Here is a 72,089-nt window from a genome sequence, read left to right as displayed (position 1 = left end):
AGCTTTGGAGTTGAAGCTTTGTAGGTGAAGCTTTTGTGTTGAAACTTTTGTAGGTGAAGCTTTGGAGTTGAAGCTTTGTAGGTGAATCTTTGGAGTTGAAGCTTTTTGTTGGGTACCATGAATTGATTTTGCTTCACACTATCTTGATCAAGATAGAATAAAGCTTTTGAGAATTTGTAGTTGTCCTCCATTGATGAAGCTTTGTTGAATTTCCCAATTTTTTTTTTGGAAAACTAGAAATTTGAAAATGTGAGAGAGACAACATATACAAATTTTGCTTCTGCACTGTTGAGCAAGAGATTGTGATGCAAGCCTCACCTTGTAGTAGTCGAAGGTTTGGACGAACCATATAAATTGAATTTGTTTTGAACAGTCTTGATCAAGAGTGTGTGAAGTTTTCTACGAGTTATAGTTGCCCTCCTTTGATGAAGTTTTTGTTGCCATCATAAATTGGTTTTGCTTCACACTGTCTTGATCAAGAATGTGTGAAGCTTTTGAGAATTGTGGTTGCCTTCCATTGATGAAGCTCTTGTTGGCACTATAAATTGGTTTTGTTTCACACTGTCTTGATCAATAGTGTGTGAAGATTTTGAGAATTGTGGTTACCCTCCATTGATGAAGCTCTTGTTAGCACCATAAATTGGTTTTGCTTCACACTGTCTTGATTAAGAGTGTGTGTGAAGCTTTTGAGACTTGTGGTTACCCTCCATTGATGAAGCTCTTGTTGGCACCATAAATTGGTTTTGCTTCACATTGTCTTGATCAACAGTGTGTGAAGCTTTTGAGAATTGTGGTTGCCCTCCATTGATGAATCTCTTGTTGGCACCATAAATTGGTTTTGCTTCACATTGTCTTGATCAAGAGTGTGTGAAGCTTTTGAGAATTGTGGTTGAACTCCTTTGATGAAGCTCTTGTTGGCACCATAAATTGGTTTTGCTTCACACTGTCCTGATCAAGAATGTGTGAAGCTTTCTACGAGTTGTAGTGTTTGCATTGTTACAGATGGGAAATGTCTGAAGTAGATGCAAGAGGGCTGAATAGCTTGATCTTCGTATGCCATGCACTGAAGTTGTTGTTAGCTTGCAATAAGGCTTTATTGGTGACTATAACTCTTGTTGGGCATAAGTGCTCCCCTAGTTAAGTTGTTGAGCTTAAGGGTTTTTGATTATTTATGAATGCTAGGAGTTCACATGTACAAGTTGTACCACTCGTCTTTTGGTAGGTGGAATGAATGGTGAGTTGCTTTCATCACTTGGTTGGTGGTACGAAGGTGAGTTCCTTCATCACCTTTCATCACATTTCATCACTTGGTTGGTGGCACGAGGATGAGTTCCTTCTTCACCTAGTTGGTGGCATGAAGGAGAGTAAAGGTTGTACATTTCATCACCTGGTTGGTGGTATGAGTGGCAAGTTGCCAAATGATATTAAAGTACGGGTTGTACATTTCATCACTTGATTGGTGGCATAAAGGAAAATACGGGTTGTACATTTCATGACCTGGTTGGTGGCATAAAGAAGAGTACGGGTTGTACATTTCATCACCTGGTTGGTGGCATGAAGATGAGTTCATTCTTCACCTGGTTGGTGGCATGAGTGGCAAGTTGCCAAATGATATTAGAGTACGGGTTGTATATTTCATCACCTGGTTGATGGCATGAAGGAAAGTACGGGTTGTAAATTTCATCACCTGGTTGGTGGCATGAAGAAGAGTACGGGTTGTACATTTCATCACCGAGAGTACATGTTGTACATTTCATCACCTGGTTGGTGGCATGAAGATGGGTTCCTTCTTCACATTTCATCATCTGGTTGGTGAGAATAAAGGCAAGATGTCAAGGCACATTGTAGCAAGTGTCGAATGACACAAAGTATGTTGAACCCTTTCGAAGCACAGTTGGCTTATGTATGAATGTGTTGGAATGTATGATTGAACGAATATACTGTGAAGCTGTTCGTTTATTTGTATAGTCTTGTTAAAATAGACTTTGTTTCATGTTGGAAGCATTCATGTTGAAACTTTGAACCCTAGTGTTTCATTACTAGGAATGTAAGAGGATTAGGACTAAGTTGTCTAAATCACCTTTTTATTGAATTCATGCCAAATAGTCTTCGTTACATAGGATGCCGAACGGTTGAAGCTTAACACTTGTACAATGTGACTTTACTTGTAATAGTACTTCAAGTGATCAGCGTTCCATGGATGGCCAAGGGTCTTTTCATCGGAGCTTCTTTGATTGTAGGAGCCAAGGCGACTGATGCCAACAACTTCAAACGATTCATCCCAGTTTGGACTAAGAGTTCCTTTAATCGGGACTCTGTCGCAGAGTAATGTTTTCTTCAATACCCAGTTCCCCACTTTGAAAAAACGAGGTTTGACCCTTGAATCATAGTAGTTGGAGATGCGCTGCTTGTAGGTGACATTTCTCAAGTGAGCCTGGTTTCTATGTTCCTCGACTAGATCTAAGTTGAGGGTAAGTTGTTTGTCATTTTCGCTTTGCACGTAGTTCTGGACTCGAAACGTTGCTTGCTCAAGCTCAACTAGGACAACTGCCTCTGTACCAAAGGTAAGTGAGAATAGGGTTTCTCCTGTTGATGTCTGATACGAAGTGCGGTATGACCAAAGAACTTGGGGTACAAATTTTGGCCAACAACCTTTAGCCTCGTCCAAGCTGGTTTTCAAAGTTCGCTTGATTATTTTGTTGATGGCTTCAACCTGTCCATTAGACTGGGGATAAGTTAGGGAGGCAAAACATAAGTTGATGTTGAACTTAGAGCAGAACATCCTGAACTTATTGTTATCGAACTGTAGCCCGTTGTCAGTGACTATCGCATTGGGAATGCCGAATCTACAAAGGATGTTCTTCCATACGAAGTCTTCTATTTTTGCCTCAATAATGGTTGCCAAGGGTTCTACTTTGGCCCACTATGTGAAGTAGTCAACTGCAACAATTGCATAGCGAACCTTGCCCTTCCCTGCAGGCATTGGGCCAATCAAATTAAGTCCCCATTGGGCCAAGGGCCAATGGCTAATCATAGGAGTGAGCGGCTCGGAAGGGAGTGAGGAATAGTTGCGTAGCATTGACACTTATCACATGAGCGGGATATTCTGATGGCATCTTGGTGGAGTGTTGGCCAGTAATATCCTTGGTGAAAAGCCTTATGTGCTAGGGATTAAGATCCAACATGATCTTCGTACACTCCTTCATGTATTTCCCAAAGGATAGCTTCCGCCTCTGCGGGTGTAAGGCATCTTAGGTATGGTAGGTTAAAACCCCGCTTGTAAAGTTGGTCATTAATGATCAAGTAACGGATAGCCTTGTATCGAATCTGCTTAGCTTGCACTTTGTCATTTGGAAGGGTGTCATGAGCAAAAAATCTATAAATCGAGGTAATCCAACTATCCCCCTGCTGTAAGTTGCACACTTCCGCAACCATTGTGCTTGGTGTTGCCAACAATTCGACCTAAATTTTTCTCCCAAACTTGTCTTCCACTGCTGAGGCTAGGCGAGCCAAAGCATCTGCATGACTGTTTGCTGCTTGATTAATTTGGGTGATCTGGTAGTGGAAGTGCTTAAGCAACAATTGTGTTTGTGCCAGATATGCTGCCATGGAGCTATCTTTAGCGTCAAAGTTGTTGGTGACTTGGTTAACAACCAATTGGGAGTCACTAAAGATATCAATTCGTTTAACCCCAAGGTGTTTGGCCAAATGTAAGCCTGCTAAGAGGGCTTCATATTCAGCCTCATTGTTTAACGCCTTGAATTTGAAAAGAAGAGCATACTCCATCGCCACTTTGTCAGGGGTCGTAAGGACTAGTCCTGCTCCACAACCTTGTTGGTTGGACGAGCCATCAACATATAGACTTCATGCTGGGGTTGTTGGTTCTATTTTTTGAGCTTCCAAGGGTAATGAAACCACTTCTTTAGGCGTAGAAACAATGTCAATAGGATATGTGAAGTCGGCGATGAAGTCTGCCACTGTTTGGCCCTTCTCAGCTTGCTTTGGTTGGTAGAAGATGTCAAACTCACCCAATGTTATCTCCCATTTTATCATTCGTCCTGAAGTGTCAGGACTTTGGAGTATCTGTCGAAGAGGATGATTGGTAAGCACGATGATGAAGTGTGCTTGGAAGTAAGGGCGAAGTTTTGGAGCAAGAGACTTTCCTTGGTCTAATTCTTCTTAACAAGGAACACATTCGCTACCCACGTTGGATAATTGACTTCACGGACGAAGCCTATGCCTTTAAGTTTTTCAACTTCTGCCTTCATTGTATCGTATCGTTCAACGTCATAAGATCTTCGCTTCTGTCTCACCGACTTGGTCTTAGGGTCAATACTCAAGCGATGACATATGATATTGGGAGAGATGTCTTGCATGTCCTTGTATGACCAGGCGAAGACCTCATTATTCTCTTACAAAAAAGAGATCAATGCCAATTGAATGGGTGGTGACAAGGTGGTGCCAATCTTCACCATGCGATATGGATAATCTTTTGAGATAGAAACCTTCTCCAACTCTTCATTAGGTTATGCTTGCTGGGTGAAAGAATCGTCTCGAAGATCGTCGGATTGAGTGTTGCCAATGTGAAGATCCAAGTTGGCTTAGTCTAGGCTGGTCTTTATTACTTGGTCATGTATAGAAAGGGTTTCCTTGGGCACAGGCAGGTGTTGTTGCTTGATCGAAGTGTTGTAACATGATCGTGCACTAAGTTGATCTCTTCTAATGTAACCATTGCCATAGGGGGTTGGAAACTTCATCAACAACATATGTGTAGATACCATGGCCTTGAGATCATTGATGCATGTGCGTCCTAAGATGACATTGTATGCCGTTGGGCAATCAACCACCAGGAAGTTAGTGGTAATGGTAACTGTGTAAGGGCATGTACCAATGGTGAAATGTAAGTGTATGCTCTTTAAAAGTTGCACGATATCACCGGAGAAGCTTATCAAAGGAGAAATCGAACGATCGAGCAAGTGTTCAGCTATATTAAGTGCCCTGAAAGCTTCAGCAAACATAATATTGACCGAAGCCCTCGTGTCTACCAAGATTCGTCATACTTCAAGGTTAGCTATGTGAGCTTCCACGATCAATGGGTCGTTGTGATGGTAGATGATACCTCTTTCTTCCTCAAGGTAGAAACATATTGGATCCTAGTTAGGCTTTTAATACTTGCCTCCCCTGATGTCTTTCACGTGAAACACTTGGTGGCCAGGCCTTAAAGCTCGTTCACTGTTTTTCATAGCCTTGTTGGAAGATTTAGATATGGGTGTTCCACCACTTATGGAATATATCACATTCACCTGGCGTTGGTTACGGTTACCCCTTGAAGGGTGAAGGAGGAATTGATCAATTTTTCCTTCACGTGCCAAAGTTTCAATATGATCACGAAGGGTGATACACTTCTCGCCGTCATGGCCGTTATGCTCGTGGTAGCAGCAAAACGTGCCCGTGTTCTTCGTGGGCTTGTAATCCGGGTGCCTTGGCTTTGGCTTCGGTATCAGGTGTGCTATGCTGGGGTAAATGGCCACACATGTGGCGTTCAAAGGTGTGTATGCCTTATACCTCGGGGTAGGGCCTGTCCAGACACGTGCTTGACCCACTGTGTTGACTGCCTGGGATCGAGGATTATCGTGGCGATACCTTTGATTATCGCGGTAGTGTCCCTTACTCCTTTTACTAAAATGAGACTAGTGAGGATGGAAATCTTTCCTTTTGCCCTGAGATTAATATGTCTGTTGACTTGGCAAAGTATTAAGTAAGGCAGAGGGAGGCACAGCTGCCGTGAAGGAAGGTTGAGGTCTTCTCATTTGTCCTTGCCTCGACAGATGAATGGTTATAAGCCTGCGCCATCACCTCAGAGTAAGTCTTCCAAGTGTTGGCATTGATCAAGTACTTAAAGAAACAGTCATGTAGGCCTACCGTGAAGGCTTTGAGGACAGTCTTGTCGTCTGTCTCGGCACAACGATAATACTCATGGCTGAAGCGGCTAGCATACATACGTAATGACTAGTCTGGCTTCTGGCATATGGTGTACAAGTCATCCACAGAGTGCAAGCGATCGGTCTGGAAAATGTGTTGAGAAACAAACAGTTGTCTCAATTCCTCAAATGAGTCTACCGTCTCAGATGGAAGACGACAATACCAGTTTAGAGCTCTGCCAGAGAGGGTGGAAGGGAAAAGAAGACATCGCTCTTCGTTGGTATGCCATGGTGGACTCAAAGAGGTTAAGGTGTTCAATCGGGTCCTCCTTTCCAGTATAGAGTTGCAAGCCAAGCTTCTGCTTTGTCTTTGCTTAGAGGAATGTGTCGAGAATTCTCCTTGTAAGAGAGCCAGGCCTAGGTTGGTTCCAATCACGTATCTCAGCTTGTTGTTTGGCCTTCAGCTTGTTTACTTCCTTAAGAAGCTGTAAGACAAGAGGGTCCTGAGTAGAGTCATGTACCATTGGAGCTTTCTTTCGTAAATCTCCATCTCCTATTAGAAGTAGGAAGGTTTGATCAAGAGCATGTGATTTTTCCCTAGACTCGCCGTACTGACTTCCAAGGTATGTCTGTCGGACCATCTCTGAGTCCCCTATACCTTCGTGTTTCTCTAGGACTTGTTGCCCCTTCCCCAAATTGGTAGCCAGCCTGGGACATGGAAGGGGACCGAGTCTTTCAAAGACCTTTGGGTCATTGATCTTCGAGCTTACATAGATGGTATTGTCTCGACGTTGCTTTAGGAAGTCTCGACAGTCACGAAAGACGGCTTTCGATCCTTTCATTCCTTTCGTAAGGAGGTGTCTTCCTCCACTCATTCTTCTTCGGGTCGAAGCAGCTGGGTTGAGAGAAGTCTTATGTTGGTTGACATTTCGATGAGTAGCTCGCTCCTCAACATGAATACCCATGTCGAGGGCAAATGACCCTCCGTGTTGGGGGGCACCCAGTTGATGGTTGACTTCCACAGGGGTGATAAGCTAATGTGTTTTAATATATCTAACCTCGTGGAGAATCTTGAAGACCTTCTCATACTACTCTTGGAAGATCTCATTCTTCATCGCTATCTTGTTGTTCTGAGCTTCCAGCTCATCGACTTTAGCCTGAAGAGCAAACTTCTTTTGTTCCTTCTTTCGTTGCTTCACACCAGGTGCAAGAAGGGTGTCATTCGGTGTACGGTGGCTTCCTTCGCTCCCAATGTTGGAAAAGGATGCTTGGTCAAAAGAGAGTGTACGAATGGTGGAAACTAGCTTAACAAAGCTGAAAATAGTGGGAATAAGTGTCGTTCCCATAGACGGCGCCAAATGTTGATGCACAAAATCAATGAGGACTTTGGTACAATAGAAAGTGTTAAGTTTGTGACCTTCGTTAGATTGCTCCAATCACTAATGTGGATAAGTATGTAAATGGATAGGGACAGGGAAGCAAACACAAGATGTACGTGGTTCACCCAGATTGGCTACGTCCACTGAGTATAGGAGTTCTCATTAATTGTGAAGGGTTTACACAAGTACATAGGTTCAAGCTCTCCTTTAGTGAGTACTAGTGAATGATTTAGTACAAATGACATTAGGAAATATTGTGAGAGAATGATCTCTATTTATAGAAGAGAATTTCTAGTTTCATTCTGACATTGACACATGTCGTGTTGTGATTGGCTTCTGATGTTGACACGTGTTGCGCTATGATTGGCTTCTGATGTCGACACGTGTCGCGCTGTGATTGGCCTTCTGGTTGGAGGGAAACTCTTCTGGGTCCTTGATGGTATAACGTTGACTGGTGCTCAATAGTTTCGAGATTGGTCAAGTATGGTACAAACAACACCCTTTGAATATAATAATTTGTAATGACTCAACAAGAACAATACACCTCTAGCGTTAACTTTTGAGATTAGTGATACTAAAGAGATCCCATTTGGTAAACCGCATCTAAACACCTCTCTAATAGACATATAGTCCACTTCTATTAAAGAGGTAGTTTAGAAGTGATCTACTAAATGTAGTCCCCTTGCTTTTTCCTTTAGAGAAAGCAGCAGCAAGCCACCACCCATCTTCAATGATTGCCTTCCATCACCTTGATGTTTCTCTACATGTTTAAAAATGGTGGGGAAAAAAAAGTTACACCCTCTTAAAATTACTCATCAAATTATAAGGTATAGATGAGCAGTGGTTATGGCGGGAGAGTAACTGCAGTTATTTATTCATAACCATTTAAGCTCTTACCTCGTATAACCGTTTGTCTATTGCGTAATTGCATAAACGGGTATACACATACCCATAAGTGGAACGTTCTATCATCAAACACTCCGGTTAATGGATTCAAAATAGGTTGCTTAGTTGCTTTTTATTTGAGATATTTGCTTTCTTTATGGACTGTGGGAACTCAAATTGGTTATATTTGTCGTGAGAATTTTGCTACAGCATGAAGGAGTCGAAACATTTCTTATATATGACTGCACCAAAAGTATTAGCATAAGTCTCAGTTAAACTATTTGATGAGAATTGTGCACTGTTTTAAAAATCTTTGCCTAGCTCCATTTAGGCCCCACCTAGGGACTAAGCAGCTGGTCACAACCTCATGCCTAGGTGTTTGAGAATTAAGAAATGGCATCTACACTTGCTAAGGCGCCCGCCTAGACCGCTTAGGCACCCGCCTAAGTTGCAACTCATTTAGACAAAAAATAGATAATTTTCATTTTGCATTTGATTTTTTTCAATAAATTGCAAAAGACTTGTTGTAAACTTAAATGAACACATATTATATGTTTGTTCCGTATGTTTTCATATATATATATATATATATATATATATATATATATATATATCTGAAGCCTTTAAGGGAACGAATTCCCATTTTTCAAAAAAAATAGGGACACCTTCTTGACCATTAGATTTGGCTTTAATGAAATTATGTGGCCTGTGATTTAATCTCAACCACATAATTTCATTAAAGCCAAATCTAATGGTCAATAGGGTGTCCCCATTAATTTTTTTAAAGGGCCTGTATATAAATATCATTTTATTTTGTAGTTTATAATGAAATTGTTTATATTTTAAGTATAAACTGACACTTATTTACGTGAAATATAATAGATTTACATAAATCCACCCAGTCCGCCTAATCGCCTAGGCGCTAGGTCCCAGTCCATCGCCCAATTAGTGTCTAGCGTCTTTTACAACCTTGGAATTGTGAATCTTCTGATGATGGTTCTTGGTATACGGATGATGCTTGCAATTTTGTCTGCTTTATTCGAAAAATTTAAGAGTATGCTTCAACTTATACCTGGACTTTCATTCACGAACATGCACTTGTTACATGACTATTTAATTATTTTTGTTACTTAGAAAGACTCCTCACAACACGTCGAGCGTGAGCTCCTTTGAAATTTCATTCAAACTATACTTTAATTTCTCGAGAATTTTCACAACACATTGAGAGTGTGCTTTCCTGAAATTTCGTAACCATTAAGTCAAGTCTCATTTCACATGCTTTTAGTCATGAAGTTTTGTCCTCCCATATTTTTTCCAGTTCTTTGTTTTGGCTCCACATACAACTGTGTATTTATTTATTTAGAGTTGGTGAGATGCTTTAGTTCTCAATGATCAAATAATTAATCTTTTGTTTACGTTAACGTCTTGATAATGTAACTTAATATAATTAAATATTGTTTGATCATCCAAATAATTACCGAGAGAGAACAAAGACCATTGACGAAAGAGACCAAAATTATAAATTATAAAAAATTAAAAAATAAAACCTCTCTTCATCATCTGTTCCTACTTTGGTGTGAGTGATATTCTGCCCACAATTACCATTCCTCTCAGATTGTGAGGAACCACTTTGCAATGGCGTTGAGCACGCAAAGGGCATCTGCATCTCTTCTTTCAACTGAATCAGCTCCTCAATTTAAGTATGACGTGTTTTTGAGTTTCACTAAAGTGATAGTTTAGAAATTAAATCGACATTTCACCCTTTATATATGACTGCATCAAAAGTATCAGCACATGTCTCACCCTTTATATATGACTGCACCAAAAGTATCAGCACATGTCTCAGTTAAACTATTTGATGAGAATTGTGAATCTTCGGATGATGGTTCTTGGTATACGGATCATGCCTGCAATTTTGTCTGGTTTATTCAAAAAGTATTCGAGTATGCTTCAATATATATCCGGACTTCCATTCACGAATATGCACTTGTTACATGATTATTTAATTATTTTTGTTACTTCGAAAGATTTTTCCCAACGCATTAAGAGTGAGCTTCCTTGAAATTTTATTCAAACTATACTTCAGTTTCTCAAGAATTTTTGCAAGGCGTTGAGATTATGCTTTCCTGAAATTTCATAGCTATTAAGTTAAGTCTCATTTCACACGTTTTTAATTGTCAACTTTTGTCTTTTCATTATTTTTCCAGTTTTAATTGTCAACTTATGAAGTCAAGTCTCCTTTCACGTGCTGAGATGCTTTAATTCTCGGACAATGATTGTCTGCCCTCCTAGTTGTGGTGCCTTTCATGCCCTTCTATTTTGTGCGGTCACGGTTAAGCTACGTTAATATTTTATATTTTAATTATTTTTTGTCTTATTATCTCATTAAAAAATTAATATAAAATATTGACGTGGATTAACCGTGACCGCACAAAATAGGAGGGCATGGAAGGGCACCACAACTAAGAGGGCAGACAATCCAAGTCCTTAGTTCTCAATGATCAAATAGTTAATCTTTTGTTTACTTTAACGTAAAGAGATCATCTCGGGATTTCTTCCATCAAAGTCACTGGATCAAATGATCTGAGCCTTTCAAATTTCATCCAACAGCAAAAATTTATCACAATTTTTAAGGAATCAAAATAGATGAGTCGTTGGATGATATTTGAAATGCCTGGATCAAATGAGTCAATGATCTTGGTGGAAGAGATTTGGAGATGATCACTTTCCTCTTTTAATGTCTTGATAATGTAATATAATAATTAAATATTGTTTGATCATCCAAATAATTAAATAGAGAGAACGAAGACCATTGGCGAAAGAGACAAAAAAAAAAGAAAGATAAAACCTCTTTCATCATCCGTTCCTACTTTGGTGTGAGTGGTTTTCTGCTGACAATTACCATTCCTCTCAGATTGTGAGGAGTCACTTTGCAATGGCGTTGAGCACGCAAAGGGCCTCTGTATCTCTTCTTTCATCTGAATCAGCTCCTCAATGGAAGTACGACGTGTTTCTGAGTTTCAGAGGTGTAGACACCCGCAAGGGTTTTGTCTCCCATCTATACCACGAATTGTGCAAGTGCCAAGGAATTATGACTTTCATGGACGACCGAGAGCTTGCAGGTGGAACAAGTATTCCTCTGGAGCTCCCGAGTGCGATCAAAGAATCACATACTGCAATTGTTGTTCTCTCGCCAAACTATGCTTCTTCCAAATGGTGCTTGACTGAGCTTACAAACATTATTCAGTGCATGGAAGCCAGGAACTCAATTCTCCCAGTCTTTTATGGTGTGGATCCCTCTGACGTAGGAAATCAGAGGGGGAGATTTGCCGAAGCCTTCGCCAAGCATGAAGGAAAGTTGACTAGCACTGAAGACAAAATGAAGGTGACTCAGTGGAAAGCTGCTTTAAAAACAGTGTCGAAAATTTCTGGGTGGGATTTGAAGAATTTTAAGTAAGCAAGCATGAAAAACTTGCCCATGTCTTAATATAGTCATCCATATTTGATTGCTTACTTATGTTCTCTTTTTTGTTATTCTATTTTTCTTCTTTGCAGGTGTGAAAGAGAGCTGATTGATGACATCGCCAAATGTGTGTGGAGGAAGGTGCAAGCTACAATCACTTTGTCAGATTCCTCACAGAAGTTAGTCGGAATTGATTCCGCGCTCGAGCAACTATCTATGCTATTAGCTCTTGATGCAAATGATGTTCGCTTTATTGGGATAACTGGGATGGGTGGCATAGGCAAGACAACCCTTGCTAAGCTAGTTTTTGACAAAATCTTCCATCGTTTTGAAGTTCACTGTTTTCTTGCCAATGTTAGAGAGGTTTGTGCAAGAGATCATACTGTTGTTGGCCTTCAAAAACAACTTCTTTTCCCAATCTTGAAGGAAAAGATTGAAGAAATTTGGGATGAAGAGTGGGGAAGAATTTACAGTAAGAAGTGCTTGTGCAATAAGAAGGTTCTTCTCGTACTTGATGATGTGGATGAATTAAACCAACTAGAAGTACTGGCTGGGAATCAAAGTTGGTTTGGTATGGGGAGTAGAATTATCATTACAACAAGAAATGAAGGTCTGCTCGTCCAGAATGGTATAGCAACATCATATAAGGTTGAGGGATTGAATTATGGAGAAGCTCTTGAGCTCTTTAGCTTGAATGCCTTCAAAAAAGACCAACCCAAGGAAGACTTTTTGGAACTCTCTGAGCGTTTCCTAAACTATGCCAGAGGACTTCCATTAGTTCTTAAAGTTTTAGGGTCTTTTTTGTATACGAGAGGGCGAGATGCATGGAATAGTGAGTTGGATAATCTACATAAAATTCCCAATCAAACAATTTTTTATTCGCTCAAAGTTAGTTATGATGGACTCCGGTTGATGGAGAAGAGAATTTTCCTTGATGTTGCATGTTTCCACAAAGGGAAGTACACAAAGCAAGTAATTCAAGTACTAGACAATTCTTTTGGAATTTCTAGTTGTATTCTAATAGATTTGCTAATTGAGAGATCTCTTCTATACAATGATTACGGAAACATGATAGGGATGCATGATTTGATACAACAAATGGCATGGACAATTGTTCGTCAAGAGTCTGAAGAGCCTGGTCTACGTAGTAGGTTGTGGATTCCCAATGACATTTTTCATGTATTCATGACCAATACGGTAAGAAATTATGTAAATACCAAGTTCAAAAAAGGATATGATTTCTATTAACATAATATTAGTATGTGAAATTGACGTTTCCTACCTTCTTGGTTATTAGGGGACACGTGCTATTGAAGGCATAGTCTTACGGTTACCCGAATCAAAAGAGGTGCACTGGAATTCGGAAGCCTTCTCTAATATGCATGAACTGAGGTTTCTGGAATTCAATAATTTGATCATTTCTTCAGGTCCTAAATTTCTTCCATGTTCCTTGAGAATTATAAACTGGAGTTTCTATCCTTCCAAGTTTCTTCCAACCAGCTTTCACCCGCATTTGCTTACTCAACTTGCAATGCGAAAGAGCAAACTTGTTCGGCTTTGGAAGGGAAAATTGGTAAGAGTAATATTGAATAAATGCTATATAAATTATAAAATAATCATTTATTTATTATTTTGGATAAACTTTAAGGTTGTAAAAGCTAAGTATAGGATCTAAACCTTATCGGTGTTGTACAGGACTTGCCCAACTTGAAATATATCAATCTTGGCTTCTCCAAAAATTTGATCAGTACCCCAGATTTCAGTGGTGTTCCAAATCTTGTAGAGTTGAATCTTTTTGAATGTAAGAATTTAGTTGAGATACACCCCTCTATTGCAGTCCTTAAAAAACTTAAAGTTCTAGACCTTGCATGGTGTGAAAGCATTAGGAGCCTCCCAAGTGAGGTTGAAATGGATTCTTTGGAATCCTTATATCTTAGTGGCTGCTCAAATGTGAAAAAGATTCCAGAATTTGGGAAGCAGATGAAGAACTTATCCAAGCTTCGCTTAAGCGGGACTGCAATTGAGAAAATGCCATCATCAATTGAACATTTGGTTGGCCTTAAGGATTTGAATCTATTTAATTGCAAAAATCTCTTGAACCTTCCAGAGGCTATTTGTAATTTGAAGTCTCTTAGACGCCTCTATGTGGGAAAGTGCTCAAAAATCCACAAACTCCCAGGAGACATGGATCACTTAGAGGCTCTTGGATTGGAAGCCACTTTGACAGAGCCGCTTATGGGGATGAAAAATCTCAAACAACTACTATTATGCAGATCGTATGCTAAAGCAAGGGACAAGTGGGGCCTTCTCCGCATATTAGGACTTGGAAAGAGTGCTCCTGGTCCTCCTCCTTGTTGGGGTTTGATGTTTTCTTATCTAAATCGTTTATGCACTTTGAGGACCATAAATCTAACAGATTGTAAACTCTGTGAAGGGGATATCCCCGATGATATTGGCTGCTTATCCTTTTTGGAAAAATTGGATCTTGGTGAAAATAATTTCATCAGTCTACCTGAAAGCATTAGATGCCTTTCTAAGCTTTATTATCTTGGTCTGTCGAGCTGCAAAAGCCTTAAAAAATTGCCACCTCTTCCATCTAATGGCAAATTGCATGTAGATGTAGACGATTGTACTTCCTTACGAAGTTTGTCAGATACATCCAAGTTGAGCAGCAGATTCACCAATTTGTATGATTTTAGTTTCACTTGCCGGAATTGCATTGCATTGGTTCAAGATGAAGGCTGGACTAATACAATACTCTCAAGGATTCTAAAATTTGCCACTCAGAACAAGGTACTCTCTCTCTCTCTCTCTCTCTCTCTCTCACACATACATAAGTTGAAAATCAGAGTGTGCAACGAACAAGATTACAAAATAATAAAAATATTATTAAACAAACAAGAATACCGAAATGGCTACAAAATCTCAAGAGACTACATCGTGACTAACTTGTTTTCGACTAAATAACAAGTATGTTATTTATAATAAACTAATCATAATCCTAAAAGGTAAGAAATCAAAACCCTAATGCTAACGGGCTAAGCCTAAAAAACAAAACATTCAAATAAACCAAAATACTAATTTTTTCCAACAACATATATATAATAGTTCTTTGGTTACAGGATTATTACCGAAAGCCACAAGTTGTATTCCCTGGAATCGAAATTCCGGAGTGGTTCAGTAATCAAAGTGTGGGAGACTCAGTAAATATGGAGCTTCCTCCCGCATCATGTACCAACTGGCTGGGAATTGCCTTTTGTGTTGTTTTTCAAGTTCCTAAGGAAAACTTGGTCAATCCAGGTCCAGCTGCACATTTTTATCATATTAATTTAAAAATTGAGTTTTTATCAAAACCCTTGTACCCTATGATTTGTTCAAAGATGATAGGGTCTCTTGTGTCAGAACACCTTTGGGCATTTCAGTTGCCTCGTGAAATTTGTCATCAGGAACAGTTTTTATTTGAAACTTACTTTAGTTGTATTGGAGGGGTAAAAGTAAAAGCAGACTTGAATAAGGTGAAGAAGTGTGGGGCTCGTTTGGTATACAAGCAAGATTTGGAAGAACTCAACCAAACACTGAAAATTCTGAAACGAACACATGAATATCATGACGAGGCAGCTCCAAGTGGACCTAGAAGTGCTAGCTTTAACGACACAGAACAAATCAGCAAAAAGCATTGTTACTAGTTACCATCTTATAATAAATGCAAGCAACTCACTATTGATTTATCCGATCAGCTTAATGGTTACCGGAATTTGAGCCCCGAGGTTGAAAATGGTATCTGCCAAGTTAGCCCATATGTGGCTGGGCTCTGAGACGTCCCCTGGGTCTAGTTCGACAATGTCTAATGAAGCGAAGAAGCTTGGTGAATTTTTTGAACAATTAATTGAGACAGATACTTGTAGAGACAGGGACCATATCTGAATTGTTGTACTTGGTTGAATATCCAGTGTCTTTAGATAAATGAATGCTAATGATATTGCTCTAATTCTCACAATCTCAGAATTCATGTTAGTAAGTCACCATCTAACTCCCAGCCTTTATTCTTTCTTAATCTGCTTCTTCCTTTGTGCTTTACGATATCTTTTAGTCATACCTTTGTTAGATTCATCCAACGTCTGCAAATCCGGGATTTAGGCCGTACCAGTGATAAGTTTTCGGTAGATTTTGTTTCTGTGATCAGTAAACTCTCTCATGAACTTTTTATTTTGCACTAAGAATGGATGAATGAATTGTTGTGCTTGAGCACCAAATGGAACAAGTAAAATGAAAGAAATAACTCTCAATTTATTAAATGATTGAGATAAGAAATGTACAAAGAAGAATCTCACAAATTGGCTCACATAAATTATTTCTACATGAGCTCCTTTTATTACAAAACAAATGGTTTGCCTTCTAATACATAAAGCCATAAACAAGTTTGTGATGGAGAGAAAAACAAGGATAACCAATACAAAGTAATTGACCAATATTTATATCGAGCCACATGTCAACAATCTCCACCTTGGCGAGATTCGTAATCACAAATATATTCAGGCACATAGTATATGAGCTATGTTCACACAATGCTCAAACTTGGTAGGTCTGAGCACTTTAGTTAACATACCAGCTGGATTGTCCGCAGTTGGAACTTTCTGAAGAATAATCTTTCTTTTGGAAAAAAATCTCACGAATAAAATGAAACCGAACATCGATATGCTTTGTCCCCGAATGATAAACTTGGAATTTTGACAAGTGAATAGCAATTTGACTATCACAATGTAGCTCCACCTACTTCTGATAAATTCCTAGATTTTTTATCAGTCCATGTATCCAAATGGCCTCCTTTACAGCTTCTCCAATAGCCATATATTCAACCTCCGTTGTTGACAAAGCAACTGTGGATTGTAGTGTGGACCTCCAACTAACTGGCCCTTTGGCCATGGTAAATACGTAGCCAGTAGTCGATCTCTTTTTATCCAAATCTCCAGCACAGTCAGAATCAACATATTCAACCACAAAATTCTCAAAACTACTATCACTTCGCTGAAAACATAAGTCGACATCTCTAGTCCCATGTAGGTATCTTAGAATCCACTTAGTTGTTTGCCAATGTTCTTTTCCTGGATTGTGCATATAACAACTAACCAAACCAACAACATGAGCAATATCTGGTCGAGAACATACCATAGTATACATCAAGCCACCAACCAAATTAGAATATGGAATATTCTTCATCTGCAGCTTCTCTTCATTGTTTTTTAGAGATAACAAAGCGCTCAACTTAAAATGAAGAGCCATTAGAGTACTTACAGGTTTGGTGGCATCATTAATACAAAAACATTGAAGCAATTTACACAAATATTGCTTTTGTGTAAGATACACCAAGCTTTTTTCTCGGTTACGAGTAATTTCCATACCGAGTACCTTTTTCGCTTCACCAAGATCTTTCATCTCAAACTTGTTCTTCATCTGTGCTTTCAACTTTTCAATCTCCTTAACATTCTTCGATGCAAACATATCATCAACATACAATAATAAATAAATGAAAGATCCATCTTGCAACTTTTTGAAATAAACGTAATGATCATATTGACTTCTTAAATAGTGTTGACCTCTCATGAATTCGTCAAACTTCAAATACCACTGTCTTGGAGATTGCTTCAATCCATATAAAGACTTATTCAATTTACAAACCCATTTCTCTTTTCCAGTTACCTGATACCCATTAGGCTGAGACATGTAAATTTCTTCATCAAGATCTCCATGTAAGAAAGTTGTCTTAACACTAGTTCAAGATTAAATTGTGCAACAAAGGCTAACATAATACAAATAGATGAATGCTTCACAACATGAGAAAATACTTCATTATAATCAATACCTTCCTTTTGTGCATATCATTTTGCTACCACTCGTGCTTTGAATCTTATACTGTCTTCTCCTAGACGACCTTCTTTTTAGTATACCCCCACTTGCAGCCAATAGCTCTCTTGCTGGGAGGCAATTGAACTAACTCCCAAGTGTTGTTCTTCATAAGAGAATTCATTTCTTCATCCATAGCCTTACCCCACTCTGTATTTTCAGAGTTGTTCATAGCTTCTGTCACGCCCTGATCCCAACATACGTCTAGGATCGACACGTGACATCACCTAATACCTGTATCTATCATACCCCGCCTCTGGGATATGGGCAGAGCATAATTTGATAATCGAATCGCATAGTAATTTTTCGTATGCTTTATGGCTGCATCTAACCTCCTCGTTACATTGCCTACGTACCCTAAACAGGGATCAAGCCATTAATAGTTCGTCATGCACTATAATTGACATATGTCACAGTCCGTTTAAGCCGAAAGGCATAACATTTCTCAATCAATCAATAGAACTTGACAAGCATGAAATTACTAGACTCAGGGTTACATAACAAACCCACTTGAAAATCATGATTTCCCTTCCATCTTCTATATAAGTCATTATGTCGCAACATGATACCGCAATTAATAACATATATCATATCAAGGAACCGAAGAAGCACAATACAATTCTCTAGCCACATTAATTAACTAATTTTTCCAAAATAATAACAACTATAACCATATCTTCTAAATTCTTACAATTATGAAATCATAATTGAATCATAGAAAATCCTGAAAGAGTCACCCGAACGTCCAACAACTTTTCTAATTCAATTCACAAGATTCTCAAAACCATTGCTCACAAATATTCTAAAACTAAGGCTAGAGTGACACAGTTAAGCCAGACCTACATCTCTGAAGCTGATATCAAATCTAAGAAACCAACAAGTCAAGTGATGCAACTTTGGACCACTTAACGAAATCTAAACCAAGAAACGATTTCGGACCATCACTCAACGGAATCACTTGCACTATCAACTTCTCATGACCACTAACTATCTTATCATACAGGCATGAAAGTTATACATGATACTTCTCATAAGATTCTGGGTTCACATCGTCCTAAAAACAATCATACACATCATACTTATCATACATATCAAACCACATTTCATGAACGTTCCCAAGCTACAGTCGAATCACAATTAATAAACATAGATCGATGCTAAAAATAAAATAACACTTTAATAGAAAGCACATTTAATTAACAAGTATAACTCAATATGATGCCACTAATACATATATCGAGACACACATCAACCGAGAACGACACATCATCGTGATGAGCCAACTAAGTTCCATCGAGCCTCAACAACAAACTAGAGATAAACAACACTCTAGAGTATAGCACGTTGACTAAAACGCCAACCGTCGATAAGGTAGGTCCATTAAGATCAACAATCTAAGGTTATTCAAATTGGAAGATCTGCACATCGGATTTCAGATCCGTAAGTTCTCAAAGGTCTAACAACTGATAACTAAGGTGTTCACAAAATTGTTGTCGTCAATCATACAAACAAGTGGTGGTCCAATTTGATCACTATATCAAACAATTGAATTTCGGGAAACCGAGCTAGACATAGGTTTATAGGGCCACTAGAAGGTATGTAGTACTTAGACAACACTCGTGGACGGTCCCACGCACCACCACACGCGGTGGTAGCCAAGGTGGAGGATTTTGAAAACCTAAATTTTCAATATTAACTAAATGAGCTCAAATTTACGTGGTAGCTAGAGCTCAACAAGGGACACACTTTTCACAACTAGGCCGACGATAAATTCTAATCCGAAAATGTCCAAATTCACCGGAGAAAACTGGATTTCTAGGGTTCTAAACACCCAACACTAAAATGAATACGATAACATAAACCAAGCATATGAACTTGAAGATTATGAAGAGTAGATGAAGTTTCATACCTGTGACTAAGGCCAATTTGGCCGAGAAACACCTCAATTCACGACGAACCCGCCGGAACCCTAGAAATTGGATGTGCTTCAATTCGACCTCCTCGGTGTTTCGTCGCCCCTACAACTGATTGGTTCCAGGGCTCAAGGGGAGTCCAATGGTGGTGGAGATCGAAGGAAATCGTTTCCAAAATGGCGGATTGAAGACAAGGAATCCTTGCACCCACCGGTGCGAGTTTCACCAAATTCAACCCAAATTTTGTCCAATCTTGAATGAATATCGAAGGAGAAGGAGTGTGGTGGTGATTTCAGGTGATGATTGAGGAGGATAGGGGGTCTGTTCCCTTTTTTTTTTTCTTCTTCTCCTTTTCTCTCGCCACTCCCGTGGCTTTTTTTTTTTCCTTCTTTCTTTCAGCCACTCCCATGGCTTTTTCTTCTCTTTTCATTCTTTTTTTTGTTTTGGTTTTTTTTTAGCAACAACTTCAAACGTCTGTAACTATACCGTTATAATCCGGACTCGCAAACGGCTTTCGCCTATACATTTGTGATCTCAATATCTATTCAACAATACAATATAAATTGTGATCTTGAATGGTCTATGGATTTTAAATAATTAATTTTCCAAAAAATAATATAAAATCTCTATAATACCAATACGTAAATTATAATAATGAAATCCAGGAACGGGATTTCACAGCTTCCTTATAACTTTCTGGTATTTCTGCATTAATAATAGGAAGAGCATAAATAACATAATCACTATATTTTGCTAGTCTCTTTGTGTTTCTCTTGGCTTTGCTTGTAGCAATGCACTCTATAACTGGAGGATGTTGGGTATGAGTCTCTTCTTCATCCTGTGAAGAGACATCTTCATCTTCTTGACCTTCATTTACTTCTTATTCAATCTAAACAGGTAGTGGAGTAGTGGTAGCAATCTTTTCAAATTCCACCTCCTAAAAACTTCTCTTAGGAACTTGAGTTGTATCACTGCTTGTCTTTGAGTTGCTTTGTACCATAGAAGTTTCATCAAAAGTCACATCTCTGCTGATTACAAGTTTCTTCAAATCTGGACACCACAAACGGTAACCTTTGACACCACTGTTAAAGCCTACAAAAATAGCCTTCTTGGCTCTTGGATCAAGCTTACTTTGAGTCACATGGAAATAAACGGGACAACAAAAAATATGAAGAAAATTATAATCAAAAGCTCATTTTCCAATCCACTTCTCAATAGGTGTTTTACCTTCAATTACAGACGAAGTTAAACGATTGATAATGTGACAAGCATATGTAATTGCCTCTGCCCAAAATGCCTTACTTAAACCAGATTGAGCTAACATACATCTAACCTTTTCGAGTAACGTTCTGTTCAACCTTTCAGCAACTCCATTTTGTTGGGGAGTACCACGAACAGTGAAATGCCTTATTATACCTTATTCTCTACAAACTTTGAAAAATGGATCAGAGGTGTATTCACCACCATTATCTTACCTCAAAACTTTAATTTTCTTACCAGTTTGGTTTTCAACCATTTTCTTCCAGTTTAAGAAAATATTTAACACCTCATATTTGTGTTTCATTGTATAAACCCAAGCTCTTCTAGAGTAGTCATCAACAAAAGTTACAAACCAGTGCTTACCACTCAATGATGCAATCTTGGTAGGACCCCAAACATCTAAATGCACATAATCTAGGATTCCTTTAGTTTGATGCACATCAGTACCAAATTTAACTCTGGTTTGCTTACCCAAGACACAATGCTCACAGAAGTCGAGCTTGCGAGTTTTGGCTCCTTTCAACAGTCCCTGTTTCACAAAGGCTTGAAGAGCTTTTTCACCAACATGTCCAAGTTTCATATGCCATAACTTGGTATTATCAATATCTAGTTTTTCAGAAATTATGGCTGCACCACCTAAAACTGTTTTCCCCTGCAGGAAATATATATTCTACTTTTGGATTCCCTTCATCGTAACCAAAGCACCTTTAATAACTTTTAGAACACCATCTAATATATTTACATTAAACCCATTGATTTCCAAGGCACCTAAAGAAATTAAATTTTTCTTCAAAGCACGAACATACCACACATTAGACAACTCTCTAACGATGTCATCATGGTGTTTCAACTTAATTGTTCTTACTCCTTTTTATCACATGCATAATCATTACCCAATAAAACAGTTCCCGCCTTTACAACTTCTAGATTAGTAAACCAATCTCGATTTGGACACATATGATGAGAACAACCAGAATCCAAAATCCATACATCAGAATCACAAGCAGAAGTAACAGCCAAAGCATAATCAGATTCATCATCACTAAGTGCAACATTAGTATTGGTGTTTCTGTTATTCTTCTACAACTTAGGGCAATCCTTTATCCAATGTCCCTTTGTATGACAAAATGCACATTCATCTTTGTCTAATATTTTTCTATTTTATGAATTACCTCGTGGTCGAGACTGAGATCTTCTTCTGTTATTGAATCTCCGTCTTTCATTCATTTTGCCTCTAACAAACAAAGCATTTGATGTTGTATTCTGGACTTGTTTATCTTTATGTCTAACTTCATGGTTCATCAATGCATTAGACACATCTTCAAAATTTATGGTGTCTTTACCATAAATTAAAGTAGTAGCTAAATGATCATATGCCTCATGTAATGAATTTAACAAAATCAAGACTTTATCTTCATCCTTGACATCTTCATCTAAATTTAACAAATCAGCGATTAATTTGTTAAATGAATTGAGGTGTGTAACCATTTTCGTACCTTATTTGTATTGGAATCGGTATAACTGCTTTTTCAAATGAAGGCGATTTTCGATGCTCTTTGTCATGTACTTGTCCTCCAATTTTTGCCATAACGACTTAGCTGACGTTTCTCACATGACAAAATACTTTTGAGGTTTTGCAAGACATAAGCGAATTGTAGAGTAAGCCATTCGATTTAACTAGTTCCACTTAACTTCTTCCATATCCTCTAGCTTGTCTTCTAACATCAGATCCAAATCTTGTTGAACCAACACATCTTTAACCTCACATTGCCACATACCAAAGTTATTTGTTCCATCGAACTTTTCAACTTCAAACTTTGCGTTTTGAACTGTCGTATTTGCCAAACGCGTAGTGAGTGATTCCGGCAAAGGATGCACGCCTCCCGATTCCGATTGATCACCCATCTTCGTTAAGCAGGTTTCAAATATAAACTTTGATACGGATGAGCCTAATGGCTCTGATACCAATTGTTGTGCTTGAGCACCAAATGGAACAAATAAAATGAAAGAAATAATTCTCAATTTATTAACTGATTGAGATAACAAATATACAAAGAAGAATCTCACAATTTGGCTCACACATACTATTTCTACGTAAGCTCCTTTTATTACGAAACAAATGGTTTGCCTTCTAATACGTAAAGTCATAAATAAGTTTGTGATGGAGAGAAAAACAAGGATAACCAATACAAAGTAATTGACCAAGATTTATATCGAGCCACATGTCAACATGAATGAACTAGTGCAATTGTTAATGGTGTTAAGAGACAGATTTTATTGCGTTATAGACATAATCCAAAGGATTTGTATTTGTAACAACGTTTGTAGTTTACGGGGATGTACATGTATAAATCCCTTTGTTGGCAAGAAAAAATAATGTGTACAGAAAGTTTTATGCCCCATGATTTTTGGACCTTGTTTCACATTTGACTTTGAAATTTTTAATTTAGGTTTGAGCCTCCTACGCTTTCAATTAATGTCAATCTCCTTCCAAACATCAATTTTGGAAGAACAGGGTGATGGCATACCCTTGGTTTTCTTGGTGGCAGCAGAGGAAGAGGAGTTTCGCCTTTACGAATCCTAGCAGCTTCCTTCACCGTTGGCCTCTTCACATGGTTTAGGTGCACACAAGCAAGTCCAGTCATCAACATCCTCTCCATCTCTACCATATCAAACTTCCCTATCAACCTCAGATCAGCAACTTCAAGCAGTTTCTCCTTTTCCCACATGCTCCAAACCCAATCAACAACCACCGTTCCATCATCCTCCACCGACTTTCTTCATGTTGCCACCTCTAACACCACCACACAAAAGCTGTAAACATCAGTTTTAACTATTGGAACACCTAAATAAACGTACCAGAGCAACATATCCCATTGTTCCATCTGTTATAGTTGTTTATCTTGCAATGATGGAACTATGCTTATACACTCTGCTAGACCAGAACCCCCTAGTTTGGCGTTAAAATCTTCATCGAGCATTATGTTGCAAGTTTTAGCATATCCCTGAATTATTTGCATGTCACTCTTCGTGAAGATATGCAAGAGCAGAGCTGCAAAAGCGACTTCGAGAAATATGTTAGTCTTTACTTTCCATGATAGAAGAACTGCTGAGTTGAAGATTTTGCGCAGAAATTTGTTGAGGCTTCCGTTAGGCATGTACTCGTACACCAGGACTAACTCATTACCCTCTTAACAATAACCATGTATAGGGATGGGCAACGGTTATGGCATCGGGCAACCGCAGTTGATATGACAAACTAAAAGATTCCCCATGTCTTTGTAGTGCTCACGTGAGAAATTTTCTAATCCTTCATTCATTCCTTAATAGTTCGACCTCAATCTCTCCTCTTGAAAATCTCTCAGAGTTTTAGGATTAAGTTAGTATCGAAACTCGTTATCCATGAGATCAGAATTTAAGATCTTTCACTTACAAATGAAGAGGAATATCAATAAACCATAATATTAAGTGGTGGGTCCATTTGATTTTAAATAAAATTGAACCGTTGATCTTTCTTGATTGAATTCTTGACTTTGGGTTGAAGTTTTACTTCTTTTAATTTTTGCTAAAGCTTTATGGAAGTCATCTAAGCTTGTTTAACAAGGAACCACTACATTTTTTGTTCAAATGAAGTGTGTTTATACCATACTTAGGGCCTCCATATTCAGATCTCGTACAAATACTCGGGGAACTTAAATGTAATTATGTAATAAAGGAAGGGGCAAAGATGTAATAAGTAAGGAGCCCTTACTTTATAAAAGGACTCCTCACCCTCACAATTAAGGGAGGCCAATTCCAAGGCCTCTCACCCCCCATTAAAGCTCTCACTCTCAGAGCTCTCTCTCCCTCAGATAAATACATAATCAGTGTGGACGTAGCCCAAACTTTGGGGTGAACCACGATACATCTTGTGTTATTTACATTACTTGCAGATTCACAATCGGATTTACGTTGTTCCAAGACCTCTGGTTTTGTGCATCAACATTTGGCGCCGTCTGTGGGAAACGACACGAAAAGCTATGTCGTTTCTCTTTCATTTTTCCATCCTACCACCGTGAGACCTCACCACACTCCACCGTGAATCTGCAGAAACCCATAACCTCCCTCCTTGGGCTTTTCCAGAAAACCCCCACTTACTTTATCTCGTCCATCCTTCTTAATTTCTTTCTCTAAAAATTCCAGATTCAGAAAAACTCTCTTTCCCTTTCTATAGAGTTTTGGCCTTCGATTTTCATCTGCTTTTTCATCTCCAGACTCGACTCACTGAGTCTCACTCCTTCCAATGAGATAAGCAGCAGCCGCAGAAGCATAAACTAAAGGGTTGCACCTGCAGGAATCGCACAACCAAGAGATCTGCGATGCTTGCAACCAAAGTTGCAGGCCATACCTTGAGCATTCAGGAATCAACTACTTCAAAGATCAACCGGAAAAAGGATGAACTAGACACCTACAGAAGTGAAAAATTCACAAATGGTGTCCCCTAAACTTCCGATCTTGACCAATCTACATTAAGGGTAGGTGTCACAAATCCAGAACAAAGAAGAGATGTCGACACACAAAATTGAAGATCCATGTTCATAGATCCGAGAGAACGAAAGTATCATGGATCTGTGTTTATACATGGATGCGTACAAAGATTCCAAACCCAAGTGCAACTGGACAAAATGCCGCTCCTTTGTTGAAAATCCCAGATCCATTGATCTGGAAGCACATGAGCAGCGGTGGGGAGACTAGGGTTTCAATCCCAGACAATGTAAAGCTCACGATCCAGAACATAAGGGATATGACCGAGAAGCAGCATAGCGACGATGAAATCTACGCCATGCTCAGGGATTGCTCTATGGATCCCAACGAGACCATGTAAAAGCTCCTGTATTTAGATATCTTTCATGAGGTCAAAAGCAGAAAAGATCGGAGAAAGGAGAACTCGAAGGGCAGATCATCTGAAGATTATAAAATGCCACTAGGCACACATAATCGAGTTTCTAGGGGTAGTGGCCAAGGGAATTATTCTTCTAACTTTTTTCTGATGCTAGTGGTGGGAGGAATTATTCTGCTCGGAGGGAAAATGGGGCCAACAACTTTTGCAAATAGAGGTCCCATGTCCTCTCCTGTTAAGCCAGTTCAGAAAACAAAAAATATTGTTGCAGCTCCAGGCACAAAAGCTTCAACTAGTGCACCAAATGGGCTAAAGAACTTACGAAATGGGTGCTCTCTACAAGCCGGCCCTCCTCTCGCAAGACCTCCAGAGGCGTAGTCGCCATGGCCGGCATCGGAAAGTTTTTTGTTGATGTCTTTCACCATGGCCTCCATAAGAAAGCTAGTCGATGATTTGAAGAGCGCAAAATTGGAAGCGGATGTTGATATTGTTGTAGCACCACCATTTCTTTACTTAGATCAAGTGAAGAGCTCAGTAACAGATCGTATTGAATTATCTGGTCAAAGTTCTAGGGTTGGAAAAGGTGGGGCTTTCACGGGATAAATCAGTTTTGAAAGTTGCAGAGAAGGCGAGAGATTGATCGTTGATTTTGGAAAGTGAAGAGTGATTAATCTCTACCTGTGATTGCTACGATGTCGTACACTAGAAGGTCAAGGTATTCCTACTCTCCATCCCCGAAGTGATACAGTGGTTCCCTTTCGAGGTCTGTTTCAAGGTCGAGATACAGGTCAAGAAGTTCGTCTGTGGAGAACCCGGGGAACAATTTGTATGTTACTGGATTGTCGTTGTCAGCTATGCATCTCTCTCTCCTCCGTCGACTGACCTCTCTCCAATCGCACCATCCAAAGCCATCACCACCAACATCCGCATCGGTCGCAGCGCAAGTCCCGGACCCGTTCTGCAAAATTCTTGTCGGTGATGGTGTTTTCATGCATTTGAAATCATTTTCTAATTTCTGAGAAAGCAAAAGGAGAAAGCCATGTGCTCACGGTTTTGAAATCATTTTCTGATTTCTGAGAAAGCAAAAGGAGAAAGCCATGTTGAATCATTTTTTGAGAAAGGGAAAAGAGAACGCAAAAAACAAAAGCAGAAAAGAAAAGAGAAAGCAATAGTGAGGAATAAACACCCCACCAGAATGATGTGATTTACTTTTCTTATTTCTGAATGATGTAAATTATTTTTGTTATCTTTCGGAGATATCTGTATAAACCCCATCAGAGGGTAAAAAAAAAAAAAACTGCAAGCCCAAAATAATGGGCTGCAATGTCATGTGGAAGGCGAAGGCCCATATGCCCAAAAAAGTCAGGCCCTCTATTATCATCAACCAGGTGATCAAAAGTACGCCCAGTACTCCACAATTATTCGGCAAACTACCGCTATTACGACCAACCAGGTGATGAAATGTATAACCCGTACTCTAATATCATTTGGCAACTAGCCATTCATGCCACCAACCAGGTGATGAAATGTACGACCCGTACTCTCCTTCATGCCACCAACCAGGTGATCAAAAGTACACCCAGTACTCCAAATTATACATGAGCATTACTCATGTCATTCATACATAAACATTCATAAGCATCACTCATGACAATCATACATAAACATTCATGACCATCATTCATGTCAACATTCATGAGCATCACTCATGTTAACATTCATGAGCATCACTCATGACAACATCCATGAACATCACTCATGTCAATTAACATAAACATTCATGAGCATCACTCATGTCAATAAGCTTCAAAAGCTTCATTTACAAAGCTCTAGCTTTAAAAGCTTCATTTACAAAAGCTCCAGCTTCGAAAGCTTCATTTACAGAGCTCTAGCTTCAAAAGCTTCACTTGCAAAGCTTCACCTACAAAGCTTCAGTGCAAGGTATACAAATATCGCCTCTGAACAACCGCCATTTCGGCCCATACATGGATTCAATTTGAAGTCTCCAGCCAACAGACTCTATTGACCGAAGACTTGGGGGACTACATTATGTACCATATATTGGGCCTTAATTGGGCCTCATGAAAAATACTTGGGGGACTTAGCCCATTATTCATGTACTGAGGAGGAAGCCCTTATTTTATAAAAATGACTCCCTCACCTTCGTTAGAGAGCATCGCCGCCAGCTAAGCAACCGTCTCACAGCGAGCATCACTCCTAACCCATCATTTATGTATTGAGGAGCGAGCCCTTATTCTATAAAAGGAACTCCCTCACCTCCAACGCCACAAGCAGAGCAACCTCACAACATATGCTACTTCTGGTTGAGCATCATTTCAGATTGGGCACCGCCTTATATCGAGTATCAGTCCTAGACGACATACAGTTACTTCGGCCCACACGTGGACTGAATTTCAAGTCTCCAGCCAAAAGACTCTCTTGACTAAAGACTCTCTTGACTAAAGACTTGGGGGACTACTGTTTATATCATACTTAGGGCATCCGTATTCAGATCTCGTACAAATACTCGGGGAACTTAAATGTAATTATGTAATAAAGGAAGGGGCAAAGATGTAATAAGTGAGGAGCCCTTACTCTATAAAGGGACTCCTCACCCTCACAATTAAGGGAGGCCAATTCCAAGGCCTCTCACCCCCCATTAAAGCTCTCACTCTCAGAGCTCTCTCTCCCTCAGATAAATACATAATCAGTGTGGACGTAGCCCAAACCTTGGGATGAACCACGATACATCTTGTGTTATTTACATTACTTGCAGATTCACAGTCGGATTTACGTTGTTCCAAGACCTCCGGTTTTGTGCATCAACAAAGTGAAAAAGTAATACTTATAAATTTTGACAAAATAAGAGAGAAGGCAGGAAAAGTAAACAGCAACATAAACGAAAACCTGCTGCTCAACATTGCCATGATCAAATGATCTAACTTGGACAAATGTTCCCTTGCAGCTTGATATTTGATGTCATAAGGTCCAACCTAATACTCATTTCGGATATTCCCACCCATTCCCTCACTGTCTTGGTTGGAGAGAATGCTCTTCCCTCCTCTTTGTCTAGTTGGTCCTGCGAAGTCATCCGCTTTCAGTGAATGAGTTGGGTTCCTACGATTGGAATCAGGATATTTAACTCAGAATAAGAAGAGAAAACCACGTTGGAAGGGACTCATTTCATCGTGTTACATACCGGTATTGTATAGACTCTTTTAATTTGATTTCATGTTTGCAGTGAGATCTCCATTACTCGTCTTAGTTCTTCGCAGAAACAAGGGAAAAGGCTTTTCCAAGACAGTCACATTGATACCGTTTGTTCCAAACATCTGGAGTGGCCGGAAGTTGAGCAATTTTCTTGGTGATGCTCATGTCTTCTGGAAGAACAGAAGCGAACACAGTGGTCTTTTTTCCACACTGAGTGATTCGCAAGGCTTATAAAAACTCCTGGACCAGAACCAATCCACGCTACCGAAGTAACCGAACCCCTTCCTATTGTTGGGCAAACTTCAGGCTGAATCTTCTTGCATGTGGCTCCTTGGCAGTTGGGCTTCTAGTGTTCCTTGAACCAGTGCAAATGGAGGACCAAAGGAGCTTAACCTTTAGTTTTGTATCATGAAAGGCATGTGGCACAAACCATATGGAGAAACTTAGTACTACGCCACCACTACATAACCTGTAAGTACCTAGATTAGGGTTTAGGATTTAGTCGTGACTCATGAGATCTAATCCAATGGTCATAACTAAAAATTATGTATTGTCATGATTTAATAGTATGGTCTAGTATAATTCAATTTTACTTGTAAGTAAAATATTTTGGATTCGAATATCGTTGATGACGAGCTCACAACCAATTTATTCTCTCATCTATAGTGTAAATATACATTGTATAAAATAAAAAATTTAAAAAAAAAAAAAATATATATATATATATATATATATATTTAACTGTAATCTTAATACGATTTTACAATAATTTCTAAGGAAAACTAATGAAAAGGGTTTCAATACTTTGATTTTTAATCAAAAACCTTGAAATAACTTTATTTAATGGTTAGGACAAAACACAATATCAAATCAGCCCAATAAAGACTGACCCAAACAAATAATTTATTGAGCTTCCAATTTTACCCTACCGTCAGTATTGGCCATTTATGTTCTCCGTTTCCATCACGGGTGTTCTTCTCATCTAGAGATCGTCTCCTCTCTCCCCCTGCCTGCACTCCTCCTCCTCCTCCATGTCCGACATGACGTCATCTCAGTACCTCATAAACCCACCGTCCCTACAACCACAAAAGCCATCCATGTCTTCCGAAGCGCTCGCATCCACCATCTCCGGCAACCTCAAGATCAAACTCAATTTCTTGATATCCACAAGCTTTCACCTGTCGATGATGGCGTTGTATTTCAGATCCCGCAGGATGCTATATTGCTATATGGACGGGTGGACGGATCCATGGATGAACTAGAACCACGTTTCGAGAAGACCTCGTTAGGTTTAAGAGCACAGCTTGTTTTAGTGATTATTATTATTTCTCTTATATATGTCAGTCCACCATCAATATCTAAAGTTCATCAATCTTTCCTATGGCCACCAAAATTAATTGAAAATTCAGAAAACCTTATCAGCTTTGCCTTTGGTCGTGAACTGCTATCTCAAAATTGCCAAGAGCTCTTTGTGTGCGGCATGGCTCTGCATTTTGTTTTTTATTTTTTTTCTCTCTATTTGCGGCCTTTCAAGTTATCGAAATCGAAGTTTTGAGTTTACATGCATTAGTGTGACAAAGCATTTGCTTGATTTTATATATTCTATCAAGCTTGAGTGAAACTTTAACCAAATAAATATTATTCTTGAAGCTTTGGTTTGGATATTTCTTATCATTTCGAGTTTAGACCTTCAGTTAACTTCGGTTCGTCTTGCTAATGTCATTGCGTTTAGTAGTATTCTTTTTTATTTGTAAGTGAAAATTACGTGCAACAAATATATTATTTTAAAGGTCACAATGGTGCGATAGATAAAATTATCATGTGTTTATATAATACAATTTGTCCATTATGTATTTATCAGGTGGTGTCACCAATTACAAGATAGTTTCCTCGACTCTTATAATGTTTTGGTTGTGAAATTTTTGTTTTTGGTTGTTTGAAGTTTTTTATTGAAGTTGCCAAGAGAGGAGATTCATGTTATATAAACTTTGATTTTTATGTGCATACATTTTATATTGATAGTACCAATATTCAGTTTCAGAAATAGTATATTACTCGAGTTCAGTTTCATAAATAGTCGGTTTCATAAATAGTATAATACCCCTATTTCGTTTCAGAAGTATAGTACCCGCAGTCAGTTTCATAAATAGTGCGGTACATGTGTTCAGTTTCATAAATAGTGTGTGTGGTACTCATGCTCAGTTTCATAAATAGTGTAATATTCATGTTCAGTTTCAAAAAAAATGAACTACCCGCGTTCAATTAAGAAATAGTCAGTTTCAAAAATAGTGTAGTACTCGTGTTCAGTTTCATAAATAGTGTAGTTTTGTTTCAGTTTCAAAAATAGTGTAATACTCGTTTTCATTTTCAGAAATAGTTAGTGTTCTGTTTAAGAAATAATGACTGGTAGTAACTTTTTTAAAGCCATAACAATCTCAAACTGACTCTTTATAAATAACTTAAATGAAATTTATATTAATCTTACTTTGATTCTATTATTTCAATAAGCATTTCAACACGATTTTGATATGGTATTTTGTGGTGGATGCACATATATTTATAGGCCTGATTATTGTATTAATAAATTAATAATTAAAATAATAATAACAGACTAATAATTGGGGATGAAGGTTATAATTTTGGAATGAGAATCCTCGCCAGATTAAACTTTCAATGGCAGCATCATATATTTCTTTACCATTTAGCACAAAGATGAGGTTAAGGAGTCAAAAGATGAGGTTAAGGGAGTTAGAAGATTAAACTTTCAATGGCAGCATCATATATTTCTTTACCATTTAGCACAAAGATGAGGTTAAGGAGTCGGAAGATGAGGTTAAGGGAGTCAAACTCCACAATTACTTGCTCCCTTCTCAACGTAGGCCCATAAGGCCTCCCTCACCGCCATAGATTTGATGGCTAAACTGGAGGCTGCCCTCACTCCACCACGACCTCCTCCCAATTGGAACCAACCACTGCTGTTTCTAATCACCCAACTCGTGCCACTAATCGCCGTCTCTTCTCTCCATGCACCAGCATAATTAACCTTCCACCAACCAAAAGCCAGTTTCCTCCACACAAAATTAACACTATTTATAGAAAGATAGCAAAATAACTCACAGTATTTCTGGAATTGAACAAAATAAACACTATTTATATAAATATAGCAAAATAACATACACTATTTCTGAAATTGAACCAAAATAGTGCACACTTTTTTTCTAGAACTATCGCAAAATTACACATTATTTATGAAACTGAACCAAAATAACCTGTAATATTTCTGAAATTGAACCAAAATAACACACTATTTCTGAAACTAAGCAAAATAACTAACCTTATTTCTGAAACTAAACCAGAATAACCCGCACTATTTATGAAACTGAACTAAAATAACATGTACTATTTATGAAATTAAACCAAAATAACACACTATTTCTGAAACTACAGCAAAAGAACCCACACTGTTTCTGAAACTGAACCTAAATAACTCACACTAATTCAGACCAAACATAATCATAAACTAGTTTCCAAAAAAATAAAGAAAAAAAAACATAATTATAAACATTGATGTGAGTCTCGCACTTTAAGTTTCACTGATCCAAGAAATCTTGCCTTAACCTTCGTTGGTAATTTTAGTGCATTGAGTGCCCTTTAACTCCACATCACCTTGCCAGACATTGATCTCGAGGGCTCCTTGTTGAACCCCCTCACATAGTTCCCCAAGTACCTCTGCACAAGGTTCGCCACCTGATCCTCTTCTTCGGCCGCCCAATCTTTCTTCCAAATCACTATCTCATTTCAACCGACTGAAGTTGGAAGAAATCGCAAGGTGAGAGGAAGCTCGTTTGTTGGAGGAGGTAGGCACCTTTTGAATAACAAACCTATTAATCTCTGTTTGGTGGATTAATGAGGTAGAGGCATACTTGTAAATAAAAAGAAGTTTAATTCTAACATATTGGCTGACAAAATGGGATTTCTGTTAGGGGCAGAGGCTGGAAAAAAAATTATTTCGTTTTGGGCTTTTAATTCATCTCATGTGGGTTTAATGGTTGTGGACCTGAAATATATTAGTTTTGTCCTTATGATTAAATATGAAGTCCTTTTGATTAAATAATAGTATAGGGTGATTTTTTGTTAAATTAAACTTTGTCTAAACCCTTTTTCATTAAAGCTCCCTAATTTCTAACTAGTCAGTATTTTTAACATTTCTAATCAGTCAATTAGCTAACTAATTGGAAAGACTTTAATCTAGTGTATTTTTCTTTGTAGATACTTACAAATAACATTGTGGGTAGGGATGCGGTTATTTTACCCATAACCGTTTATGTTCATATCCGCATAACCGTTTACCCGTTGGGTAATTACATAAATGGTTATACCCATCACCATAACCGTTTATAAACGGTTATCCATACCCATAACCGTGTACCCATTTACCCATAATCATTTACCCATTTAACCATAACCATAACCATTTACCCGTTTACCCATGTTTTTCGCCCGTTTATCCTTTTTTTACCCATTTACCCTTTTTTCTCCCGTCTACATTATTTTTTTAACGATAGTTAATCAAAAAATGAAAAACACTTCCAACTGCTTTTCCAAGAAGCATTTTCAATTAAAATTTTGACTTTTGTTCTTTATTTTTTGAGTTTCTGATCAATCGACTTTTGTTCTTTAATAAAAGCACTTCTATGTAATTGACCCAAAAAAAAAGCACTTCTATGTAGTGTTTTCTACCTAAGGAGTCCCAGACTGGCCTAAAAGTGTTTTCCATTTTCATTTTTCTAGGCAATCAAACAGATGATAAGAATTAAGAACCAAAATGCTTGCGTACCTGAACGGAATACTTGACGGCGAGGCTGGCGACGGTGTCCCCGCGGACAATCCGGTGCGAGATGGCGAATTTTCCGATCGAATTGTCCCTCCAGAAGCTTGAAGACGCCGGCTTTCCGATCACCTCCTTCAGATTCCAAGGAATTTTCCGATCGAATTGTCCCTCCATAGGACGGTGATTCATTGCTCCGCTAATAACTTACAATCATGCAACGAGTGATGCCGGTTATTTTCAACTAATCAGGACAGTGACCTGAAAAAGGAAAAGTAAAACAACCAACCTGAGCAAAAACATTCCAGAAACGAAACAACTACACCCAATTGAAAGCCTCAAAATTTGAACTTGTTTAGCATAAAGTACCCAAACAATCTAATCCTGAAGAGCTCATATCAAGCAAATTGCCCCCCATTTGGGAGCAAAAATCAGTTTGAAAACGATGAAATTCGCAATACGACTGCGAGTATGCAATAATCGTTGATGGAAACTTGGACCAAACCAGAGGCTCCAAATCAATCCAACCACTGCTATATCATTCACATATAACCAGAAAAAGAGAAAATGATAGAAACCAATCATCCAAAAAATGAAAAACTAACCTGACAATTATAAAATTATGGAGAAAGATATCAAATTTACCAGTGGATTGAAGAAATGGGAAATGCCCTTTATAGAATGATTGATTCTTCAGAGAACTAACCAGCAACAAAGATGTAAAACCCGTACAGCAAGTGAACCAGGCTGCTCACAAAAAGAGAGCAACGGAGAGAGAGAGTGACGGAGAGAGAGTGAGTCGAAAGGCTGAGAAAGAGAGTAACAGGGTTGTAACTCTGAGGGTTTTTAATTTTTTTTTTAATTTTACATATATTAAATTAAATGGGTAAATGGATACCCGTTATAACCATGAATATTAACCATAACCGATGGATACCCGTTATAACCGCGGATAATACCCATAACCGTCCATTTAAATTTCATGGATAAACGGTTATACCCATAACCGTTTATTTGTTTAAACGGTTACCCATAACCATAACCATCAACTTTAAATGGGTGGGTAACCGCGGTTACCCATACCCATGGGTATTTTGCCCATCCCTAATTGTGGGATTGGGAAATCGAACATAAGACTTTAGGTACCAAAAGTAAAATTAAATTTTAAAATAATGTCATATGCGTTTGCCGGGAGTCGAACCCGGGTCTATTGCTTGGAAGGCAATTATCCTAACCGTTGGCTCTGTTTTTTTTTAACATGACCTCATTTGGCACAGCTCTCGAACCCTTAAACGTCAGCAGCACATAGCTAGACAAATATTTGGTAAGATGACTCCCACATAGTACAGGGCCAGAATTGAGGTCAGATGCACCAAGGCTACCGGATCAAGTGATCCGGACCTTTCAAATTTCATTCAACGGTCTTCCTGTTTTGACTTCTTAAAAGTTGTGATGGGAAAGCCTACACCTTGATTGAACGCTTATTTTAGATCTTCCTACTGATTGCATGACCTATTAACTAACCCACCACAAAAATAACAGGTTTTGAGTCATTATCAGATTACCCGTTAAAAAACCATTATCGGGTCTGACACGACATAATCCGTAAAGATAACGAGTATGAAAATTTTGTCAAATACTAGATACGTTAAATTATGCAGATCATGCTGCCGAAGACTTGTGCATGTACGTTCTACAAAAATATCAAAAAATGGCATCGAGGATCCAAACATGTTCAAATACAATCTACATACAATGGAAATAACTCAATCCCCACTTCAATTTGTTCAAATTTTTGTACAAATATGTATAGCATATAGTCTGCTATACAATATCATCAACAGTGTTTTTTGTGGGTAAACAGTGTTGATTCAACACCATAAATGTCCAAAGAAAGTATTTTTGTGGGTCAACAAACTCTAAAAGAACAAATCCTTCCGATATCATGCTCACGGATGGCCTGAAAAGTCACCACTGCAATCAACTTCGGAGTCCAAATCAGCCTCTAGATCATCAGAGTCGGACGGCCCAGCAACAGCTTTACCACCTGCTTTGGACCCTTCCCCTGGTGTCCTTGCCTCGTGTATGATCTTATTTATTTCTTCAATGCTCTGTTTAGGCTGGTCACGCTCCACTGACGCATAGTTTGTTCTCTCAACCTCAATTAGCTCTTTCGGCAGATTTTTCAGAAACCAAGGGTGCTCTTTTATCTCAGGAAGACTAATCCTCTACAATGACGTTATGACCACGATTGTCAGTGCTGTTTTGTGCGTTTATCTTCACAGTCCATACATTGTTCTTGTGCCTCAAAGTGAACAAAAATGAAACAAAAGAAACTCATGAAGAAAACATGGGATCTGATATTACCTTAGAAGGGTTGGCAACAAAAACACGAGAAAGAAGGTGCTTGCAGTCTGCAGAAACACGTACATAGTCGGGAATGGTGTACTGGACACTCATAATTCTCTGTTTCAGAAGTTGCAATGAATTAATTGTTGGAATGAAAACCATAACTCTTTGGAATCACAATGTACAACTACCATGCGTGTGTGTGTGTATGAAGGTCAAGCTCACCTCAATGGTCTTACGAAAGTTTCTAGGTTCTTCAGGATCCTCAAAAGGATATGCTCCTACCAACATCACATACAGCGTCACACCGCATGACCAAACATCTGCAATCTACCAAGTTGTACCAACTTAGAAATTAAATAATATGATACATAGTACGATTGGCTTGTATCAGTTTTGATGATATTATGTGTAAGCTACTACGTGGTCAGAACTACCATGTCCAACATATAGTAAAATCCCACAATATGATTTAAATTTTGAGGCTGGTTGCGGAAACAATATAGAAACTAGATACCTTTCCGTCATATTCCTTCCGTGATAGAACCTCCGGAGCAATGTATGCAGGCGTTCCAACGGTTGACTTTGGCTGTGAGTGTAAAATAGCAGACTGCAAGGTAGTAAATAAACAGATTAACAGATACATCAGGCAAGTAGATGCTAACCCAAAAATTTCTTTAACAAACAAATGGGTAAAAAAGACTACAGAGCACCCAGAATAATCTGCGTACCAAACTGACCTAAACAAAGTTTTATTCAACAAGAAATTCATAATAACCTTGGAGTATCCAAAGTCGCATATTTTAAGACGTGGTGAAGCACTTCCATCCAAAAGTGTGTTTTCCAGTTTCAGATCCCTGTGACAAATTTCCTGCGGTAAAATTACAGCCAAATGTAATTAGAGAAATTATACTAATTCTTCACAAGAAACAGTTGGTTATGTATGTGCATGTCTTTCCGTGTTTGTCAAATATAAATATACCATGGCATGACAGTAACCGACTCCAGATATCAGCTGTTGGAAGAAAAACCTTGCCTGTCATGAAGGTGAATTACCGTTAAACAATCAGTCAGGAAAACTAACACTTACATATAATTTTGATATGCGCCAAAAATAAAGGAATTTGAATCAAACGTGCCAAATAAACTAAACAAGCTAACCTCGTCTTCACTAAATCTACCAGCAGTGCATATCCTCTCAAAAAGTTCACCGCCAGCTGCGTATTCCATGACAATTGCTAAATGACTTGGAGTCAACAAGAGCTGCAGCCAAAAATGATTCTGTTGTTAATGTACAATGCAAGACTGCCTTATCCTAGCTCTTTGTGGTCACTTTCAGTTTGACTGATGATTATCATCTTACACTTGCTTATCTTTACATGATGGTAACCGAAAATTGTACAATTCAATGACACGCTGAGAAGGGAAAAAAAGTAAAAAGGCGAAAAAGAAAATACGGACACATGCACCCCCGGAAATGCATGTAAACACACAATCGAATCAATACAAAGTTATTGTTACCTCTTTGAACCTGACAATATTTGGATGCCTCAGCGATCTGTGATTTATGATTTCCCTCTGAACATTCTCATCAATCTGAAACTCAGAGAGGCAAAACAGAATTTATATCCCTGCTAAAATATACATTCATGATAGGTATGTAAAGAGAAGAAAATGCTAGGAATGATATCAGATGACTAATCGCTATCCAAAATACATGTGCTGTAGACAATAAACGCAATATCTATAGCCCTAATTTGCATATCCAGCTTTAACTAGTGAAAAAAAAAGGATACAGTTATACACTTAAGAAGTTACAATGATACAACACGCAATCATGTGCCAAAAAAAGTTGAGGGCACAACTCCGTATGATAAAATTATTAGGCACAACCTAACTGTAACTGAACATCTAAAATTCAACCGGAATTATTCAAGTAGTACACTATCTTTGCTTAAAAATATTTTAGAAGCGTGATTGACTTCACAGAAATATAGCAGGATTTTCGAATACTCCATCTTTTGCCCTTAACTCAGACAAAATTTGGAAGTTCTCCTATCCAAGCTAGTCCTCTCTAAAAGTATGCAGCCTTAAGGTATGAACTTGAACATTTTATGGATCAGAATAACAAAACAGTACTCACACAACTCAAACTTCAAGAACGGCATTCGCATATATGAGACTCAACATCTGCATTTCCAGCTAAAAGTATCTAGTGAAGAAATGGCCAGCCTTCTAAACCCTAAAGTCTAAAACTAGTTCTCTCATAAACTCGGAAAAATATATATTCAGCGGCTGAAATTAGAAAGAAGCATCATACATTTACAAAGCATAACAACAAATAATTACATGGGACCTTGTTGAAGCCGTCCCCGGGGGATATTATCGGCGATTTAGTTGGGGACAATATTGATGCTCATTAGTAGTGGGCAGCTGAACCGTCTCTCTTACCACCATTTTAAATGGGAAAAGAAACACAGAATTCCAAACCAAAAAACCAGTGACTTTTTTCTCTCAAATCATCTAAAAATTAAAATAAATTACAACCTCCACAACTCTTAGCACTAACACTTCCAAAAATTTCATACATTTCTAAACAACAAGCTATAAATAAAGGAAGTAAAAAGGGAAAGCAAAAGAGAAAAGCAATGACCTTTTTTCCCCTCTCAATGTATTTGACAGCCACAAGCTCCTTTGTCTTCTTATCCCTGACCAGCCTCGCCACCCCAAAATTCCCAGAACCAAGATCCTTCATTGCTTCATACCTCTCCTCCATCCCAAACCCTCCAACGAATCAAGCACAAAATATCCCCAGCACCAAAAAGCGAGACACAAAAATACCAAAAGCAAAAGGAAAAACCCAAATCAAAAAAAAAAAAAAAAAAATTCTGGTTGGTGATAAGAAAGAAGACGACACCCAGATCAGAAAATGGAGAAGAAAGAGAAGAGCAGCTCCTACTAAATCACAAACCCAAATTAAAAGGCACGTCTTGCAAGAGAAGGGGTCCCTTCAAAGTGTCGCTCCTAACGCTAAAATATCGACGTATCTTGAAAAATGAAGTGGTTAAATATCTCACTTTACTTTATTTTTACAAGATTTTTTACAATAAAACTTCACACTTAAACATATTATACAGTAGTAATTTACGAGTTAAATTAAAAGATAATATCGGTGTTACAAGTGGACCATATGATAATTCTACAATAAACACACTGCTGCTGACTCTGACGCTGTAACAGTCGTCCCTTTATTTTTTTGTTTTTTGTTTTTATTTTTTTTGGGAGAACGTCATCCGTTTTTTTTTGTACCTTGTTCTTGGCTCCCGAGGGCGTGCGTAGGTTTAATCCGAGGTTCTTCAACTTCATGTCTTTTTCATTTCAGTGTCCGAAGGGGCTAACGTACGCCGCCGTGGGTCCTACCATAGAAGGAAGGTTCGAGGTTTGTGAAGAATATTATCCAATCATGAGGGGCTGTTTGGACATTGTCACGTATGCCGACGTCGGGACTTTTGGAATACTCTGCTGCTGCTTCTGCCATTTGTTTTGTGGTGAGCTTGGATTTTACGAACCGTTTAATTAAAGATTCGATTTTATTAGCAGCGAAAAGCGAAAATGTTTATAAAATAATATTAAAAGAATTAAATTTGTAAATAAAATTTAATAAATTAAATGATGTGAAATTTGATGATTGAATAATTATTTAAATATTGATAGAGGGAAAGCCTTTAAGGGAAAGGATTCTCATTTGTTTTTTTTTTAAATAGGAACACTCTATTGACCGTTAAATCTGATTTTAATGAAATTATGTACTTGAGATTCTGTGGCTTGTGATTTAATCTCAATCACATAATTTCATTAAAACCAGATCTAACGGTCAATAAGGTGTCCCCTTTTTTTAAAAAAATGGGGATCCCTTTCTTTAAAGGGCATATTGATAAAGGTGTTCAATTTTTATTGATCACATATTATCTAATTTACAAATTTTATTTACAAAATTAATCTCTCTAATATTACACTTTTAAATTCAGATACAAAATGGAAAGTAAATTTGCAAGATGAAAAATATTACGAGAGAAGTACAAAACGGTAAGTAAAATTGCGACTCGTAGACTGAGTTTTTTCTTCTTCACACATTTTGTCTTAAATATATAATCCCCAAGTTTGGCATTTTCCCTCCTTGCCACGGCCATGGACCACAGTAGTCTCACCGTCCCTACAAATTGTTTGGGCAAAATGGCCTTTGGGTCTCGAACCAATAGGCCGGTCGATAACTACATACGTTTAATTAAAAATAATATTAGATTCCATGTGATAAAGTACCATCTAATCTTATTAGGCCATTCTAATTGTTTGGCTGTATTTAGCCACCATCCTTAAATAAAGATATATCCTTAAAAGTTCGACGCTTTATAAACTATCTGTTACCTCATATTTTTGACATACTATTAGATAATATTTGTACGAGAATTGACGTTAAACTGTAAGATGACAAAGAGTACATAAAGAGTCCCACTTTGGGGAGTCAGAAATAGTGCAGGGTTATAATTTTGGAAAATACTCCAAAATTGGACAATTTCTTAATCTTGGGTCAGAAGCAGGACATTTTGAATATGTACACAGCATGCACACGCCATGCACAACAATTGGACAAAAATAGGATTTTTCCTACACCGAAAAATGATCAAATTGTCCTCCCATATAAATGAGTTATCCAGAAGTTCTAGTATTCATTTCTCATTTTGTAGAGAGAGAAACAGAGAGGAGAGAAGGAGAAAATCTCTCTCACCCAATTCCAATTCTAAGAACTCTAACCCCCATCTTCTTCATCCAAGAGGTTTCTCTCTAACCCACCCATCTTCTTCATCCAAGCTATCTCTCTTTCTTTCTTCTTCTTTTTTTCTCTCTCTCTCCTCTCTCTACATTTCGAATATGCACAATAGCTCTCTCTCTAACCCACCCATCTTCTTCGATTTTTACCTTTTCATTTGTAGGTTTTGTGAACTGGGTTTGCTTAATTCTGCTTTTTGATTGATGGATTTTTAGAGTTGAAGTAATTGGTTTGGTGTTTCTTGGAGGAGACCCAAATCCTTCATTTTTTATTTTTTATCATTTCTCTAATTTATATGTGGGTTTTCTTTTCTTCTGTCTAATCCCTCCCTCTGCTCTCTCTCTCTCTCTCAATCCAAATTTACAAGCACTAAAATAGGGTTTGGCTTTTGCTGCAATTAAGTGAAAAAACGTATTAAAGGTTAGTTTCCTTTAGGAGAATAGATAAATTTGAGGGAAAAGAGAGAAATCAGAGTGGAAAGAAGAGAGATGGATATGGACGAAATTGTTTTGCGTAGTCGTTCGCTCTTTTCGTATTAAGCTCGCTCATACACTATATGTATACGACATGCACATCTTACACTCCTAGATCTGAGCTCAACCCAAAAACTCATAGCTCACAGCTTTCTCTTCGAAATCAGAAAAAATGACGCAATCAGATAAATGACCCTAAACTTTATATGACGAATTGAAGATTCATTAATTTGAATTTGGTATCAAAATTGATTGGGTTCAAATATTTCAAGGATTTGAAAATTGCAGTTTGAATGGGCACGAAAGAACCCAATTGAATCAAATGAAATTGTTTCACAAACTCGTTCGTTTTTTTTTTTTTTTTTGGGATTTGCAGGCCTTGCCTTTGAATCAAGAAAAAAAGTAGTAAACTACGTTATTGCGAAGAGTATCAAAGATGTGAATACGCACCATATACACTATATGCACATGACATGCATATAATATATACAGTACATGCACATGATATGCACAGAGCGGGAGAAACTTTAAAGGCAACATATTGGTATAATGGATACAATTAAAACATAATTGTTACGTATATAAGATTACAGTGACAATTTGAAAAGTCTTGTTACGTATATCAACCACCACTTAACTGTACACGTGGAAAACATGATACTTGTTGCCGTTATTTCATGGACACTCATGATGAAGGGAAAATTATGAGCTTAACACATGGGATTTCTAAATGACTAGCATGCATATACAATTCAAAATTTATATACATGAGCAACGGAAGCAATTTATCAAATAATATCAAAGCTATAGTCATGCAAATCCCCTTCAAGGTTCATAGGTTTATATATAATGCATCAAAACATTTTAGTAAAGAACAAAGTGAAAGTTTAGTCTTATACCTCTTGATCTAGACTTGAGACCAAGGATGGACCACCTCCAAGCCCTTTGTTCCTTGAAGTCCTTGAGCCTAGCCTCCCTCCTTGCCTCCTCCACTTTGTTAGTAAGAGTGCTCCAAGGTTCTCCTTAAGTCTCCAAAGGAGAAGACCTCTAAAGATCCACACCCACTAGTGTAGTGAGATGGATGGAGGAATAACCAAAAGGGTGAAAGATTGTTAGTAAATTCACCCTCTAGGTGGCCGGCCTTTGTGGTTTTAGAGAGCTATTTTCTTTTGCCTCTTTGTTGTTCAAAAACACACAAAAAACCCTAATGAACTTTGTGCTATAAAGTTCCTTATATAGACAAAAAGAAACCTAGTCAACAACTTGACTAAATATCTCTCCCAAACCCTTTAAGTGGCCGGCCCTTTAGTGTTTGGTTTGGGCTTTGGGCTTTGGGCTTTTATTATTTCAAGTCATCCTATGCTTGAATAAAAGCCCAATGGGTTTAGTCCCAATGGGCCCAATTAAACCCGAACGTTTCTTTAAGCCCAAAACGATCTTTTATCGCTTTTATGATTTCTTTAGACTTTCTAAATTAATCACAACACTTAATTAATCCAATTAATTATTTCCTTCATCCATTAATTACTCACTACAAGAGTGTATCGGTGTACAATCATTTTAGGTTCTAATTAGCAAGGCAGTGAAGTGATTGGCTTCAATCCAATTGATTATATTTAATTCAATCACTTAGTGAATTAAAACTTCATTTTAATTCACCTTTCTTCTTTGATGACTACATTTAATCATTTAGAAGAACTCACAAGCTATGAGTGACATCTAACCATATGTCATAGCTACCCAAGCTAAAGTAGAAGTTGTTCGGAGAACCTATATAGTTGGAATTACAATGTAATTCGATCCTTCTCTAAAACAATACTCTCAATCACATTACTAGGGTATGGATATATTATGTCAAACCCCTAATATGATTATTCCTTCTTATATGATTCTATTGAGTCGTATAGGAACGCTTTTCTTTATTACGCTTGATACTTCGGCCGAAGATTCCCGAATCATATCTTAGAGTATTCTTCCTCTCTAATCGAGGATTAGAGATTCCTTGTTGCGCATTCACTTGCCTTCATGACTAAGTGGCTTAACCTCAATTATGCCGTGGACATCCGCGAATGGGGTGACTTTGACATAATCAAAGATTAAGTACTTAGCCACAAGACAACGACGATGCCTCAGGTCAAAGGACTACTTACATTATTCCAACCATTAGAGTTACTTGCTTGACATGTGAGTAGACCTCCATGCAAGTACTCTCGTTCGATTGTGTTCAGTGAACTCATTCCCTTAATGAGCACCTACATACTTGTCTTAGTGTCACAACACGAATGGGATGAGACTTTCCATCATTTGAAGCGGACATAGTATGTACCGGTCTAAGCATTGTCAGTTTCCCTCCGACAATCCAATGACTAGGAACCTTTTGGACATAATGGTTATGTGAAGAAGGTCTCTGTAGTCTAACATCATTAGATTACTTCTTCAATCGATCTATTGTCCATGGATACACTATTTAGGACATATATAGTTTATTGAGATAGTCCTAATTCGTGTCTTTGCCATTTGATGTATAAGAGTCATCCATACATCGATTCATTTGTCCTGAAAGGTTTCTTCCAAAGATTGACTTTCAGGGCATATTTCCAACACATGATCCTTAACGTTCTCTAAGCTTCTTTTTTATTATTATTTTGCTTTTCGCCAAGACCAACTAGGTTGTGGTCATACTCGCTAAATTATGGGGCACAACATGCATGCATCATAACTAGTGAACATTTCTGCTTCTCATATCAAGATGTAGCTATGCACATTACGGAAAAAATTTCTCAAATTTCTGCAATTGGACACTTGAACGAGAAATTGTTCCATCTCAGTTTTCTAGCACGTCAAAACTCAAAATTTATTCCATAACCGATACACCCCAACATGAAACACAAACCCTAATTTAACTTCTAAGTATTAATTCATCTTACAAAACAACCTATTTATTCCATAAATCATTGATGAAGGAACTTAGAACTAAACACCCTACCTTACTATGCATACCGAAGCTTTAGTCGCTGGAAAAAATGGAACTTTCTGGCCAAAACAAAAAATATGGTACAAAACCCAACTCTTTCTTCTCATCTCTCGCGCATCTCCTTGTTCGAAATCAAAGGTATGAGGTCAACCCAAAACCCAGCTCACTCTTCTTGCCTCTCTTTGGACTTCCCTCTTTTCAAAATCAAAAATCAGAAATATGAGCTCAACCCAAGAACCAAAGCTCATAGAGCTCTCTCGACAACCCTCTCTTCCAAATGAGAGCAGTGATGCAATGGGTTGATGATTTTTAGTATTCATAAGTGGGTATTTTAGTAATTTCGGATTTGTGCATGACTGGTGCATTGCCGGTTTGTCCTATTTATGTCCCCAGATTATATAAATTGTCCCATTTTGAACTATTTTCCTATAATTTTTCATGTCCAATGATGGAGGGGTTTCAGTTTAACCCCTTCATATTTATTACCTTTTAGTATATTGAGAATAACTATGGTATTTTTACAAATTGCTTCATTTGCAGCCACTTGATCTTGGCCCTCCGATTTCCAGCATGTTTTGCATTATGTGGCTTAGTTGTTGCAGGTGCCTGATATTTGATGTATCGCCAGCCAATTTGCACGTGGTAGACCCAGGCGCAGTGTTAGCCCGTTCCTACAAAGTACAAAGAGGGCTACATTTGGTAAGCCCTTTAGGAATTGGCACATAAATTTTTTAGGAGAATATTTTTGCCGTTGGAGTTGAATTTTGAGTTAAAAGCACTTCATCGGAGATGGCCTTTATTCATGAATATTGATAGAAATCTCTCATGACCAAGAATTAATCTCTCATATGAAACCAGAATTAGAGTAAGAAGAAAGGCAAATAAGTGCAAGAGGAATAAATACGTAATTGTAGTTGGCCCGCTGAGTCTGTCACTAAAATCCTCCAGTTACAATTAAAGAAAAATATCATGAAAGAAATTATTAAGATGTTAACCAATTATTAAAACAAGAAATATACTAACATCAATCGGTCGATCACATGTGATACTAGCACAACTATTGATATTTGTAGACAACACTGTAAGGTCCCATTAAGCTGAGCCAACATCGACTTATTGGTTGCCTATGACTCTTTAACATTTTCAAAATCCCCATGTATATTGGTCTATGTATTTAGATTTGACTCATAAACACAGTTTGGATAAACTAAATAAAGAGTCAACAACATTGAATTACAACATGTTCCTTCTTTTTCTTCTTCTATTTTTTTTTTCCTATCATTGCTCTGTCTTCTTTTTCTCTTGTTTTGCATGGAACTTTATTGCACTCACCAAGTACCTTAAATGACAAGTTTTGGCAGTTTTCAAGATTGCTCGACATTTTCCTACACTCACCTCTCGACAAGCCTCGAAGATTACAGCAGTAGTCGACATATATTAGCAAGACACCACAAGTGTCCACCAAGCGCTCAAAAAATGATCGATGAAGGTTTTTTTTTTTTTTTAATAATGACCTGATCAAAATTCAAACATACAATTATTTTTATATACAAAAAATTATTTTTATAGGGGTCGGTGGGTCCCCAATAGTAGTTGGTAGTTGGTTAATTAACGAAATGCCTAGAGTATTAATCTTTGGTCAAACTATTTTTGACAAACAATTATATTAGTGAGTTAAATTGTTAATTATTAATTGAATAGAATTGGTGAAGATCGAATCCACATCTAAGTATATTAGCATAAATGTTTTCTATCACTGTATGAAACGCCATTTGCAGAGTTTCCACAAACCTTCCATCTTCCACATCTGAGTTTAAAGAGAGAGGCTTTGATTTAATGACCCGTTCAATTAGCGGGGGCATTCTTAATCATCTGATGTTGATCGATTATTATCTTGAGGACGAGGGTTGGAGGGTCCTGCGTGCCAAATTTTCATAGTGTCACGTCTTGCTTTATTTTTATGAAAAAAATAGTTTTATTTAAAGAGAGAAGTTTTTAGTACACCTGTGTCAAATACAATCAAACCAAAAAAAGTATTTTCGGCAATAGAACATAAAGAATTCTCCCAAATATCAATGTTTTTTTTTTTTTTTTATGGAGTGATCAACACTAATAATGACATCGACAAGAAAATTTGCCTCACGAAATATATGACAAAGAAATAAAAGAAAAGGAGCTTAATGTCATATTGTCTTATGCTTGGTTGGGTCATTTGGATTTTAATCTTCACCTAAGCAATCACCGAAATCTAAAAATGATGAAGTGGATGGAGTTTTTTTTTTTTTTTTTTAAATAAACGATATTATCTACACTAAAGGGGCGGGATGAGCTCAGTCTCACAATGAGTTAGCAGTAATGTGGTTCAAATTCGTCTTTGATGACAATCGAACCTAAGATCTCTCACTTACAGGTGAAGAGAAATACTACTAGATTATAGTACTAAATGACAAGTGGACTACGAAGTAAAAGAAAAAAAGAAAAAGAAAAAGAAAAAGGATGCTGTGGTAATGAATTCTAAAAGTAAGGCTGTGAAAGGCCATCCAAAACTCCCAAGGGTCATGGATCATTCTCAACCCAATGGTTGCTTTTGGGCGACCTATTATTTATTTGGTTTATAGACCCAAATTGGATCATGTACCTCATTAAGGCCTGCACTATTCTCATTGTTTAAATTTTGGTTATGTTTACACTTTTATTATAGAGTAAAATGTTGATGTGGTCCCTTAATTATTATCAAACTAAAGTTTAAGTCTCTAAACTATTATTTAGAAAAATAAGTCATTAAATTCATTAAAAATTACATTTGTCCACTACTGTAAGATTGGAAGCTAAATTTGTTGTGGGACGAAATATAAGATTCAAAGCTAAATAATCTAGTTCACTATCAATTTAAGTTAGATTCACAACCTATACGCAATGTTAAGGCTTATTAGTGAGAAAATGATAGTATTACTATCTAAAGTGTGCCACGTGACTTAAAATGATGAAAATCGGGTGGAACAGCTTCAAATCTTATAAGAGGGAGGAAATTAACAATTTTTATTTGGCTTCCATATATGTAGATCAAAACCTCTTTAATACTAGTTTTCTATTTGGCTTTTGCTTTAAGGTAAATAGGATTAAATACCAAGTTGAACATAGGAAAAATATCAATTCTAAGGAAAATTACCAAGCCCAACCCATTTTATTTAGATTAAGTCATAATTTTTTTTTTTTTGAACAAACAATATTATTTACTATAAGGGGGAGGGGGTGGGCTTAGCTTCATAATGAGTTAGCAATAATTTGATTCAAATTCGCATTTGGTGAGAATTGAACCTAATACTTCTTACTTACCAGTAAAGAATACCCCTAGATCGTAGTACTAGATGGCCAAGAAATTTTCAAGCATAAGAGAATTTATATTACCCCTTGCACGTCACTTACAGGTCACTGACGCCAATGCTATAAATTGTTGTCGGCCACCATCATTGGTGATGAAATTTTTTTTCGATTGTTGGAAAATTTTTAAGTCATTTTTCAATAGTGACAAAAAAAATATGAATGGGTTCAACTTTTTCATCTTCCATTATGTTTATTGTATCTTCTCATGTATACATAATACAATAAAAAACCAATGAGAAAATTCTTTGCTTTACATGTGTTTTTTGAAAGTCACTGTTAGACTGTGACGACCCGTCCCTAATTTTATGATTTTATTAATTTTAAAAGAGTGAATTTTAAAAGACTGTGACGAAAATGCCCCTAGAGGTAAGGATTTTGACTTATGTTAACCATCATTTAGAGAGACGTATGACTTATTCTTTTAGTGTATTTGCGTAGTACATGATAATACGAACGTGTATGCACCAATGGAGCTGAATTTGGAGTTACGACGAAGATTTTACAAACTACGGAGCATGATAGGCATTTTAGTAAATTCACGTTACAGGAGATATTTTTCTGTTTCTCCATTGATGACTTTGAGCTGTGTGCCATGTGGCGCCCACACCCTATTCCTTCACATTTCTCCCGTGTTTCCCTCTCATCTCTCCCTTTTCTTTTCTGCCATCCTATCATGTCTCTCTCTCTCATTGTACTCTCATCTCTCTGTAAAATAAAATAAAAACAATGGAGCCGAGCTCCCTCATCTCACACTTTCCCGTCCTTCTCCTTCCCATCCCAAACCTTAGAGATTTTAAATTATGCTCACTGCACAACAACAAACTGGACAATGACACCACCATCTATAGGCTTTCTCCTTTCTCCCTCATTTCACTCTATTTTCCCTGAGTGTAGGAACCACCACCAGTGCATATTTTCCGGTGAACTTGCAGCAACTCCACCACGGTGAGCCTCGAGACCACTCCTAACCTCAGACCTTTCTTATTTTGAACTCCTAATATTGTTTTGGGTTAATCTCAATTTACTACCCTCAAGTTTCGTGGTTTTCAACATTTGGTACATGAAGTTTTTTTCGTCCCAGAGTCATACCTAAAGTGTTAATTTTGGGACATACTCATACATCCGTTAAGTTTTCCGTCAGAATCTCGTTTAACTGATGACGTGGAGTCCACATAGACAATGACTTGGAGTCCACATAGACAATGACTTGGCGCCACGTGTCAATTTGGACCCATTTAAATATAAAAAAATAAAAAAATAAATTTGTTTTCCTTTTTCTTCCTTTCTTCCTCTGTCTCTCTCCCTCTTCTATGAGAAAACCCAGCAACCACCAACCTTTACCCAAAACCCAACTTCATGAGCCGCAGGAAATGGGTTCCCAATTGGAGGTCAAAAGAGAAAAATGAGAGTCCCACCAATCCTGACGCCACCGTCGTGATCCGACCGGAAGCCAAGTCGCAGTTAGCTTGCAGATCCAACATCTGCACCGAAGCCGCCTCCACGACACCAACGATTGCAGTAGAAGAAGGCCGCGATCAGCCCAAACACCAGATTCGAAGGTAGCAGAAAAACCGATGGGGCACACTCGGAAAGCAACAGAGCCAGCGTGAGCACCAGAAAGAAGAAGAATAAGGTCACAGACTACAAGGACATGAATTGGTGGATGAGGGTGCAGCCCTTGAAGAGTGGGTTGGCGTCGAATAAGGTGAGGGTCTGGTGGACGACAGCGACCAATAGGCAGGCGATTATGGCATAGAGCTGGAGATACCTGAGGCGATGATGAGGATGATGATTAAGGTTGGAAGATGAAGAGGAGAGGGGGAAGGGGTAGTAGGACTTGGCGACATAAGACTTTGGAGATTTGAGGTGGTTGCGGGTGCTGGCCACCATGTGGTAGAGTTCTAGTGATACCAATACGGAGGAAGACAAAATCTGGTATACTAGGGCTGCCATTTCTCTCTCTTTCCCTGCTTATTTTGATGCTGCTTCAATCATTCTCTCTCTTGAGTTTTGAGTCTTGGGTTTTGTGATGGTGAAAAATGGTGATTCGATTCTTTATTTATTTATTTTTTGGTGCGCTGGTGGTTATGGAGATGGAGGGTCGGGTGGTAGAATAAGGGGGTTCTGTTTTCTGTTTTTTTTTTTTTTTATTTCCACATGGATCCCTTAATGACACGTGGCGCCGAATTATTGTCCACATGGGCTCCACATCATCAGTTAACGGGAAACTTAACAGCCAGACTAACGGATGTATGAGACTGTCCCAAAATTAAGACTTTAGGTATAACTCCGGGACGAAAAAAACTTCATGTACTAAATGTTGAAAACCACAAAACTTGAGGGTAGTAAATTGAGATTTACCCTATTGTTTTTAACCTTAAAATTTGATTGGGGGTGATTTAGTGTTGAGGACAAGTCGGGGAAGTTTTTCCCCAGATTTTTGGAAGGAACCAACTGTGGTCATCAAGCCACTTTTTGACTACTTTTCTGGTAAACTCCAACCATGTCACGGCCTCAAATAAGTAACGACCGATTCCCTACATTTCTAACTTCAAGTTGGTTCTTGTATCATCGAATTTGGTTAAGAATCGAGCTCGAAATGAGCTCTGAAAGTCAGGGGAAAAACCTGCACAATTGTAGGAACTCGTGAAGAAGGCAAGTACGTTTGTACTCGCAGGCACGTGGGTGTGCGTGGGCTCACTTTGGTTGGCGGCGCGTGCGGCGTGTTTGATTCGATGACATGATTTGTGAGTGGGTCTTTGCTTTTAAATATTATATATTTATTTAGTGTCCATTTATATATTTGAAAAAGAATTCCATACGTATGCCTAGATTATAATAAGATTTATAAGAATTAGCGAAATAGCGAAAATTTACGAAACTATCCTAAATTTTATGGGATGCACATGTATGCGTACTTTTACGAGATTCTAATTACAGCCATGATTAATATTTTATTTATTAGTATTACGTTGATGTGAATTATCGATTTACTATTGTGTGATCGTATTTACATTGTCTGTTTATCGTGGCTACACTGGTGTTAATACTCACCCGGGCCATGGCCAGTCTTTCACGTGTATGTTCACATTGCACCGTACGCTCACTTTGGATTCATTGTAGGTGCCAGTCCTGTCCTAGATTGCTATAGGCAATTAAGACTCGTATGTAATGCGCCTAGCGTCAGTCTTCACATGATTGTAGTGCTAGAGCGTAAATCGTTATTACACCCAGTTCTGTTCATGTTCGAATACCTCTACATGAACTCGTGTGTCAGCCTGTGTCGATGAGCACTCCATGTGATATGTTTATTTCTGCACGATATCATAATTATTGGAAGTTATATGGCTATTTACGAATTTTGTGACATATTGAATTCTTGAGATATTGCAGGCTACGGTAAGTATTTTCATACTATACGTTATAGTATATTTTGGAAACTATACTTGTTTTACGACGAGGGGTTATAATGTTTTCAAAAGGTTTTTATAAAACATTATTTTTTGGCCCACTCACCTTTGTTTTTCACCCCTCCAGGTTTTAGTAGCTGGGCTTTCGTATCAACGAGGATTCTTGGCAAATCTTAGTATAGACGGTTACCTTTAATGGTATAATTATTATCCTACTCTACTGTACTTTACTTATGCTCTGACATCACATGTGAAATGGATTCATTCCCCTTCACAAGTGCACTCTTATATTTAGGCACTTTTAGGTTTAAATTTATTCACATTTTTCACATCACTACACTTTATGGCTTCGTCACCCTCTTGGTGTCGACCAACACAGCTCGATTTGGAGTCCAGGTGGACATTTCAGGTCGGGGTGTGTCAGTTTGATATCAAAGCATAAGTTTGGGCAGTATTGCGTTCATCACACACATGATGTAAGCATTCCTGGTTCTTGAACCTAAATGTCGAATCTTGCCACCTCGTCGAGCACGAAATATGTGTTCACTTTTCCTAAGCTTTGGGCATTGTCAACGACTTATCGACCTTCTAGAAAATCGTTTTGGCAACCGCCCCTAGACTATAAACAATGAACCTCCCTGCTAAGGAAAAATTCATTTTGGAAATGAGTTCTTAGCCCCGCAGTAGGTCTAATGTATCGATAGTTGTGTATCACTAGAGATTTACCAATCAATTCCATCACCATTCTCCCATTGTATTTACCAACCTTTTTTTACTCTTTGGCAGTATCCATTAGTATACCACTTATCAAACTCCTATGAAACCTTACTTTTCATCGAAATATTTGGAAGTTTCTCGAACGACATTGTGGTGCTAAAGTGGTAGCACTCGATGGAAGAACACTTCGACAATACAATTTTTTCAAACGTAGTGATAATTCTGGATCTTCAGGGGGAATATCAATTTTTGTTTAAGTTCTTTCTAGAATAGATTATTAACAAATTCCTTTTTCCAACTTTAGAACACACCAACCAACACTAGTTCCCAGATTTCCTTTCGATGTTGTACTCATAATTTCGATGAGTATAGGCTTGTGAGTATGAGTTGTTATACCTTCGGGTAGCAGAAATCCCCAAAGTAGAATTCAAATTCCTCTAGAATCAAGGAAACCACCTCACATGACCAATTACTCACTAATCAACCGAAACCATCTACTCAAGTGGGCTCTAACTTATAATCAGCCTACAGTGTATCTACTAATTGACAATATTGTCCGATATCTAGGAATTGTCAACCAGTATTCAAGCGGTATGATTTCTGATACCGAACACATGTACTAGTATCTAGGAGTGATACCCTTATGCTAGAACGCCAATTCACAGTTTCAGGGTAGTGAACAATATCAAAAGTATCATAAATGTGTTAATTAGCAACGCGACTGATAGACTGATTAACAATGACTACCTGGGCCAAAGAAATTAAATCGTGGGAACTTAGGAGCAAGTTTTGTATTAGGACAGTAAATTCGTAGTTGTCTTAGCCATATTACCCATTTAGGTAACCAAAACCTCTTCGACCAATCACTTTTTCTATCACTTCCACAAACAAATATTAGAATTGAGGCACGAGTTAATTCCCACTGTAAGAGAGAATTGTGTATCGAGAAAGCAGTGAGGACTTGTTAGTACGTGTCATAAAGAAAGGAAGTAGTATGGTACGATTCGAGGGCATATACCTTTGGTGTCATTTCTCAAAATGTTACTTGGGATATTACCAAATGGTGAAGTGATGTTTACCATCGATCCACTTTCTTGTACTACACTAGTTTTCCTTGCATCTTATCGAACAACTCCTACATGAATGAGAGAACTTAGTTACAAAAGCTTATCGAATAGGAATTTACCCAACCAAACACTTTATCTAAGGAACCTCAAACCTATCCGCGAAGGCAAAAGACTAAACCTTAGGATCATACCTAGACTTTAGCAACTCAATCAAATGACGATTAGAACCGTTAACCCATACTTCAAATTGATGGTCTACCCAACCAACTTTTGGAACTCAAGTTTTTTCTGTAGTTTGTCGAACTCGTAGTGGTCTTATCGATAACTTTCTCACCTATCCCATCAACGAGATCAAATTTTCTTAACCACCAACAGTCAGCTTATTACCACCTTCCTCAAAGGTTAACTTGGTACTTTTCATGTGAGACGTGATCTCAGCAGACAACATTCTTTTATTTTCCCCAAAAGGTTGCAAATGTAGGAAATTGGATATTTCCCACAAATTGTTGTGAAATATGTGTTACCCTTGGCTTTGTCGATTTATTGGTTGTTTGTTAGTGACTTTTCAGCTGTGGCATTTTTCCTTCCAATTTAAGTTGAGGAAAAACCAGTTTAGTTGAGACGTGGATTATGATTAAAGTTGCGACAACTGAGGTGTTTAAACAATATTAATTTATATGTAGGTAATTACACGATTCAAACAATATTATCTTTTTTTCACGAGATATGTCTATTTTTTAATACGGTTAATTAATTTACATATGTTACTAATATTTATGATACAAGAAAGGTAAAATATCCATATGGATTTAATTGCTCATCGTAATTAGGATGAGTAATAACATTTATTTACCAAATCAAGATTTTGTGGTATAAATTGTAAATGTGTTGTAATAGTTGGTTATATATTTATCTACATGACAGTATATTTGAAATTTGAATTTTATTTGAATGTGTAAATTTGGGTGGGTTTTTGTTTGAAAAATAAAAGTTTCAAGTACCTATATCTAAAGAACCCTTATCATAATCATATATTCAAACAATCTCCACATCTTTTATCCCACAACAAACTCTATCATTATTCCCCATAAATAAATAATAATAAAAAACTATCATTATTGTGATTACAAAAGAATATATAGGCGTAAAGGGTTGAGATAGACCACCATCCAACCCTCCGATTAAGGCAAACAATATTTTTGGTGATATTATCTACGCACTATTTTTTGCCTCACAAACATTCATTTTTATCTCACACATCCTCTTAATTCCTGATTACTGAAAGGGATGAATTGTTGTGTTTTCATGCGCCCGTGTTTTAACTTATCATGTCTAAGTATACGTGTTAATTCAAAGCCCTTTTGATTTTCTTTCTATAATGTAAGGTGTTGGTTGATGAAATTGAGGTTCCACCATAAAATCAATTAGCAATATAGGGAGTAGCCCAAGACTATATGGGTGCGTTTGTTGCGCCGGACTGTCTCGGACTGGACTAACTGCCGGGACTAAGCTGGACTGGCTTAGACTGGACTAAGCTGGACTAACTTAGTGAAGCGTTTGGTGTAATGTCGGACTAAGAAGCAGGATAAGAAAAACAGTACTGTTCACCAGATTTGTGTTTGCTTAGACTAGGACTACAAATTTTTGCCATTGTGTAATAGAGTAATGCTACAAATCTCATGATATGGGTTAATTGGAGCATATTTTTGCCATGTATATTATGAATCTTAAAAAAAATTGACAATTGTTTTGTTTCTATTACCTGCTAATAAAATTGGGTTTAATTTGCAAATGTAGCTTGGTTTAAACTCTATCACCCAACAGAAGAAAAATAATAGTGCCCAATACATGCAACTTCAACAAATACAAGTACATAAGAAGATCTCCATAATTTAGAAAATCCTAATTAACATTAGTTAACATTAGCCAAAATAGATCTCCATAATTTACAAAATGACTAGTTAACATAAGCCAAAATACTCGTGCAAAGCTAAGTTATAAGCCATAACATAAGATTGTATGATTAATAAAATACATCCATGTTAACATTAATAAAATACATCCATGTTAACATTAACCAAAATCCCTATCCGCTTGCGTTGTCGCTTAAAAGCCTTTGGACGAACACTTTCTTGAGTTTCGGTTTGATTGCCCTGAACACTCCCACATTTTTTGGTTTATCCAAAATAAGAGACAATGCATCAATTTGATCCATAGGAGAGAGACCCATTGCTTCAAGTTCATTAGCTATGTCAGTATTTTTTTATTGAATTATCTGCCGAACCAGTTACGGTGCCATCCACGCCATCAGCAACCCTCTGTTCTGCTTCTGGATCATCTTTCACAGTTTCATCACCACCTCCCTGCACAAACATCAATCTCCTCATATACATGAATGAAAGAAGAATAACAAAAAAATACTCACTAATTCAGATCAAGAGGATGGTAAATTCATTGACAAAGACACAATTAAAGATTGTCTTCATACCCGATTCACCAAGCAATTGATTGAAGGATGTCTCCGTAGAAGATTATGAACCAGCGCAATATTAACTAACGCTCCAGATGGAGGAACTGAAATTGATAGCCTACTCAATTTCTTGGCAAAAGCCGCAGCCAAATATGCAGGAAGAAGTGGCGATTTTAAGCAAGCATCTACAAGCTGCAAATCAAATAGAACAATTGTAAATTAACCAATTCGTTCAATCTGAATATTCAAAACCAATTAGTCCTATATGTCTTGTGTTATAGAAGTTTAACTTTAGACCAACTGTTACTGCAGTAGTGATTAGTATTACCTGAAAAAACTTCGATCGATGTTTTGCCAGAAAAATAGAGGGAACCAGTAATGCATAAAGTTTCTCATAGAAGTTGGGGTACTCTAAACCATGTTGCGTCATGAGGATGAAAAGACTGCTAAGAGCCATGACGCTGATAACACCACCAATGTCATACGATCTAGTTAAGAAGTCGCTGCACATCATCAATATATGAGATGTCATGTGATTTTATAGAAAAGTCACAGCAAGCTGTCAAGAAATGAACTACAATCAAAGTCACAAAAGACAAACTGAAAACATAAATAAAACATGTTTCATAAGTAAATTTACCATAACAGGACAGGGTTAGCTAGAAAAGGAATGACTGCCTGGAGTGTGGCAAGAACCTGAGCATCAAAACATACGAAAAAAGAAAAGAAAGATAACACTTCCTTCCAATGATTATGGAAATAATTATCCATGTATTACTCACTCATTCCACTACTTATACAGTCAAATGAACTGGAAATAGCATCTTTACATTTCATTAAGTTAATAAGAATGTTGGGCAATAATCATGTTGGAGCCCATAGCAAGGACTGACTAACTGATGCATACTCTATTTTCCATTTTGGTAGGTGATTAACTTATCCATCATCATTAACAAAGTCTTCCACCAAAAGAAAAAGTATTAAAAGGAAGCAAAGTACGAGTTCAACTGCTTAATTACTGAGTGAGAAGGCAGGGAACACTAACCTGATCCACTCCACATCTCATGATCAGTTTTATCAACTGAGCTTTCCAGAGAGGGGATGTGTGATATCAAATAATGAATCTTGTGAATTAATTGATCCATGCTGCAAGTAAATAATTTTAGCCATCAAAAGCTAATAAGTTAACGCATTAACATACCAAAGAATCCAACATGTATGCATGCTAAACATAAATTCATTGACTCGATTACAAAATAAAAGAATAGCACAGATGAAAATGGACTTTGAGTCAAGGAAGAATCCAATATTACATAAAGATATACAAAGATCCAAGTAACGTAAAAGTAAAATGTTTAATTCCAAGAAATCTTGATCTGAGACCAAAACATCTACACATATTGTCAACAATCTGCATATGCAGAATGTAACAATAACTTCAACACTTGCCATTATGTCTGACCCAATCAGAGCACAGAAGGCAACACATTCTATATTAGGGTCATGTACATCTCTTAACAAGAGAAGTTCAATGAGAGAATAAGAGAACAGAAATTTCCTAAGCGATAGCGTTTTACTAACCTTTCCCTAGGATGCTCCCCATCTTTACCGTCTGTCTTGATGTTTTTATCCTCTAAGAGGGAGATAGAAATGAACAAACCTACTAAGTTAACTATAACATCGCCACTACCCTCACTCGAAAAGATGAAAAACATAAGTTTTTGCAAGAAACACAGCAGAAAGTACCAGAAATCCCATTTGCATCCAGAACTTTGGAAAGCTTTTCCAAGCTAATGTAGGTAAAATAACTGCAAGAAATAGATGCCACAATTATTACACCTTTTAAGTGGCCAGTACCACAAATTTCCATAATAAAGGTTCCAACAAATAATAGAAGTCCTAAGAAATATCATAATTCCTAAAATCAATGGAATGTGATCTTACCGGACATCAATATACTTGAAATACTTGGATGAGAGCAAGTCTAACATCAAATCAACTGGTGACGTAGTGTAAACCTATCAGCGATAACAAAAAAAATTATAGCTTACTATTGAAATTACAACAGAGAAATATGAAAAAATAAAACTCAAACTAAGCTTTTGGAGAATCAATACAACTTACAATACTACGAAGCAGCCTATGGTACATTGCAGAGTGAAACTTTCCACCATTTCCGAACATCACAAACTCCATTATCGTGTCCAACACCACCTCCTAATCGCATTCAGAGAATCGAATTCTAAAATTGAAATCGTACTTATACAAAAACAAAAGAGAAAAGAACTGACTTTCAATAAATCGAAAAGCAACCCTGAGAGCTTCATCGGATTGCGTAGAAAGCAGGACTTCGACGAGGGCCTCAACGAGCTCGTCGAACTTGGAGCGGAGCCAGGTCAGGTATATGAAATCGGGGTCGTCGTGGGAGCCATCGGAGTCGGGGGCTTGGAGGAGGAGGAAGGGAGGTCGGGGAGGAGAGGGGTGAAGAAGGACTGGAGAGAGAGGAGGGACTCGACGATGTTCTGAGGTGGCGAGGCCGGGGAAACGAAGGAGAGGAGCTTGGGGAGGTTGTTGATGTGGGCCCGAGACGAGAGGAGCTCGTTACCTAGGGTTTTGAGGTCGGAAAGTTTGGTGGCTTTTTGCTTCTGCTTCTGCTTCTTGGAGAGGATTGAGGCCATGGCTGCTTCAGTTAATATCACAAACAAATCCACACAAATCGACGAAAAACATCCAAGATTCGAAGCTTACCAACTTGAGGCAGATGACAGCGACCAGATGCTGTAAGGACGACGATGAGCGTGAGGACGATGTGGGAGCACGGCAAGGACGATGACGAGGGCAGACGCAGAGAGGACGATGTGGGATGTGGGATGTGGGATGTGGGAAGACGCAGAAAATCTGTCGATGGTTTCTCTGGCTTACGAGTCCGCCCGAAATTGGGATCCCTCGTGAAGAACGGCTAAGCCCCCCCTTAGTCCTAGCGAATCCCACCTAAGCTCATTAAAGCTAATCCCGATGCCCACCAAACACTGGACTATAGTCTAGTCCAGTCCAGTCCCAGTGAATCCTGTCAAACAAACGTACCCTATAAGTACATAGCAAACATTGTGGTTGACGAAATTGAGATTCCACCATAAAACCAATTGGCAATATGGGGAGTAGCCCAAGACCACATAAGTACATAGTAAACATTGTCCCTCACCGAGGTGGGACAACTCTCAACACGTCTCCGCACGTGTGGCGGATTTTCAAGCCTACACATGGACAACAACTGGGTGACGTGAAGCGCGTGTGGCCGTTTGACTTCACACGAGGACAACCCGTTTTGATACCATGATGAAATTTAAGTTCCACCATAAAACCAATTGGTAATATAGGGAGTAATCCAAGACCATATAAGCACATAGTAAACATTGTCCCTCACCGATGTGGGACAACTCTCAACATTGGTGTGCTGATTGAAGTGTTTCTTGCGTTTCTTCTTTCGGCCTTGTTTAATGTATTTACTCTACGTGATTTTATTTAGGTAACCCATCTTTTCAATAGCTCTGCTCATTGGTTGTCAGTGAATTAGTAATCCGCCATGAACTAACGAACGCTTCTCATTCGCTATCATTGTTTGACTTCTTAATCACAAAAGGAGATTCTAAGAAAACTCTTTCAAAGAGTTAAAGTGAGACTCTTTATAGACTTTATTTGATCTCACAGTTTAACGTTAATTTTCATACTAACATTATAAAATATTATGCCAAAACTATTAAATGGCAGAAAGTCCGTGGAGTGTCATACTTGAAAAAAAAAATCCTTAGAATATGAATTTCTCTTACAAAAGAAGCCCTAATTGATTAGGAGACATTGACATTGGCAAGCCAATGGATCTCCAACCGACAAAAGGCACCGCTTATATAGGATGCTCGGAGTATATTCTCTCAAGTAAACAAAACAGAAACGCATATGCGGACGTAAAGTAGAAGTAGGCAACGAATTTGAATGCGTGTTAGGAATAAGCTTGAAAAGTAAAGGTGAGAAAGTAGACTGGAAATTAGGGGAAGGCATAAAGATTAGAAACATATAAAAAAAAATGTAAAAGGTGACAAAATTTGAATTGAAATTTAAGAAAAGCATAAGCTTGAAAACATACTCATTGATTATTTAACTGCTAAAGCTCCTAGTTTAATAGTTTAAAATAATTAAACACGCTTTACAAACAGTTCTCACATGGATTTTGTTTTTGGTCGGTCAAAAGTGTCCGAGTCTTCTTGAGCCAATGACAATTTCTTTTCTCTAGTTATTTTTTAATAAAACAATAGAGTTAATGAGTTAAATAATCTAAGTTACATATTAATACAATTTTATTTGTCGACCAAAAATTCATGAAATTACTATTCTAACATTCTCATCAAAGCTAAACAAAATTAAAACACATGGTAATCTAGTAATTACATACCACTTAATATTATGCTTTTTAAACGAACCTCATAGCCAAATAAACATACATATCTTATTTAAACTTCTTCAAAGTTCCACTCCCAATTTTTTATTTTTTATTTTTAAAGAAGTGATATAAATATTTTTATAACAAATAATAGACAAATTTAAGGGAAATTTTATTTAAACTCATGTAACCTCTTTTTACACCCAACTTAAAATTTTGAATGTTAATTGTCTATTTTACCCTATTGCATAATTACTATTAAGTACAAAATTAAATTAATAATAAAACTCAAATTTATCAATAAACACAAACGCTATAATTACCCTATTTCAGTAGTCTTATTAAACCCTGCAATTCTTTTCCTGTTCTGGTTTCTATTTAGCTGAAATCTCAATAGGGTTTTCTCACCAGGATTTGGATCAACTTTTGACTCTTGTAAAATTTGGGTTTCTTTTCCTCCTCCTTGCAGATAAATCTGAGAGCTGAGAGATAAGCTTTTATTTTACAGTTGGTTTGTCCGGATGGCGTTGGTTGCATCTAGGTCAATAGAACCAGCAGGATGCAATGAAACTATAGCTCTGAAGGTAGAAGGAAACAGCAACTCAATGACAGCAACCTTATCTGGTGCAACATCAGGCGGACCTGATCGTAACTTACTTGAACAATGATAACTATGATCCTTTAATGTTTCACTGGAACTCTCATGTTCTGGCAGTGAAGATGCTCGTTTCAACGAATCCAATCGTTCGTATATGGAAACTTTCAAATTAGGAACCTTTACATATGCACTAAAACCTCTTATAGCGTTTTGCAATCTAAACCATCTTCTTGATTATGTGATGCGGGTGCTTGGGAAATGCGTTGCTTCTTCGAAGTTGATTCATTACACTGATCATTTGATGCATCATCAAGGTGAGGAAAAAATCGCCTTTTTTGATCGATGAATGCCTTGAGAGCTAGCCTAAAACATTGAATAACAGAATTCAAGAAATGGCTTCAAGGGTCAACACAACAAAATACACAACCACTAAATATAATCCTCAATAAACCAGATTCGAAACCTGCTTTGAAATTAAGAAACTTGTATTGGTTCCATATTTTTTACAGTGAAAATTATTCAAAATCTATACTTTTTGGGAAAAGAAACTTCCATATGCTTTTGAATTTCAAAATTTTTTCGTTTAATCATGAATTTTAGAGGAAAGGAAATAGAGAGGCAATGCTAACAAGCAGGAAGACCTGTTCGCGTCAGGAATTTCCGTCGGGGATGTTTCCTGGCCGACGAGCACACAGCTCCCCGGGAGGTTGGCACCGGTTGAGGGCTGCTGTCGGGCTTCTGCTTCACTGTCGGGCTTTGTCGGGCAAGTCTCGTCGGACAAGTCTTGTCGGGCAAGACTCTTCGGGCAAGGCTGAAAGAGAAGGACAGAGTTAACTTTGAGAGGTGCCTTTGTTGGGCCTTAGGTGTAGGCCTTGAGGCTCACAATCAAGGTTAACTTTTAGGTGCTCGGGCGTGCCACTGCCATCTTCAGCATGGCAGATGTAAAATGGATGTCGATTTTTAGTTGTATATATGTATATATCCGAGAAACCGTGTTAGTTATAACAGATGCCTTTGTAGGGCCTTAGGTGTAGGCCTTGAGGCTTTCCATCAATAACTAAACCAGTGCTCGAACACATCATATTTGTTCTCGTGATTGCAGGAGTTTTATAACTATTATACTTCTGATTACCCGAGTCCAAGAGGTAGAATGAACCCAAATAGGTGCCTTTGTGCGGCCTTAGGTGTAGGCCTTGAGGCTTCCCATCAGAATTTGTTCTTATACTCAAACTCTCTAGATCGCAGAACGGAATGAATCCAAATGGATGCCTTTGTGGGGCCTTAGGTGTAGGCCTTGAGGCTTCCCATCAGAATTCATTCCATGCTCAAGCGTTCTATGATAATCATAATATAATAAAAATAAAACTAGAGGGTAGGTTGATTACTTGCGCCCCAAGTAACTTCGGACTTCTCGTTTATCAAGGACCGTCGTGAATGGGTTAAGTCCACATAGGTTCTTTTTTATGCCTTGAGGCCAAGGACTTTTAACTGATCAGATTTGCATGCCCAATGGCTTAGGACTTGGATCTGGTTTGAACACTGAAGATATATTCAAATCGGATCCAAGTACTGAGAAAGCCTTTTAATAGTCATATTGCTAGAAATAACTTGCATATAACTGGAAGTATACAACATATTGTTAGGCTTAATGAATGAAAAGACAAAAACAAAGCAAAGAAGGTCGGGCAAGGTTAAACCTTATCAGGTAAGGCTGCTCGTCTTGTAGGTTCCTATCTTTGTAGTTTTGTCAAGGGTCTGAAAGCTTAGAGAGATAGAGAGAGAGATTACAAAAGATGAATCGATACTACAGCCAGGTTGAGCAGGGTAGCAGAGCTATTACAAAGGTTTGAAGGAAGGGTTATCCCGCGAGGGATGAAGGCTGACTACAGCTTCGTTTTGAAGGCAAATTTAGCTTTGAGCAGAGTTTGTGCTTGCATTTGTTTGTTTGATTGAGTGTCCTTATTCCCGGTTTCTCTTTCTTCTTATATAGACAACTCGGCTTGGCCTTCTGTAGCAGCAGCCTTGCCCGAATGCGGTTTGAGGGTGATGACTCATCAACTATTTTACATGTAATGCCACCATAAAGTACTTTATGGGCTGTGTAGCTGGTCAGTCTATACCACTTGGCCCTTGGGTAGGTAAGCAAGTGGTCTTCATGAGCTGCACCAAGTCAGAAAATGCCCTTTATGCTTTCTGGGCTTTGACTGGGCTTCGGCTGACTTTCCTTTCGGGCCCCCTTTTGGGCCAACTCCTTTCTTGAGCCCAAAGTTCAAGTTTTGATCCAAACAAGACCAATTCCATGAAACTCGAAACCAACCTGGTCCTGTCAACTGCAGAAGCATCAGCTTGGCCGGCGAGCTGCCGCTTCCAAGCATACGCAACCATAGCGCCATCCGAACAAACAAACGGCATGTGTAATCCCCAAGAATTGAATTGGGTTTATAGGGGTTTATTAGGTATTAAATTTGGGTTTAAAGAGATATTAATAGTTTAATTAAAAATCAAATGGGTGAAAAGAGTAAGTTGGGTGTAGAAATAGGTTAGATGAGTTTAAATAAAAATTTCCCAAATTTTATTACATACGTATAATATGACTAGTTATTTATTAAGGGAAGAGAAATCGATTGTGATGGAACTCACACGCACCAGGGTGCGCAAGCATAATTACTTTATGTCACTGCGATAAAGTTTTATATGCTATAATCATACAAAGTGGATATCAACTAATCATACTTTTATGCATATCATCATATCAAATTCATGGGATCAAAAGAACGTGCATTTGACACTCTTTAAAACTTAAGCAAATAAACACATACAATATGCCATTAGAATCCTAAGGATGGGTACTCAAAATATCAAAAGCGTACTGGGTGTCAAAAGTATACAATTTCACCCTTAGAGTGTATTTAGACTGTTTTCGGCATTCATAGGATCAAACGAGCATGTGTTTCATCCTTCAGAACGCGCGGACCCGTATGTCCTCACACAAAATATTTATGAAACTCTCTTCACTGTTTATGAAATTTACGACACTGTTTATGAAACTTACTACACTATTTATGAAACTTCATGGCACTACACTGTTTATGAAACTTAAAGGCACTACACTGTTTATGAAACTTAACGGTGCTACAACATTTATGAAACTTAACGGTACTACACTGTTTATGAAACTTAACAGTACTGCATTCTTTTCTCTCATCTACATTCTCACCTTCCAAACACATTTTCTTCTTCTAATTTTCTTCAATACTCATCAAATTTTCTCGTCTTAAGGAGATTGCAAGCGTGTTTGATAAGGTTTTTTTTTCCTCTTGTCCTTATCATTAAATAAAGTCATTAGATGATTTTTTTTTTTTTTTTGTTAAAATTAAAAGTTTTGAAGCCATTTTCTTAAGTTTTTTTTTTTTTTAAAAACCTTGAGAAACAATTGAATTTGGCCTTGGTGAATTATTTTGATTTGGAATCAGGTATTTAATTTCTTAATTATATGCCACCTAGTATTACGATCTAGTTATATTCTTCTTCATTTGTAAGTGATATGTTATAAGTCCGATTCTCGCCAAAGACAAATTTGAACCACATTATTGCTAAACCATTGTGAAGCTAAACTCATTCCCTTTCCCTTAGCGTATATAATATCGTTTGTTCAAAATAATAATAAAAATAAAAATCTTAATTATATAACCATTTCTTCCGTTGAGGTAATCTATGGAATTAAACTTGAAATTCCTAATCTTATGCATCTTTCCTCTTATCTGAAATTTATATAATTCAATTGTCATCTGGATGCACTTGCAAAACATTCAAACAAATAAGGGCTAACTATATTTTCCGCCTTCTAAGTTTGGGGAAGGTTTCAAAATGGATTACGATCAACTGATTTTCTCATATTACACTATGAGGTTTCGATATTGTATCATTTATATTTTTTGTCTCTTTGAACATCTAAGACAAGTTTTTTTTGTTAATGTAGTGCAAAAATGGCTTACCTGTTAGTCCATATAAGGGTCTCATGCTCACAATATCATCAATTTAGTGAATGATCAAAGAATAAACCTAACCAAAGGCATAAATTGATACAAATTTCAATATTTTATAGTGCAAAATGAGAAAATTGAAAATTCATAGCTCATTTTAAAAATATATCAAACCTAAAGAATGTAAATTGTGATTAAATTATCAATTTGAACAATGTATTTTGACGTAGGAGAAGCCAAGGGTTCTCGAGAAGACAAGAGATAGATGACCTGGGATTCACTCAACCATTGCTAATTGTGGATTTGCTCACACGACCAAGCCAAATACTTGATTTTAGAAGAAGAGATCACTCTCTTCAAATGCACAAGGCAAATACAATTTTTTAATTCATTCAAGTCTGCCATTCAAGGCTTTCTAGTACAATATTTATAAGCATTTACAAATTAATAGACTTTAAGTTTCCATGACACCATTTGTAACATCCCACATCGACCAATGGAGAGGGGGTGATGTGCCTTATATGTACATGCCCACCTCCTATAGCACGAGGCTTTTTGAGAGCTCACTAACTTCGGGTTCCATTTTGCGCGAGAGCAATCCCATAATGGTGACCCATTGGGAAGTTCTCATGTGAGTTCCTAAAAACAAAATCGTGAGGGCGTGGTCGGGGTCCAAAGCGGACAATATCGTGCTACGGCGAAGCTGGGATTGGGATGTGACAGAATGGTATCAGAGCCACTCTGTCGTGTGGTGCGAGTGTGCCGATGAGGACGTCAGGCCCCTAAGGAGGGTGGATTGTAACATCCCACATCAACCAACGGAGAGGGGGTGATGTGCCTTATATGTACATGCCCACCTCCTATAGCACAAGGCCCTTTTGGGAGCTCTGGCTTCGGATTCCATCGGAACTTCGAAGTTAAGCGAGTTCACGCGAAAGCAATCCTATGATGGGTGATCCACTGGGAAGTTTTCGTGTGAGTTCCCAGAAACAAAACAGTGAGGGCGTGGTCGGGGCCCAAAGCAGACAATATCATGCTACGGTGGAGTCGAGTCTGGGATGTGGTGGGGCCTGGGCCAAGATGTGACACCATTACAACTCCCAAAATAACTTAACAAATTCCTAAGTAATTAAAATACAGAACCTTTGTTATTCCAAAGCATATTAATGGTTTCAAATTGTTTTCTCCAAGTCTACCTCCCGCATCATATTTGCCTCAGTTAACAATTCAAGAACAATTTTGAAATTGAACTACGTAAAAAATAAAACTCAGTAGGATCAATTAAGCTCTAGCAAGTGAGCTTGAAAGAATTTTTAGAGTTTTAAGATAAACGATATTTTATACTAATTTACATTAAGGGGATATGAGGGTTTGAACTCGAGAACGAGGTGGGTTGAAGAGAAAGACCCTAACTCCACCGTTTGCAAACATTTTATACCTAACTCCAAGTTTGAGATTTATTTATTTTCTTATTTGAAAAACAAATTCAATGCAATAGGCGTGACTTTGGACAATCCTTAATTTATGTTCATGAGTTTCAACAAGTTTTTTGCTGTGATATGGAGCCAATTAGAACAGCTCTCAAAATTCCTACTTGAGTTTTGGCTAGATATTAGTTTGATGGTTTACATTGTGTTTGGATAAGGAAATTTAAGATTACTAAAGAATTTCGAAATGGTAGAAATAGAAAAATGACGGAATTTCATTTTCTAAAATCTGCGAATTTTCTTGTTTGGTTAACCTAAAAAAACAATAGAATTTGAATACGGATTTTTTTTTTTTTAAACTCTAACTCTTAAAAATTTGAGAATGACATTTATTTACATGCAATTTAAATTTGGGAATTTAAGGTCCCAAATTCCAATTTGTTTCCACGCAAAAATTCTAAATTTCTATATTTATGAATCCAAACATGGGAATTGATGTATATCAATTTATAAATTCTCACTTTTGTCAAAATTTCAAGTTTATTTCCCCCATCCAACATAATGTTAATGTTTAGGTTTGGAGAGCTTGTTCTCATGGTTAAAAGATAAACTTAGAAACCTCTAGTTAGGTTTTCAATTTGAATTACTTGAGGAGACATAGAGAGAATGATTAGTGTTTTAGCCAAAATTCGTCGTTTTCGATCTTGATGAATTTGTACCTACAAAATAAATAAACATATTTAATTAAAGATCAACTTTGTTTAATTGCTTACTTGATTCCACCAGTAGTGTGTTTTTCTCTCTCTGCTTATGACTATGTGTCCTCTCTTTCCCAAAAACCCTAAATTTCTAAAAGCCTCCTAGCCGTCGGCCCCTTACTCTAGCTTAGGGTCGGCAGCAACCCAGTGCCCACCCCACCTTGCCCTCCTCCCCTTTTCCCTTTCTTCCACCCTCAGTTACCTCCTTAGCTCCCAATCTTTCCCTATTTTTGGTTTCCACCTTTTCCTCCGACTTAGCTCCCCCCCCCCAGGCGATTTTTCCTTCTCCAAACCACATGGTTGGCGATTTGGATTATCTTTTTATGCACTTAGCTTTTGGTTGTTTTTGCTCTGAGCATTTTGTGTCTCATGTTGCTTTGAGCTTAATCTCAGTTTGCTCTGAGTTTATATTAGATCTATTTTATATGCCTTGTTCCTCTCCAAATACCGCTCCTCACCGTGAATCTTTAACCATTTACCATTGTTGCTCGTAGAATTCAAAGTGCCTTCTACACTATTTGGTAAGATTATGGGAGTGCTCTCAGCAACTGGTAGCTTGCCTACCCCCATTTTCCGTTCATCTTTTTTATTCTTTAGTCCTTTTTCTAGGTGGTGGTGACGGATCTGAGGTAGTGGTGCGGGTGTTTTGATGGAGGTTGACGCTTTACATTTTCATGTCTAGGTTCTGTATTTGCATGTTGTTATAGGTTGCCCACTTAGGGCCCATTTCATTGTAATTTTCTTTTATGGAGTTGGACTTTTACTTGGCTATTTTGGACTCTCTTTTTTAGTTGTCCTTACCTTGTACTAGTTTTCTCTTTCAATGAAATTTACTTGGGTCTAACGGAAGACGTGGCATATGACCGAGCACAATGGTGTTATAGGATTCATACAGTCGACCCCGCCTAGTGAAAAAAGGCTTTGTTATTGTTGTTGATAAAAAAAAAAAAAACCAAAGCCATGCGCCCAAGGAGGGGGTTTGGCCAATAGTTCAGGGGGGTTTGACCAATAGATCTCTTATGCTTAAGTCAGAAGCTTGCTAAAATTTGGTGGGGAAATGAGATATTTATAGAGTATAAGGCCGGTCATGGGGAGAGATCTCGTGCAATAGATCGTCATCTAGTTGGCTAAGATGTGTTATCCGTAGGATGAAGTTGGAAAAATTATTCTAGAGATAATCCACTTGACCAAAGTGTTTTATTTGTAGAATGGATTTTTTTTTTCTTTTTTTGTCAAACGATAGATTTTGTCATATTAGATGTTATATTAGCCACTAGCAGGGTTTGAACCCACACTGTCATGTAAGGGCTTAACACCTTTCCACCACTATGGTAAAGGGCCACTCCTTATACTATTTTAACATAAATTTTCCTATATTAAAATAGGATAAATTCAATTATAGGATCACAAGATGTGAACTCGTTTTTCTTTTCTAAATTAAAGAAAGGAAAAAAGCAAAAGTCTAAAATTAGTCCTAAATCTTTATGGAAAAAAAAACCATATATCATTTAGGTAATTACAGCTAAATTCTACTTCTTTTATTTTTCTTGTTTTTTAAGTATAAATATAGAATACAAATATTATTTTCCATAAAGATTTATGACTAATTTTAAATTTATGACTTTTTATTTTCCATAAAGATAATGATGCACCATCCAATTGTGCATTTATGCAATAGCTTTTTATTAATTGCACCTACTAATCAAGATAATTTATGGGATTATCTTATTTACCATTTGTTATTCCAGATTGGTTTGGTGATATATTCTAGTGGTGCTAAGTGACTCCTTTGCCCATAATTATCTTTATGGGAAAAAAGAAGAAGTCATAAATCATTTAGTAAAAAGTCATAAATCAAGCAGGAAGGTGGTGATATACGTAGTGAACGTCAAATGGATGTTTGAAATGCCATTACTAGCTGCCAGTTACAAGATTTGCGTTATGTGAAAAATAAATTTACTTGGGTCACTACCAGGTGTGGGGGAATTAAAGTAAGATTAGACAGGGTTGTAGCGACGCAAAATTGGATGGATATGTTCTTTGGGTTTCGAGTTTCTCATTTGAAGGAAAATTTGTCAGACCATATACCTATATTGTTATAATGGATGCAAAAAAATAACGTTAGATTCAAGAAAACTTTTCGGTACGAGGAAGTGTGGTCAGTGGAAAAAGGTTGTGGAGCTGCGGTACAACAAGGGAGGGCGATAGAGTTTCATGTCTCCCCAATGTTTCGAGTCACGGAGAAGATTAAGGTGGCACGAATACAGTTGGCTAATTGGGCCAAATCAACGAAGCGTTTAATTCTGGGAGAAATTTCTGAAATGGAGGATAAGTTGAATGCATTATTCAGAAGACCTTTTACTGAAACAACTATAGCCCAACGACATGAATTAAATACCCGGTTGCAATCCTTGTGGGCACATGAATAAGCGTTCTAGAGGCAGAGGTCAAAAGAAAATTGGTTAAAGCTTGGGGATCAAAACACAAAAAAAATTCACCTGAAGGCTACTCAAAGACAACGAAGGAATACTTTGCCGGGGTTATTTAATGAGGCAGGGGTGTGGCATGAAGATAATAGGGGTATGGAAGCGGTGATCATGGATTATTTTTCGAAGCTGTTTGACTCCGAGGGTGCGATGGATGGATGTGTCAGACATATTGAGGGTTGTGACTCCTAAAGTGTCGGCATAGATGAATCAAGAGCTTATACGGCAGGTTTCGAATGAGGAAATTAAAGATGCGTTGTTTCAAATGCATCCGACTAAAGCTCCAGGACATGACGGTATGTCACCAAGTTTCTATCAGAAGCATTAGGAGACTATCGGCCAAGATGTGTGTGATAGGGTAAGACATGTTCTTTCATTGGGTCATATGCTTAGGAAGATCAATTATACCCATGTCACTTTGATTCCAAAGATTATTGATACCACATAAATGACTCAACTTTGGCCAATTAGTCTTTGTAATGTGATTTATAAGATTTGCTCCAAGGTTCTTACTAATAGATTGAAAGTCATTCTTCCGGAAATTATTTCACCCTCGCAAAGTGCCTTTATACCGGGAAGGTTAATATCTAATAATTGTATGGTAGCCTCGAGGATTGCACACTACATGCATAGGAAGAATAATGGGTGGAACGAGGTGATGGTGCTGAAATTTGATATCAGTAAGGCCTATGATCACATTGAATGGAGTTTCTTGGAGAAAATTATGAAAAGATTGGGTTTTACGGATAAATGGATACACTGGATAATAATGTGTGTTTCGATAGTGTCTTATTCATTCAAACTAAATGGGGAGCCTATGGGGCTAGTCTATCCGAAGCGGGGAATTCGCCAAGGCAATCCATTGTCACTGTTCTTATTTGTTTTATGTGCAGAAGGTTTATCGACGTTATTTGATTCGTGGGAAGCATAAGGTCGAATTCAGGGGGTTCAAGTTTGTAAAAAGGCCCCAAGTGTTCATCTTTTACTATTTACGGACGATAATTTTATATTTGCCAGGAGTTCTATTCAGGAGTATTTGCAGTTGAAGGAATTATTAAGTACTTATGAACGTGCCTCTGGGCAAACAGGTTAACCTGTCAAAAAGTAGTGTTGCGTTTAGTCGGAATCTCACGGAAATGGTTGCCCAATTATTAGCCGATTACCTAGGGATGGAGCGTGTAGAGTACCATGACCGATATCTCAGGCTACCAGTGTTTATTGGTAGGTCTAAGAAAGATACATTTGCTTATATTAAAGATCGGTTGTGGAAAAAGTTGAATGGTTGACGTGGATCTTTACTTAGCAGTGCGGGTAAGGAAATTTTGATAAAGACGGTGGCACATGTAATACCATTGTATACGATTCAGAGATTCTTGCTACCAAAATCTTTCTGTGATGAGCTAAACCAAATGGTGGCACAATTTTGGTAGGGAAATGAAGCAGGTAAACGTAGAATACATTGGGTGAAATGGCAGCAGTTGTGTAAACCAAAAAGTGAAAGTGGATTGGGATTGGGATTTAAGGATTTATATGCTTTCAATCTTGCTTTGCTTTCGAAGCAAGGGTGGCGACTATTACAGCAGCCAAATTCTCTTATTGCACGAATTTTCAAAGCCCGGTATTATCCTACCACAGAGTTCTTGCAGACTCCTGTCAAACCTAATTCTTCCTACTGCTGGCATAGTGTGGTGGCATCTCGAATAATTATTTTTTGAGGTGCGAGATGGAGAGTAGGGGATGGTTTACGAATTCATATTTGGGGGGGATAGTTGGCTACCACAGGAGCATGTTTATTAAGTCCTTAGCCCCCTACCAATGAGGTGCACCCATTTCTTACGGTGAGATCTTTGATGGTGGAGGATGATGGAGTCGGGTGGAACTTGAATTTAGTGCGTAGATGGTTTTTGAAGGAAGAAGCTGATTTGATTTTGAGCATCCCTTTGAGTTTATTCCATCCCGCTGATTCTTTGATTTGGGCAAAAGAACCAAAGAGGTTGTTCACAACTAAGAGTGCGTATTTTTTGGCAAGACCATGCCAAGGAATAGGTGGTGATGAGCCCACGAGATCGATGGTTAATGTGAGCACAAAGTTTCTTTGGAAAGCTTTATGGCAAGCCAAAGTTCCCGGAAGAGTGAAAATTTGTGTATGGCATGGGTATATGAATGAGTTGCCTTCCAAAGTGAATTTGAAGAATAGACGCATACTTACAAAGGCTACTTGTGGATTTTGTGATCAAGAAGAAGAGACAATAGAACATGCATTATTAACGTGTCCTAGAGCGGCATCTGTATGGTTTGGAAGTCCGTTAGGACTTCGGTCGTTTAATGGAAGTGATGAGGGGTTTGGCGAGTGGCTGGAGCAAATGGCACATAAAGTATCTAAGGAAAGCTTTGAGCTGCTCCTTGTTCTAGTTTGGAGTATTTGGAAGGTACGTAATGACTTTCTTTGGAATGGTGTTGATGTATCTCCATTGGATACCCAAATCAAAGCATGAACGTGGCTGGTCGAATTTAAAAAATGGAATGATGATGTACCTCAACACTCCTTGGTACGAATACTTCATTGGTAGACTCCAGCTTCTGGGTGGATAAAGTGAAATTTTGATGCAACATGGGATGAAAATGGGTCAATTAGAGGTTTTGGACTGGTAGTTAGAGACTCGACGAGAGGTTTTATGGCGAATCAGGTGGGCAGGGTGAAAGGTGTAAGATCTGCACTTCACGTTGAGGCTACTGCTGCACGAGCAGCAGCGTTATTCTTGAGCAGATGGGTCACGGAATAGGTCCAGGTGGAAGAGGATGCGTTGCTAGTGACTTCAGCAATTTAGAATGCAGGTACAGCGTATAGTGGTCATTACAAGCACCTGTTTGAGGATACAAGGAAGCTTCTGCAATAGTTTAGGCAATGGAAAGTTACATTTGGTCGAAGAGGGACGAATAAGGTGGCTTATCGCCTTGCAAGGTTTAGTTTAACTATTGATCACCCAGTCTCTTGATTCGAAGAGTCTCTTGATGTAATTTCTGATTTATTATTGAAAGATAGTATTAGTAGTTAATTTGGTGCAGGACACTCTTTTTCCCTTGATTGGGT

The 72,089-nt window shown here is 37.8% G+C and overlaps 5 protein-coding genes, 1 long non-coding RNA gene and 2 pseudogenes across 6 annotated transcripts in view; 3 read left to right on the top strand and 5 right to left on the bottom strand.

The window, feature by feature from the left end:
- The first annotated feature begins 11,049 nt into the window (after positions 1-11,049).
- Positions 11,050-13,509, top strand: LOC126619750 (disease resistance protein Roq1-like). Its single transcript, XM_050288164.1, has 5 exons — positions 11,050-11,638; positions 11,741-12,845; positions 12,946-13,221; positions 13,344-13,427; positions 13,486-13,509. The coding sequence occupies exons 1-5, from the start codon at positions 11,121-11,123 to the stop codon at positions 13,507-13,509; spliced, it is 2,007 nt and encodes a 668-aa protein (XP_050144121.1). The 5' UTR covers positions 11,050-11,120.
- A 17-nt stretch (positions 13,510-13,526) lies between these two features.
- Positions 13,527-15,334, top strand: LOC126619748 (inactive disease resistance protein RPS4-like). Its single transcript, XM_050288162.1, has 2 exons — positions 13,527-14,498; positions 14,771-15,334. The coding sequence occupies exons 1-2, from the start codon at positions 13,557-13,559 to the stop codon at positions 15,332-15,334; spliced, it is 1,506 nt and encodes a 501-aa protein (XP_050144119.1). The 5' UTR covers positions 13,527-13,556.
- Positions 15,335-31,970: 16,636 nt separating this feature from the next.
- LOC126617992 (uncharacterized) lies at positions 31,971-34,747 on the bottom strand. Its single transcript, XR_007621618.1, has 3 exons — positions 34,285-34,747; positions 33,649-33,900; positions 31,971-32,676 (listed from the first exon to the last, which is right to left on the bottom strand). It is a non-coding gene; the product is annotated as an uncharacterized LOC126617992 (long non-coding RNA).
- A 579-nt stretch (positions 34,748-35,326) lies between these two features.
- LOC126619840 (serine/threonine-protein kinase SAPK3-like) lies at positions 35,327-39,029 on the bottom strand. The gene is made up of 9 exons (XM_050288252.1): positions 38,642-39,029; positions 37,510-37,584; positions 37,150-37,251; positions 36,971-37,024; positions 36,767-36,859; positions 36,506-36,598; positions 36,214-36,318; positions 36,007-36,105; positions 35,327-35,867 (listed from the first exon to the last, which is right to left on the bottom strand). The coding sequence occupies exons 1-9, from the start codon at positions 38,762-38,764 to the stop codon at positions 35,589-35,591; spliced, it is 1,023 nt and encodes a 340-aa protein (XP_050144209.1). The 5' UTR covers positions 38,765-39,029; the 3' UTR covers positions 35,327-35,588.
- A 9,227-nt stretch (positions 39,030-48,256) lies between these two features.
- Positions 48,257-49,965, bottom strand: LOC126619806 (uncharacterized; annotated as a pseudogene).
- Positions 49,966-54,711: 4,746 nt separating this feature from the next.
- Positions 54,712-58,400, bottom strand: LOC126619747 (protein NUCLEOLAR COMPLEX ASSOCIATED 4-like; annotated as a pseudogene).
- Positions 58,401-59,991: 1,591 nt separating this feature from the next.
- On the bottom strand, positions 59,992-62,777 carry LOC126620003 (mediator of RNA polymerase II transcription subunit 27-like; the record flags this gene model as incomplete). Its single annotated transcript, XM_050288461.1, is given in 3 exon segments — positions 59,992-60,526; positions 60,529-60,707; positions 62,662-62,777. Coding segments are annotated over 3 exon segments (573 nt in total), but the record flags the coding sequence as incomplete, so codon positions are not given.
- An 8,071-nt stretch (positions 62,778-70,848) lies between these two features.
- The window catches only part of LOC126619746 (uncharacterized), a 2,536-nt gene continuing 1,295 nt past the window's right edge, over positions 70,849-72,089 (top strand). The window contains exons 1-2 of the mRNA XM_050288160.1: positions 70,849-71,427; positions 72,065-72,089. The exon at positions 72,065-72,089 is cut by the window's right edge and continues 35 nt beyond it. Of these exons, the coding sequence (XP_050144117.1) occupies positions 70,849-71,427; positions 72,065-72,089 (604 nt within the window). The remainder of the gene's footprint in view (positions 71,428-72,064) is intronic.

Source organism: Malus sylvestris, chromosome 4, assembly GCF_916048215.2.
Source record: "Malus sylvestris chromosome 4, drMalSylv7.2, whole genome shotgun sequence".
Classification (NCBI taxonomy): domain Eukaryota; kingdom Viridiplantae; phylum Streptophyta; class Magnoliopsida; order Rosales; family Rosaceae; genus Malus; species Malus sylvestris.
The sequence above is the reverse complement of the archived record's forward strand: the minus strand, read 5'-3'. Positions and strand labels throughout refer to the sequence as shown.

Bases quoted from the DNA above. Each gene is read 5' to 3' on its own strand.
- LOC126619748 (XM_050288162.1), top strand. From the start codon at position 13,557: ATGGATTCTTTGGAATCCTTATATCTTAGTGGCTGCTCAAATGTGAAA. The intron at 14,499-14,770 runs GTGTGCAACGAA...CTTTGGTTACAG, and splicing joins TACATAAGTTGAAAATCAGA to GATTATTACCGAAAGCCACA.
- LOC126619750 (XM_050288164.1), top strand. From the start codon at position 11,121: ATGGCGTTGAGCACGCAAAGGGCCTCTGTATCTCTTCTTTCATCTGAA. The intron at 11,639-11,740 runs GTAAGCAAGCAT...TCTTCTTTGCAG, and splicing joins TGGGATTTGAAGAATTTTAA to GTGTGAAAGAGAGCTGATTG. The intron at 13,428-13,485 runs GTAGAGTTGAAT...CCTCTATTGCAG, and splicing joins TCAGTGGTGTTCCAAATCTT to TCCTTAAAAAACTTAAAGTT.
- LOC126619840 (XM_050288252.1), bottom strand. From the start codon at position 38,764: ATGGAGGAGAGGTATGAAGCAATGAAGGATCTTGGTTCTGGGAATTTT. The intron at 37,025-37,149 runs GTTAGCTTGTTT...CCTTCATGACAG, and splicing joins GTAGATTTAGTGAAGACGAG to GCAAGGTTTTTCTTCCAACA. The intron at 36,319-36,505 runs GTATCTAGTTTC...ACAACTTGGTAG, and splicing joins GGAAGGAATATGACGGAAAG to ATTGCAGATGTTTGGTCATG.